Source organism: Coptis chinensis, chromosome 8 (assembly GCF_015680905.1).
Source record: "Coptis chinensis isolate HL-2020 chromosome 8, ASM1568090v1, whole genome shotgun sequence".
NCBI classification, from domain to species: domain Eukaryota; kingdom Viridiplantae; phylum Streptophyta; class Magnoliopsida; order Ranunculales; family Ranunculaceae; genus Coptis; species Coptis chinensis.
The window spans coordinates 19,129,768-19,201,856 of record NC_141463.1 but is presented as its reverse complement, the minus strand read 5'-3'; the positions used below and the strand labels follow the sequence as shown (position 1 = coordinate 19,201,856).

The 72,089-nt window shown below is 37.9% G+C and overlaps 2 long non-coding RNA genes across 2 annotated transcripts; both read right to left on the bottom strand.

The window, feature by feature from the left end:
* Positions 1-29,220: 29,220 nt before the first annotated feature.
* LOC147480363 (uncharacterized) lies at positions 29,221-32,872 on the bottom strand. The gene is made up of 3 exons (XR_015203469.1): positions 32,759-32,872; positions 32,517-32,588; positions 29,221-29,436 (listed from the first exon to the last, which is right to left on the bottom strand). It is a non-coding gene; the product is annotated as an uncharacterized LOC147480363 (long non-coding RNA).
* An 80-nt stretch (positions 32,873-32,952) lies between these two features.
* On the bottom strand, positions 32,953-34,980 carry LOC147480362 (uncharacterized). The gene is made up of 3 exons (XR_015206400.1): positions 34,168-34,980; positions 33,091-33,184; positions 32,953-33,021 (listed from the first exon to the last, which is right to left on the bottom strand). It is a non-coding gene; the product is annotated as an uncharacterized LOC147480362 (long non-coding RNA).
* Positions 34,981-72,089: the final 37,109 nt, after the last annotated feature.

Genomic DNA, 72,089 nt, shown 5'->3' with positions numbered 1-72,089 from the left:
TATATATATATATATATATATATATATATATATATATATATATATATATATATATATATATAAAAAGTAACATTTATTTGGAACACTTTTTTTTTATATATATGATGATTCTTGATAGGTAACCTATACTGTAACCAAGACAATAGTTACAACACCATTTCCACTCTACAATTCTGCATATCCATACAAACTAAAACAAGTGGTATTGAACAAGTTTCATTAGTAGTTTTTCGTTAGTGTTAGACGTAATATTTATCATCCATTATTTTGTAGGGGTGAAGCCTATTCGAGACATTAATGTGTTGATCAAGGGAAAAAGGTAATATGATTGGTTCTGCTTTGCATTGATCACTTAAAGGAGAAGTCTATTGGAAAGAAAGATGAATGGAAGGCCTGAAACATGCATTATTACCTTGACGAATAACATCGCCACTGCTGTCTGGTGGCAGCACCGCACACTCAACTTTTGCTTCCCCTAGACATTATGGACAACACCTTCTGCGGGTTTTCTAAAAACTCCATACATGCTGATCTTTTCAAGGAAGTTAGCTTAATTAATTTGGGATGAAGTCCCGATGTAGCACAGACACTGTGTCAAAACCGTTCAAAGAACACTCATGAATATCCGGGAAAATTCACAGCCTTACGGAGGAATTACTGTGGTTCTAGGTGGAGATTTCAGGCAAACGCTCCAAAAGGCACCAGAGTGCATTTCATCGGAGCATCATTGAGAAGATCCTAACTTTGGAGACATGTACAAGTCTTGCACTTGGTTCATAACAAGAGGTTGGAGATGTCAGAGCCTGATAATGCCAACTTCAGAGATTACTTGATCAAGGTATATATTTTATGAATTAAAAGCATCACTGCTTTGTTTTATTGACAATAGAACCATTAGAAAAATTAACAATTAACTAACTTAAATTTCTCTTAAATTTTTTTAGATTGGAACGAATCCTGAAGATACGCCAGGAGGGATACATAACTGTGCAAACATAGGGGGTCTTATTTCCTCAGTTTGTCCAGATTTGAATGTGAATGGAACGGCAACCGTGAATTACTTAATTGAAAGAAACCCTCAAAACAGTGGATCCAGATACCCTAGTGAGTTTTTAAATTCAAATCCTTAGATCCCTCGAGGTTGCCGCAGTTTAATCTCCAACTGAAAAAAGGGTGCCCTATAATGTTGTTTAGGAATATTGCCTCGAGAGATGGACTTTGCAATGGAACCCGTCTGACTGTATTACATTGCAAAAGTAGAGTACTAGAAGCAATGATCATAATTGGAGCCAAGACTGGAAATACTGTATTTATTCCAAGGATATCCCTAACACCATCAGCAACTGAAATGCCATTTAAAATGTTGACACGCCAATTTCCAGTGAGACTGGCATTTGCAACGACCAACATTGTATACCTAGAAGTGTTGTTGTAGTGTTAAAGGTAAACAAGATGATGTCTATGCCTTTCTGGCATTGCATATTATTAGAGGAACATAACTATACCCTACTCTAGATTGTACTGTATATCTTAGATTTTTAGGCATTATGATGAATTATATTATTAAAAAAATATGGGAATGACTTTTTTGAAACAGATGTTTTTAATGCATGACTGTATTATGGAACAATGATAACTTTATGGATAGGTGAGGCGGATCAACTTTTGAATTTGATCTTTGTGTTATGGGTATTAAGCGGCATGCCTTTATTTTACCTCATGATGTTTGTCTTATTGGTTAAGAACTTGAATTTGGTTGTTAGTTCTATTGGGGAGGAAATGTTACATGACAATAAAATATGGATCAATTGGATAATTGTTTTGTTTTTGTTTTGGGAGAGTGTGAGGACATGATGCTAATAATTTAGCAGACGATGACGACTTCATCATGCTGAATGAATTCTTTAACTTCCACACACACGTCCTATTATTATTATTATTATTTTTTCAGTTGCGCATTTCTTTTTTCATTGCTTTCTAACCAGGATCCAAATTTCTCAAGTGGCAGAAGACAGTGTTGGTAGACTCAAAATAGGTGGTAGCAAAAGCAACCAATGGTACTCCTAGGCTACCATACCAGTTCAAGCAAAGATTGGCTGAATACAACATGCAGGACGAGCAGCTAAACAAGACATTCAATTAGATTACCTCATAATAATGTGATTTACTTTGTAAGGAAGTCTATGTAGTTCGTTGTTTTTCTACTTTTAAGTTCTGCGACTGATTTGTGGTTTAAAAAATACAATTCCATTTATAATATTTTACCCCATTCAAGAAGTAAGTTAATTTGGTCATCAAGTGCATGTCAATACAATTATACTGTTGTGATTTGCCCTACTATAACATAGCAGTTTGGGATCCTATTTCCCCATGCACCAACCGAGTAATGAGATTGATGGGTTGTTGGTGTCAGGAAAAACGATTTGTGAGTAAATTAATTTACTCACGTCTACTAAAATTCATGGATTGTTGGTTGCATTTACTTACATTCGTCACATTGCATGTAAAATCTTTGCCACACTGAATAATCTACACTAAACTTTGTGTCATTGTCAAATATGAAGAAACCCTGTGAGAAAGGGTTACCCAGTGACAACCTCCAGTGAACCAGCTTCAATGTATATTTACATATAATAGGTTAATTCCAATTTGAAATGAGTCCAACTGCATATTACACCCACCAAAAAGAGCATGTATTTATCTCGGTCATATAATAAAAAAATGGAAAAAAATAAACTCACAGAAATATTAGGCTCTGCTTCGTGTACAAATGAGAAACCATTAAGTTCGATGGATTATTAGTTTAAAGTAATCACTACCCTATATCTGTTAAATTGCAGATCGGTCGGGCAAATGAGAAACCCAAGGATTATCTTCACAACTGTTTCAGACAAACGTGGCAGCTTAAGCCTCTTCAGAGCTATTTCAGGCACAAACTACTTTAGAGTTAAATAAGTCATGTAGTATTATAGTTAAGTAAGCCATGTAGTGACGACATATAGCTAAATTGACATCACCAACCATTGTTAATTTTAGTAGTAGGTATCTATTTAATTTAAGTACAATCACTGCCAGCTATTGCTGTGGAGCTCATGGCCTCATTGTAAGTAGTATACTTGAGTATTCATTATTCATTGTGGTTTCCAGTTGCAAGTACATTCTATTTGCATTTTCTTACAATAATGAATTCTTATGCATGTGTGGTGTCTTGGGCAGGTTGCCTATATGCCATAACACATATCTGGAACAATTTCTTGAATCTGCTTTAATAATGTGAAGCAATGGTTATTGAAGTTGATCGCTACGTAGGTCAAAATGTCACCAGGCTTTTAGTTGGAAGTAAGTCTGACTTTACAACAAATAAGGTTTTGCCATATGAGACAGCCAAGGGAATTATAGGATGCTTTATGATTTGTGTCGTTGAAGGCTGAATTTAAATGGGATGCAAACTTTAAGTGTGAAACAAATGAAATATGGGCTTCTTATTGTTTGAAGACTTGGGCCAATCTAAAGGTAACCACTTTGGCTATTCTATTTTGAAAGTTGCTCCATTTGGATTTTAGTCATGTTTTATTTGCTGGATGAGAATATGTTAGGAAACGTATCTTTTCCTTGCAAAAGTTATAAACTTAGAAGTCGGGCATCATTTCTAGAAATATATCCATATCATTGCCAGTAAAATAACTTATCATAAAGATAAATAGCCCAAGCGTACAGAGTATAAAGATGCATGGATTTATCTGATAGTGTAAGTGGACAATCCCATGAGTTGTGAATCCCACACCGTTCCAATATTGATAGTAGTTAGTTGTTTACATTGGACATCAGGACATATCCCTCATAATACCAGTATAACACTTTCAAAATTATTTGTTACATGTTCTTCTTTCTACATGCAAAAAAAAAAAAAAAAAAAAAAAAAAGTTCAAACGTCCTATTGTTTCCTAAAAAACTTTTAAGACCCAACTATCAAAACAATGGGTTTTCCAACGAAAATAGTCTTGACAACTAAAATAATTAAAGACCCAAATTAAAAATAACAACACGTACAATACACTTATAATAGGCTGGAAAATTAATTTCATATAGCAGGCCCGCTATTAATTTTTGATGCTACTGATGCATCAATTATATTTCAGTGGAGGAAGGTCAGTCAATACTCTGCCAATGGTAGGTAATGCAGCTAATTAATGGCAGGTAACGCTAGGTAGTGTTGTAGAAAAGGTAGCGATACTCGCAAGTGTGGGGACGAGCTGATAAACACCAAAAACTGTAATATTAAACCCCGAGAGACATAACATTTTGGTCGATTATGTGTTTAATAATCATGTAATAATTATATTTTCGTACTTTTGCAGGTTTTCGCAGTTAATATGAATATAATGATAAAACATGCATCGAAGTATGGGAATACTGGAATATTTGAAGTTTCCTACTTAACCCCAGTGAAGCCCAACAAAGCCTGACTAGAGCCGAAGTTTCCAAAAGAACAAAACCAGTGCAGAACGGGTCCACATATAAAGAAGCAGCAAACTTCGAAGCTCACATCTGATAAATCTAGATGCCGACGTTGGCTAGTGAACTGGCAGAGCGACCAGGGCGACCAACTCTATGCAAAGACAGAAAGTTGTAAAAATGCCAATATCAGCGCCGCCACTAGACACACTAAGTGGACCCACTCTGCGGGCCCAAAGGCATGACGAGTCAGCATAGACAGGTGGCAAGTGATGGTCACAATTTTGTGCCACCTTGCAGAAGGAAAAGACACGTATCAATTCAATGTTTGAATTGAATTGAGCAAAGGGACAAAAGTAAAACACAAAAGGACAAAATGAAGTTTTGTTTTGTAAACAAAACTTTGGATAAAATGAATTCACTTGGAGAAAGTTTTGAACGTCTCAATTTGAGAAACGGCCAAAACTCAATTAAATCCTTCTCCAGCCTATATATATGAGAGGGGGGTCTTCATATATTCTCCTTCAGCAATTATGCTTTAGCTTATGCATTAGTTAGTTTTCATTCCAGCACTTACATTCCGTCCTTTTTATTCCAGCAACTTAAATACTGTAAGTCATTTTCTTCATAATAAAAGTAATTTCTTTTCAAGTTTAATTTCTGTCCTGCATTTATTTATTTAATGTATACAACAAGTTTAATTATTCCTTCAATGACCATGAGCTAATCCCCCCCCCTTAGGGGGAGGGTTATGCTGCTCATGTGAAAATCCAGATTGACTATTTAATATTCTAGAATCACTACTTAGAAATTAGGTGTAGATTAGACATCCGGTCCCAAAATGACTGAGACTGTACAAATTTAGAGTGCTGATGCTCAAGAACAGTCTCGCGAGAGACCCAAAATGCCTCGTGCGCGCGACTTTCTGGTGTCAGACAGCTCTCTAATTTGTCCAGCTGATGTAGAATCGAACCAGGAGCTTAAATGATATTCCAGAGATGATTAAGATGATTTATGATGGTGTATTTGTCCTCCCTTAATTATAAAATCTCTAGTAATTATTCGTTTCCTTATGAGCCTTGAATTAAAATTTGTATTTGTATGAGACTACGGTCTGGTAAACATAAGGAATTAGAACTTACATATCGTCGTCGGAAATACAATAAACAACTGCTTATGCTATCTCCTAGACATAGTTCCTCTTTCATAAACCAACCTCGTCAAACATCTCCGTTGCCATTATCTCCCTTAATTATGGCCCAGGAAAATCCCACAGTTGAGAAACCCCTTTCGGATTACTATACTGCCTTACAGGAAGGACCTGCTTCCTGCATTAAACTCGATGCGATTGTAGGTGATTTTTGCATTCCACCAAACATTTTCGGTTTGTTACCTGTTTACCATAATTTAGACCATGAAAAACCGTACGATCATCTTCGTCGGATGCAACAAGTAGTCACCACATTCCGCCATCCGACCGTTACCAATGAACAAGTCTTGCTTAGGTTGTTTCCCTTCACCTTAGCTGATAAAGCTTCAGTTTGGCTCGCCGGACAGGTGCCGCAATCCATTGACACATGGGCCAAACTCGTACAAGCATTCATGATAAAATTCTATACTCAGAAGAAAACTACAGAATCTTGAAGATTCAATTTTTTCGCCAACACCCCCAGGAATCCTTTTCGGAAGCATGGAGCAGATTTACTGATCTGCTTCTCGAATGTCCCCATCATCAACTCGACACCGCTGTATTAGTCCGTTCATTCTTTAATGGTATCTCTGACCATCAAAAGGAAACATTAGATATTATGAACGGCGGTTGTTTCATGGACAAAGGCGCTACTGAAGCATACACTTTCCTTGAGAAACAGGCTTCATGAAGCACCCATTGGGGAAACACTGATTCTTCCAGATCTTCTAAAGACACTCCTACCAAAGTTACGTCTATGTTTGAGGTCAAACCCGATCCGGAATTAAAAATCCTGATTGAGTTCCTAAACAAAAAGGTCGATGCTCTTTCGGTTCAAGTAAATGATTAGAAACCCAAACAGGTCATAGCTGCCAATGCTTCCCCATGTCCTCTTTGCTTAAGTCCTGAGCACGCCGATTCTTATTATCCTTTGGTATACGAGTGCCTTCCCCAATCTTCTAAAGAGGCTTGTGCTTTTAACATCCCTAATGCACCTTGGCGACAACATCCGAATTTGGCTTGGGCACCTCCTGCCCAACAACAAGCTCTTCCGGGTGCTAACAACGCTTCTGCACGACCACCCGCGAACTACAATTCCTACCGTCAAGGAAATCCTCCACAATTTCAGCAAGGGCAAAATAATTTTCCCAACAAAAAATATAGGGTACCAAAACAACCACAACCTTGTTCCCGCTAATCAAGGATATGGCTACCAAAATCAACCTGTAAACAATAACCGTGAACTTGTTCCTATTGCTCCACTGGTACAATCCGCTGCCGATAAAATAGCTGAAACTTTTCTGATTTACATGGATCAACAGAATCAAATCTTAGCATCTATCCAAGTCTCTTTTCAGTTGTTAGCACAAGATAAAAGTTAAAAGGGCGTGTTCCCTGGCCAAGCAGTTCCAAACCCTAAGCCTACAAACACTGCCTTTGAACTCAACAATGCACCAAGATCTAGTAATCCAAGGCAGGGTGAGGTAAATTCCATTACCACTCTTCGTTCTGGCCGAACCATCAACAATAACATACGTATGCCAGACGAAGAATCGACGGAAGCCACGACTGACGTCCTTCCAACTCCTACCTCGCAACCTATAACGGACGAAGTTGTTCCTTCCAAATCTACACCCACGTCCCTAGGGAAAGACGCCGTTGATCCTTATGCGCGATTCCGCCCAAAAGCTCCGTTCCCTGCCCGTTTGGCAAAGAACAAATGTGACGAACATTTCGATGAGATCCGTGAAACCTTCAAAAATTTGACCATAAACTTACCTTTTCTAGATGCGCTTAAGTATTTGCCCAAGCATGCCAAGTTTTTGAAGGACATGTGCACCACCAAATGACGTACGAATGTTCCTCAACAAGCGTTCCTTACTGAGTAGTTTCCTTTGATTACTACTACCAATGGTGTGGTTAAATACAAAGACCCAGGTCGACCAACTGTACCATGCACGTTGGGCAACAAGTATACCGCTACCACACTTTTAGACCTAGGCACCAGTGTTAACCTACTTCCCTACTACTTATTTAAGCAGTTAGGTCTTCATGAATTAAAACCTACCAATATGAATATGCAACTCGCGGATTGCTCTATCAAGTACCCAAAAGGCATAGTAGAAAACGTCATAGTCAAGGTCCAAGATTTTTACTATCCTGTTGATTTTGTCATTCTAGATACCGAAGTAGCCTGTGATTCCATTCCTATCATCTTGGGACATCCGTTTCTTGCAACTGCTAACGCTCTCATAAATTGTCGGGACGGTTCAATAACGTTGTCTTTCGGGAACCTTTCTGTCGAACTCAACGTGTTCAAATTAATGAAACAATTTCCCTATCCTATAATGGAGGGCGAGATTAGCTTGGTTGATAGTCTGGCACATGATTATTTCACAAACTCTTTTCCCGAAGACGAGGTACATCAATTTCTTTCTTTTGATAATCTTGAGTTTGACGATGACTCGTACATCAAGGATGTCCATGCATTATTAAAGTCAGTACCACTATTTGATCCTACTACTGCGGTGCCAACTGATTCAGAAGAACCGGACTCGATCTTTTCCATTGAAGAGACGGTCGCTCACGAATCCTTAATCCCCAATCCTCCAACTCCGGATTTAAAACCTCTACCCTATGATTTGAAGTACGTGCATCTCGATCCTGATGGTAGTTACCCTATAATAATTTCTGCTCACTTGACTACTGACAAAGAAGCACATTTGATTCATGTCATTCGTGAACACCGCTCTGCTATCGGTTGGTCCTTAGATGATATCAAGGGAATAGACCCTAGTGTATGCACGCATCGTATACATCTTGATGACGGCTCAAAGACATCGCGAGAACCGCAACGTCGCCTTAACCCCGCCATGAAGGAAGTGGTGAGAGAGGAAATTTTACAATTACTTGATGCGGGTATCATATACCCTATCTCTGATAGTGACTGGGTTAGTCCTGTTCACGTTGTTCCTAAAAAGTCTGGCATTCAAGTTGTACAAAATGAAAATGGTGAATGCATCTCCACTCGCATTCTATTAAAATGGGAAATTTGTATTGACTATCACAAACTTAATGGCAGAACACGTAAAGATCATTTCCTCTCCCATTCATTGACCAGATGCTAGAACGTTTAGTCGGTCATGCTTACTACTGTTTTCTTGATGGCTATTCCGGCTACTTCTAAATTGTCATCGATTCTGCCGATCAAGAAAAGACAACTTTCACATGTCCCTTTGGAACCTTTGCATACAGACAAATGCCTTTTAGTCTTTCCAATGCCCCAGGCACCTTCCAACGCTGCATGCTTCACATTTTCAGTGATATGGTGGAACGTTATATGGAAGTCTTCATGGACGACTTTTCCATTTACGGAAATTCCTTTGACGACTGCCTATCCAACCTTTCTAAAGTGTTAACGCGTTGCGAAAAGAAAAATCTGGTACTTAACTAGGAGAAGTGCCATTTCATGGTTACCAAAGGACTTGTTCTAGGTCATATCGTTTCGAAAGATGGGATAGAGGTTGATAAAGCTAAAATTGTTAAAATTGCTTCGCTATCTTTCCCACGTACAGTTCGTGATATCCGTGCCTTTTTAGGCCACGCTGGGTTTTACAGGCGATTAATTCATTCAGGATTTTTCTAAAGTTGCTCGACCCTTAACCAACCTCCTGCTTAAGGATGCGGTATTCGGCTTTAATTTCAATTGCAAACAAGCTTTTGAAACTCTAAAAACCGCCCTAACTACCGCTCCTATCATTCAACCCCTTGATTGGTCTCAACCATTCGAACTGATGTGTGATGCTAGCGACTTTTCTATTGGTGTCGTACTAGGCCAACGACGTGATGACAAACCCATTGTCATTTACTACGCTAGTAAAACTCTTAATGACGCTCAACGTAATTATACAACAACTGAGAAAGAGTTCCTAGCTATTGTCTATGCTTTGGATAAGTTTCGCCCTTACCTAGTTGGATCATCCACCATCGTATATACTGACCATGCCGCACTTCGGTACTTATTTGCGGAAAAGGACCCAAAACAGCGATTGTTCCGCTGGATCCTTCTCTTGCAAGAATTCACCCTAGAAATCAAAGACAAGAAAGGAACCAAAAATGTCGTGGCCGACCATTTATTAAGGCTGGTTGGTGACATTGATAGTGATTCTGAAACCATCTGTGATTCCTTCCCAGACGAATATTTGTACTATATTTTCTCATTTCCATGGTACTCGGATATCGTTAATTACCTAGTTACTGAGGAAGTTCCTTCCTCTTGGTCACGTCTCGATCGTGAAATGTTCTTATCCATTGTAAAATATTATTTCTGGGATGTTCCCTACTTCTTTAAGTATTGTTCCGACCAGCTCATTCGTCGCTGCATTCCCGACTGGGAGCACACCGACGTATTATCCTTTTGCCATGAACAATCTTGTGGAGGTCATTTCAGTGGAAAGAAAACTATGGCCAAGGTGTTACAATGTGGTTTTTACTGGCCTACCCTTTTTCGCGATGCACACGAACATTGCATAACCCGTGATTCGTTGTCGAAGACCTAGAATCTAATTACAAAACGCAATATGATGCCCCTAAATCCTATCTTGATTGTGGAAATTTTTATGTTTGGGGCATTGATTTTATGGGACCCTTCCGATTTCTCAAAGTTTTTCTACATTCTAGTCATTTTGTAGACTATGTGTCCAAATGGATTGAGGCACTTTCGCGATGTCGCTCAAATGACCATAAGACTGTCATGAAATTTGTAAAAGAAAATATTTTTTTCTCGTTTTGGTGTCCCCAAAGCTATCATCGATGATGGGGTACACATTTTTGTAATAAAATTTTTGGGTTTTTAATGAAGAAATATGGAGTTACTCACAAAGTTACTACTCCATATCACCCACAAACGAGTGGCCAACTGGAAGTCTCCAATAGAGAGATAAATTCTATTTTGGAGAAAACTGTCAATCCATCAAGAAAAGACTGGTCTCTCCGCTTATCGGATGCCTTGTGGGCATACCGAACATCATTTAAGACACCTATTGGGATGTCTCCTTGTCATCTGCCAGTTGAACTTGAGCATCGTGCCCTTTGGGCCATCAAAAGCCTCAATTACAATATCAACGAGGCAGGCGAGAAGCAAAAACTGCAATTAAATGAGCTTGAGGAGATTCAGAGTGATGCTTATGATCTCTCGAAATCCTACAAAGCTAATATGAAAAAAGTGCATGACAAGCACATTTTGTGTAAGGATTTTAAAATTGGCCAAAAGGTTTTACTGTACAACTCCAGATTACACATTTTTCCTGGTAAATTGAAAACACGATGGTCTGGTCCTTTCATTGTGTCAACTGTGACACATTATGGGGCAATCTCTTTGCTTAATCCACAAGATAACAGCAAATTTCAAGTCAATGGACAACGCCTAAAACATTACCATGAATTACACTCCCTAGATGTTGAACAAACTCTTCTTCAGGATCCGGTCTACATAGACTAGATGTTTCGTTTGGTGTACTCAATCTTGTTTCTATAGAGAGTACGCCATTTTGGTAGCTGGGCCATCTTCTATTTTATGATCTCAAAAGTTCTTTGAAGTATGTGGTTGCAAGCGCCGAAACCTTAGTCCACGAAAACTCTATTTCAGAACTGAGTATAAATATCTTCTGCAACATGAACAAACGTGCCTGCCGGTAAATGATGGGTACATAAAATTTCACTTCCTTCCTTCCTTTCCCTTTTCTACTCTCTGCCTCACGAACTTCAGCTAATCATTTGGTGTAAGTCTTACTCATCATGAATAGGGAATGGTCGTAGTACTTTTGCTCATAAACGACGTGCGCGAAGAAATGGGTGGTGTATGCATTGCCAAACACCCTTCTGTCAAGGTCTTGACTTCCTATCTGATACTTGCCAGTTTAAGGTATTCTTTTGTTTGACACCAGCCGCACAGGAGAATCTTCGTCGCTGCGCCGTTCCTTCCACGGGTTGGGAATCGTCTTGAGAATCTGACGTTAAAAGACTTACAAACGTCTTGAGAATCTGACAATAAAAGACTCGATTCGTCTTGAGGATCTGACGTTAAAAGACTCACCTTGTAGATATGTGTATATTATTGCCTTTTATAAACAAATTCCCTGTGCTTTAAGTTGTACCCATAGAGATTTGTGTTCAACCTCGGATGTTGCATACTTTAAGGGAACACAAATGGGCAATGGATTCCACCAGACCAACCCCTAGAATTGGTTACTTTGAGTTCCCTTTGGGGCGATTTGAGGATAGCCTTATGTAATAAGGGCAATATTATTAGACCGTAGCGCGCACGGTCCAGGATGGTACCGTCCTGCCCCTAACCCCATAATACATAAAGGTAAAGCAACAGTCTGGCTGGATTGGGTTCACTCCAGAGCTGACATGACAGTTGCTTATGAATTTAGATGTTAACTCTTCTGGACATCCAGTGTGTTTTACGTAATCTCCCTTGTATATAAATAAAACACCCTCCTTTCTTTTCAAAACTCTTGTGACCTTTGAGAATGAATCATATAATTGGATAGCATTTTTCGTGCCTATCATTTTGATATCTCGTTCATCCAATTCGGAGTCCAAACGAGTCGTGGGTGAGCGTTTAGATTTTTTAGGCTTAAATCGGGCTTTAGGCTTGATTTGGGCTTGGGAAATTTTTTTGGCCCAACCAAATCTCGAAATCTCGGGCCATTTAAACCCGACAAACCCGACCACACGCGTCACCATCACCCACTTCGTCTTCCCAAATTTCCAGATCTTGTCCCCTCTCGATAAGTCTCGCACGAGACAGGCCCACGTTATATCCAGGTCTCGCGCACGACTCCTACAACTCCGATTCCAATTCCCTTCCGTTAGCAAGTCCCATTTCTCCCCCTCATCATAAATCAATAGCCAGCCTCTCCCTAAGAGCAGTAATGGCCGGAAACAGGCGAATTTGTGTGGAGAAATTTTTGGAAATTTATTCAAAAATGGGATGTTTGCTCCATTCTTTGATAATGAAATTCACTCTAGAGGATGGGAGTACTTATTATATGATAATGGCGAGATTTATTCCAAGGATTTGGTGATGAAATTCTACTATAATGGGAGCTTTAATGGCGACCATTTTTGGGTTACCGTCGAGGGTGTGCGCCACGAAGTCACACCTGTTTTGATCTCCGGGATCACAGGCATTCCTCTGGTCAACCACGTGCTGACTCAACAACAGTCCGTGTACCCACGGACTTATGACCTAATGCTCGACACGCTAATCGAAGGAGAGTACAACATATATGGGAAATGCGCGTATCAGCGTTCGGTGTGACGGAACCAACTGGCTATGACTCAATGGCTGGGACTGAACGTCATTGGCACCTCGAAGCCCTCGGACATCAACAAGACCTTCCTCCACCTTCTCTGGATCCTCCAGGAGCGAAAGAGTAACTTCTGCATTGTTACCCTTCTTTTTGATATTATTACGCATGCCACTTTTAGGTCAGCCCCTCTTGCCGTTCTTGTAACGCAAGTTATGATTAATTTGGTTTTTCTGTCCGCCACCCCGCTACTCCCTATTCCACAATATGAGAATATGCTTGTCTTCAAGAAATGCATACTAACCCCTTGGGAACCCACAACACCAATGGCTACTGAGCACGCTAACGTAGGCCCATCTCACCCACCCTATTTTGATGAGACTGCTATGAGTAAGATGAGTCACCCTATGGATGCCTTATGTGCTATAAAAAGTGTCATGAGAGACATGTACACTCGCCAGGTATCGATGAAACATGCCTTGGGTGAGTTAAGGACATATATGACCACTCGCCACAGGGCGTTGACAGACAGCATGGGCGAATTTCAGCAGAAAATGCAAGCTTCCATGAATGCATTTCAGGACCAAATGACTACTCGCCAGAACAAGTTCCAGCGAATGTTCATGGCAAACCAACATTAGTTTCAGGACCAGGTGTTGGATACTCTGGGAGATATCCAGGAGCAGTTAGCCTCCACATGAGCTCGTCCTGCACGACGTCCCAGGACTCATGGTTCTTCTTCTGTAGCCCTTGAGGATTCTCCTGCAGCCCTCGAGGATTCTCAGTAGACAATTTATTTTCACCGTTCTTGTATATTAATTATGTTGGATATTTTATTTACGTGTTTGCATTTTTATTTTCGAACTTAGGATGTCTGTCAATTCCTACATTCTCCAAAATTTCTGCCTTGTTAATATATTAGTTATCTCCAATATTATATTATATAGGTAGAAACATATATAATAATTTTAGTAATAAAAATATATATAGATATATAAAAATATAGTAATAAAAAATATATATAGATATATAAAAATATATACATATATTTTTAACGTCACAATTAACGGCAAAATTTTACCGTAACCCAACGTTTTGCAAAACCGGTCAGAAAACGGCCATGAAATCGCATCTAAAAATGGTCAGAAAACGGCCATGAAATCACATCTAAAAACGGTCAGAAAACGGTCATGAAATCGCATCCTAAAACGGTCATAAAACGGTCATGAAATCGTATCTAAAAACGGTCAGAAAACGTCTCAATTTTCTTCTATAAATAAGTTCAACACATTCTTCACATTTCACTCCTTTCACTTTCTCCCCTCTCCACTTTTTATTCTAAAAATCGTTTTTAGATCACTCAAAGTTTCAAGGTTCATGGATGCACTAGAAAAGTTTGAGCAGCAGCATATTGAATATACTACTCAAGTCTTCATGCTCGGTTGTTTTATTATAGTAATGTTGTTAATGTGGCATATAATTCTATCTAATATTTAGGTTTGTATTTTATTTCAAGTATCATTATGATGTGTAATTCCAACGTTCTTACATCTTATTGTAATAATATATTTACATCTTCCGTTCTTACATCTTATTTTCCAAAATAAAATAAAATATTCTGCCCCATCCATCACTTTGCGCCATATTTTAGAAAATACACGTGGTCTAACTACCCTGTGACACCTCGATCCGTATTTTCTACATCTTCGGATTGGTGCCTATTTATAACAAGGATAGACACCCTAAATACCAACTTCCCTTTTTCCACTAATTTTTTTCTTTACCCCTCCATCTTTAATGGCCGCCACTTTCGAATTTTCGTGCCGAGCAAAATTTTATGGAAAATTTCCAAAACGGTCTTTTTCATCCCTTTTTGACACGAAATTTTACGTCGAGGATGGTACCCTCTTTTACATCATAAGCAGGCATTTTTTTCCAAAGAATTGGTCCTGTTGTTCTATAAACACGGTTATTTCCAAAACGGGCAATTCTTTGTCCGTGCAAACGGATGTGAGCGTGAATTGACTATGAAAATTATCTCCGAGGTACTTCAAATTCCCATTACAAACCAAGGGATACATCTTCAGGATTCACCATTCGACAATATCAGACATCTGATGTTTGCAACTATCCTTCACGGTGAATACAACCGGAAAAACCGTGTTGTTTATCAGCGATCCTTGCAAAAGAACCAATTATCTGTGATGCAATGGCTGTCTCATAATGTGCTCGGCACGTCTAAGACTTCCGAAATAACAAAGCCCCTCCTCCATCTACTATGGGTCTTGTAGACTAACTGCAATGATTTTTGCATTATTAAATTTATCTGGAACGCTATCGCACGTGCCAAGAAAAAGGCAGCTCCTTTGCCTACCATTGTGATACTTATCATGATGTGTTGGGGTTTTTCTAGTACTTCTCCTAATACACCTCTCAGAACAGCTAACATTCTTACCATTCACTCAGTTTGTAGGAACGGTTTCTGGAATCCCGACGTTGCAAAGAACCATGTTAGTACAGAAACCGAAGAAGCTTGTTCCGTTGACAACATCTTCACTGAAAATGCATTAAGCAATGTATTTAATCCTATGGAAGGCCTTCATTTAATTCAACAAGGACTGATGACATTATACAAACGTCAAAACATTAACATCACCAGTCTCCTTGAATTTCACGACCTGCGGACAATACAGGAAGAGGAACAAGCACAATTCTTGCATAGTCACAACCTGCTCTCGACAAATCACACTCTCATAATGGAGAACCACGCCGAGATTTACTAGACACAGAGTGAAATTATGCAACGAGCTATTGCTAGAATTGACGGCATTAAAGATCTTATAAATGGATTCCTTTCACAAAAGGATCCTCGCCGTTACTTGGGCCCATGACACAATTTAAATTTTGCAATTTTATGTTCTTTGTCATTTTCTTTTTAGTTTTTTCAAATATAGTGCAATTTCCCTATGGTAATTTGTTTTTTCTTAATTATTCTCATCATATTCTAATATTTGTTTATCTTTGTCTAACAGGTAGCATCTTTCTTCACACATCTTATACAATGGAAGCTCCAAAGATGATTCCAGAACAATCTTTCCATTCGTTGTTGAATTCTCCTGCATATGGACATCTTTTTAGAGACTACATCACTCGAGTCGGTTAGAACTCTCTTATTCTACACCAAGAGCAGACATACTCCCCAGGTTTGGCAACTTATTTTTACGATCATATGGAAGATCTACCTGCTGTACAGGGTTTCCCTTTGAACGGATTTACAATCCATATTGGTAACACCCGACACTTTTTTTACGAGCTAACAGTTGCTATGGCTCTAGACCTTCCTCCTTTTCAGCCAGACATCCCCATCCAATACATGGTAGAAAACAACTTTAACGACTATTCTTGGGAAATTTTTTCCGCCCGTTATGGCGATGGCCTTGCCCAGGTCAGGGAACGTGCTGTAGCTGGCCGATGGCTAGACTTTACTATTCCACTAGCCAGTATGACCATGAATGTTGGAACTGCCATGTTATTTATTCTTCTAAACATCATGGGGGATTGGCATTTTTCCACTACATCAAAGTCAGCTTGTAAGACGTTCCATGCACTAGCCCAGCAACATACTGCCTTCGACATCACAGACCTAGTAATTGAGAACCTAAAGAAGACTCGGTCTTTTCGGCAGCATTATATCACCTTCCCAGTCACAGCATGCAGGATAGTGAGGACGTACTTCCCATAGTTTGTGGCCACCTTTTAGGACTGGGTAAAGGTTGACTCTATGTGTCCAACCAACAAGATCATTCGTTCCTTGAGATTTCGGACATGGCGACGCCCTGCAAGGTATCTAAAGAAAGTGCGTTCCTTCCCTAATGATGATAAAATGATAGCTTATCTGGACACTGCAAATAAGAGGAAGTGGAGCGAAGTTTGGAAAGCTATGATAGATTGGCGTGATGCAAAGGAATGGCATTTCTACAGGGACAAAGCAAGGATGGACTACCCCCCAGTTCAAGGTTGGGGCAATGTGAGTTGATGCATGTACATATTTGTTTTATGTTTTGATGTGAGATAAATAAATAACCTAACAGTGTGCCAATCTAACAGTGTGCTTTCACTTTTATGATGTATAATATATAGTGTGTTATAATAAATTTCTGTGGAAGATGTCATCTATATTTTTGCTCAAAGCCTCTCAGGTATACTCTTTCTTCCTCTTAACACTTTGAGGACACAGCGTCCGACTGTTTGGGGGTGGTGAGAACCTTTCGCAAAAATTAAGCATGCATAGTTGAACATAGTTTACTTTATGTCTAAATAAACATATTTAGTGACAAATTCTCGTTTCCTTTTCTGTGATGAAAAATATTTAGAAATCTCACCCTAGCATCAGAATTAGGACTTGTTCTTAGAAACTTAATTTACTACGTATGCAATAATTTTTACATCTTTTCATGAGCATTCATGCACTGACTATCATTAAATGTACACAACAGTAAGTTTCTGGGACCCACGGTTAGACAACTTAGTTTCTATATCCTGTAAGAATCTAACTAGAAAGCCTCAAAATGTGTGATATGTGAGTAATGATACAGAGGAGTAGTTTTTCCGAATAGAGAAGTTCGCACGTCTACTTACTTGATCACTACCCAAATCCTAGGTGAGAATTTATGCCTTCTTGGATCGATATAACCAAAAGTTCACACCTGAAAAAAAAAATTACCGCTAGTCGCCCCACTGAACCTTTAATTAACCCTTTCTATTTCACCAAAAATTTATTACCCATCTATTGACCATAAATAAATAAGCCTACCTAGATGATGAGTATGAGAAATAGGATGAAGTGCAGAAAAATAAAGAGAAAACCCTTGTCACAAACTAAAATCAGTTACCTGTTTCAGAAGAAAAGAAAAGAAAAATAGAAATATGTTTCCAAAAATCAAAAGAAATATCAAAGTTAGAATTCCCTCCCCCCCCCCCCCCTGAAAAAGCACGCAACACGTAATTATTTCATTGTCGTTGTTTGTGTTATGTATCTTTTGCAAATCTTACTTAGCCTATTAAATATTGATTAGTATAGTGGCTAGCAAGGTATCAATCCTACTCTAAATAACTAGTTGATAGTAATAGAAATTCCTAATCTAAATTACTATAATGGATTCAAGTAAAAGATGTGGCTAAGTAATAATTAATATATAGTTGATTTGATTTGAGATTTAAGCTATGCATAAAATAAACTAAATTAAATATATAAATATGAATCAAGAGAGAGAATATCTTGGGAGAGATGAATCCACCAAAATCATAGAATTAGTCTAATAGATTTACCTATCATGCTTAATATAAATCACCAATAGAAACTCACCATACCTACAAACCTTATGCTCATAACCATGATGATAATATGTGGCTTTCAACGTGCTTTCTATCTTTCTATCAAATACTTCTTCAATCTCCAATGATATCTTCTATCTAACCAAATTGTGCTTTAAGTGGCATTCAATATACAACTCTAGGTGCCATGGAAAATCCACATGTGGCATTAACCATACAACTAATTGAGGTGCCATAAAGAATCCAATCATCACACTAAAACACTAAAAACTAGAAGAAAAGAATCTAGGGTTTGTGGTATTTGGCTCTACACAATCTTGAATTACCCTAAGACCTCCTAACCTCCACGGGGCGTTAGATCAATAGACTAATAAGAAGAAACTCAATGAGGGATTTAAACTAAAACATGATAGAAGAAGAACTAAACTAAAACATACGAAAAGGCTTCATCTCCCTCCCAAGAGAAGGGAGATTAGCCCCTCATACTATGCTATGAACACAATATGAAAAGGAATAATCTTTATAGCTATTAATGGTGAAAAGGGCTGAACTTTCTTCTCTCTTAATTCTAGATATAAGATGCAAACACTAAATTTCCTAGATGATGTAAACTGAGGTTTTTGTGCCTTATATATTGGCTTACATGCTCGTCTGGATAGAGATCCGAATCCTATGCTTATTTGGTGTCAAACTCTCTATAATCTTTCTAGAAGCAATCCTGAAAAATTTAAATTCGGTTGGACCAAAGTTGGACGTGGTCCACTTTGTCCTGCAGGCTATTTCCCAAGCTGCAGCTTCTGACAGCTTTCAGTTTCCTAATTCTTGTGAAACTCTGACTTCTTTTCCATGTTGATCTCATCTTCCTATGAAGTCGAAATTAAGGCTTTGAGATCAGATTGAAGACTCTTCTAACTCAATTATTATCCTCTTTTAGAGTCCCATTAGGCTTGGCACTTATGGAGACAAATATGACATTTTTGCCCTAGGCCTTTAGCTATAATTCCCAGTGACTCCTTTTTGACTTGTTTGACTTCTTTTCCCCCATATTTCATATTTAGGTTCTTTGACCTACAAAAACTCAAATTGCATCATATTAGAATATTTAAATATAAAATGGATACTAACATACACATAATTGGGGTTATAAATTATTATTTTTGAGCACTTATCACAACCCCCAACTAGCATTTTGCTAGTCTCTTAGCAAATATGTGGTATACTAGAGCAGTGTTCAAAGCTAACAATACTAATTAAATAATAAACTAACTCACTTTCGCAGGCATCGCGGTTGCATTTACCATATGCAACAAGGCCTTAAACCTTTAAGTTACCCTTAAAGAACGAGTTATAGCCTCGTGAGGGTTTTCAGTTGATATACCCACAAAATCAATTTTACATATGAACTATGGTGAAATCTAGAGAAAACAACTTTTTCAGTTAAAATGTCTAAATCAAAAAGTTATTACTTATCATACCCATGATCATAAAACATTAGGCTAAGGTTCTATTCATAAAGATAGAAAAGACTGACTAATCATCATAACTAGAGCTTATTCATTTTTAACCATTTTGATTCCTTTCTCTTTTCCAAGCAACGGAATTTCTACCTCACCTTTGGATTAGTATTTCGACTTCAAATCTCACCATTTCATACACTCACAAGGAAATCTCTCTCAGATAAGTTTTCTATTTCACCTCTATATGTAGGGAAATGAGTAAAAAGTAGAGCATCCCACATATTTACTTAGAAAGACGGAAATTTGCAAATATATAAATAAAGTCTCATGGAAAGAATGTCAACCACATTTAAAGTGTCGGGTCCTTCACTTTAGCATCCTCTCACCTATTCTACACTTCATATCATACTTTAGTGATAAGTCTGGGTATTAAAACAGGGCTTAGGACAGGTTAACAAGAAAAACCTAAAAAGGATTCAAAAATTTCTGAGAATATACTAAAGACTTTGTGCTTTTGACCTTCTTGGAAATTTTCTTCACTTGTACACTGCAACACTTGAACTCTATCACTACTTTTGCTCATTTATATATATATATTATATATATATATTTATTATATATATATATTTTTATTTTTTTTTTTTTTTTCTTTGAGCAAAAGGAATGATTTTCTTCATTTGACTTTGGTAAAATTTCCTTCAAAATCTTCTTCGTTCTAGCTTTCTCTTTTAGTTCTTTAGAAATCCTCAGAAATATGGATAAGGCTAATAATATGGGATATACTCCTTATCTGGAGTTGGGTTTAAGATGATTGGTTTAAGAATAAAAGGTTTAATATATAAGGCTCAAAAGTGGTATGATAATCCTACTAGGTGGGATAAAGGCTGATTGGTTCACTACTTGACTTATCAGTATGATATTCCGCTTTGAATAGACTACAAGACCTAATGGCTATCTCCCCAGTTGATGCCACCTCGTGATTGACCAAATCAAGAATGAATGAGACTACACAACGAATTTAAGCACAGAAAAATGGTTGAGTAAACTTGGACTCAGATTTACATAAAGACTCTCCAAGGAATTAAAATTGAAAGGCTCAAGTCTCACAGGTCAAGTCTCTGTACTAATCCTCTAGTTTGGTAGAAGTTTAAGTTGCTCTTTCATTTGAAATTCCTCTAGTGGTGTATTATATGAACTTACTTTAGACTAAGACTTTTATCAGTGAGATCTATTTCTAGTAATAGAAATTTAGTCTAAAAGTCTTACTAATCCTGACTATGACTTATAATTTCCAGTTTTCATTAGCCAGTTTAAATGATAAAAATATAGTTTTCATCTAGGATCACCATAATTCACATATAAACTTTCCAAATATTGTAATTAAAATATTGCAAAATTTTAATTCTCACCCCCCCTAACTAAATTAGGCATTGTCCTCAATGACTAAATAAAAAAACTGAAAGCTTACCATAATTGAAATAATCAGAGAAAAGGAGGGATATTACCTTAAATACGTGCAAAATTACATCAGCTAAAATATGTAGAATTTATATCCTTAACAAAACAAATAAGAGTGATGATTTATAAGGATCAATAATTACTACAACGACTAAATATTTGTCATGTGCTCAATCCGTAGAGTTATATGTCTCTAAAAAGACAGAGAAAAGGTACTAGAGTGGAATGTAAGAGTCACATGTACAAATGCCACGACTAAAAATAAAAATAAAAATTAAACAATGAATAATAATAATAATAATAATAATAATAATAATAATAATAATAATAATATCAATAGTTTCATTGTTGCACGGAAAACAAGATTTGTCTCTATCTTAAAATAAATAAAGCCATATTAGACAATCAAGTACACGAGTGATCAAAAATATTTATTAAGAAAATGCGGAACTGCGAGAGTCCAAATTTCTCTACCAGAAAATCAGTTAATAAGCTCGGATTGATTATCCTAATACAACTCCATTTTCCCAGGCCACTCGCCTTCTCATAATCGATTCGACAATCATAAAAACATCAAACAATATCTTCGTGACATTTGTCCCCTTAGAATAAAAGAAACAATCCCAACAGCGATTTTCACATTCTTGTTTTTAAAAAAATCCGTTCATGTCATTGTTATCAAACAATTCTCCATAACAGAGTTCTGCCTGAATTTTTCGTTCGGTCGTCATGTTAGAGAGGGTAAGATAACACAACAACACCACAAGACAAATACTGCAAATAGTTGCTCAGTAAAAAAAAAATTGTCCTGTACACAAAAACCTTGTTTCTCCGAAAATTTTCAAGCCTAACTACGACACCATTCCTTCTTCACAGCCAATACCCTTAAATACCTTCACGTTTTTCCCATTCTCCTCATTCAACAGCCAACCAATAAAAGAAAAAAAAAACTGAAAAACGAATTCAAATCCAGAATTTCAACCACCCATAACCGAAGCTTAGCGGTGATAAGTAGGCATCGTGGTTAATATGGAAATCAGGACGTCCAAATTGGTAATTGACCCGGTCGATCTTGCCGGTGAGAAAGTGTTGAACGTCTTGGATAGGGCTGGAAGTGTGCGTCTGCTGATGGGTGGAGTTAAATTGTGATGAGGTGGTTGTTATTTGTGATGGATGCGGCTGGAAGTGTGTGTCTGGAAGAAGAAGAAAGAGTGGTGGGTGCGGTTGGAAGAGGAAGAAAACATATTTATTTTTTTTTTTTTTTAGTTGTTGGGCTTTTTTTTTAGTTTTTAGGCCCAAAATCGATTATAGAGAGTTTGACTAGGATTGGGATTCAAAACAAGGTGGGATTCTAACTTTACGGGTCGAATAGAGAGCTAGTCCTCAGAATGGAGAAGAATTCCACCTTACTAAAGCACAACTTAACATATATATGCATCACAAGATACACTTTTAGCTCATATCAATTTAGTTCTTATTCATAAAAACTAATCACTCACTCCATAAACTATTGATATTTTAAGAAATTAAAAACAACTAATCCTATGACAGTAGAAAATAAAATTAACTTCTACGTAAACTCTTCCATATACTATACCATAACGAGTAAAAATAGATTAATTCTCCGTGCTCTTGATACTTAAAGCTCCTTCCCGAACCTTTTGTGGTGATGGGATAAAGAAAACAGAGATGTAGAAAATGTTGATGTAGTGAACGCAAGAGACGCTACAAAATATGGCTTTATAGGAAAACTTTCAGAAGTACTCCACGTCTCTACTAGTCATAATCGGGAAGCTACAGCTTCCTGACGCTGGGTAGATTTCTATTCCTTTTTGAACTCGAATTCTATAGACTACCTGACTCTCTCTCTTCTTTTTTGTAAAAAATATTTAGTCTTTTGGGTTATGTTGGACTATCCTAAGTCCTCTGATCCTAGTTAAAATGGAATTAGTATAAAACTAATGAGAGCTAAAGTGGAAGTCCATCTTTTTATAGTTGAAGCAATGTGAGTTCAGTGAGGTTTCTGCTGTGAATTTTCAGCACAGGCTCAGGTACGCATCTTTTTTTTTTTTTTTTTTTTTGAAAAGGAATAATTTACTATCTATTTAAACTACTTGGGTTGCCTCCCATAAGCGCTAAGTTTAATGTCGCCAGCCGACATAGAGGGGGGAAACTTAAGTTTACCCCCCTAACTAGCTTAGGTAATTAATTTTTTTAAATTTGTGGGTCTTTTATAGTCAGATTCCCTAGACTTAAAACTTGTTTGTAATCCAATTTTTGCTCTTTTTATCTTTCTTCTTTTCCATGCGTGGCCTATACATTTTAGTAGAGGGTGAGTCATCTTAATTAAATCTTTGATAAATCTACGATTAAAAGTAGCTTGACATAAAGATGCTCGAATGTTTTCTATTTTTGTATGAGGTTGACCAGTGTCTAGTAATGTATTAATATGGTGTATAACACTATCCTTGTTATAATTCATGCCTAATTGTGATACACATGATAAAAATGGATCTTTGTAGTGAGTGTTCCTAAAACTTTTATTAGCTATTGTGTGTACTACACATAGATCATCCATCTTTTCCTCAGATCATCGTCGTGGTTTCTAAATAGTGTAAATATGTTTACATCTACTATCATATTCGAAAAGTGATAGACATGTTCCCATTCCTACAATTAATTAAAGCTTCTGCTGTAGCTAAGAATGGTTTACCCAAGATGATAGGAATTTGGTTTCCATTTGTAGGTAAAGTGTCAAGAACTATAAAATCAATGGGTAATAAAAATCAGAGACCTTGATAATCACATCCTCTATTACTCCTCGTGGAATCTTAATAGATCTATCAGCTAACTGTAGTCTAACATTTGTTGGTTTCAAGTCTTTTAACCCTAGCTGTTTATAAACTGAGTAAGGTAATAAATTCACACTAGCACCTAAATCCAATAATGCTTGATCAGTGTAGTCGTCTCCTATTCTACACGTAACTGTAGGATTACCGGGGTCCTTATGTTTTACTACGGCTTTGTTTTGTAGAAAGGATGAACAACTTTGTGCAATAAAAGCGTCCTTAGGAATATTTGTTTTCTTCTTTACTAGGTCTTTTATAAATTTTGTATATGAAGGTATTTGTTTAATTGCACTTAGAAAAGGAATATTGATATGTAGATTTTAAAAATATTCATGATCTCATTATATTGTGCTTCCTTTTTGTTATCTTTTAACCCTAGAGGGAATGGTGCGGGTGGAATTTTTTCGTTACCGCTCTTTGGTTTTCTCGGTTTCAACCGGCTTTTCCTTATCTTTTGTTATAACAACTTCATCGAATCAGGTATGTCAACTTTGTTATCTACTTTCTTTCCAGACCTAAGGGTAGATATCGAGTTAACTCCCTCTGTGGGTGCAGATGAGGGGTGGTTTCAACTTGATAAACATTTCTACCCTTAGGGTTTTGTTCAGGTTGACTTGGTAGAGTTCCTTGGGTCCATCTCGCTAGACTAGCTAGTATTTGATTGAATTGTTGGCTCATCTGTTGAGTTATTTGTTGAGCCATAATATCAATTTTTTGGTCAATTCTTTTGAATTCATTCTCGGTTTTGGTGGCTAAAGCTTTCATGGTTTCATCTGCGGTGTTGGGTTGGGTTTGGTAATTAGCCATAGGATCTATGGCTAATTCTCTGTTCATGTTTGTTTGTTGTTGTTGTTGTTATTGTGGGTAATACTCCGCACCTCTATTATTCATGTATTGTTGCCTATTGTTCCCTTGATTACCTTGAAAACCATATTGGTTTTGTTGTGGAGACATGTTTTGTCTCCATGAATTGTTTGAGTTATTCCTAAGATCTGGGTTATAGTTATTGTTGTTGTTAAAATTATTTTGATAACCCTGTCTTTTGAATGTATTAAAAGCACAAACATCATCAGTACCTTGAGCAACAAACATAGAGCAAACTGAGGTGTCATGATCTGTAGTAAGGCAATTTTCACAAAATTGATTGACACTCATTGCTTGTTGAGGTTGATTATTCTTTGGAGGGTTTAAAGTGAATGAATCAAATTTCTTGTTTAAGTTTTGATTCCTATGGTTAAACTAACTAGTGTGGCTTTTAATTCTTGATCACTATCGTTTCTAACCTCATACATACCTGGTTTATTAAAACTTATCCCCCCATCTACCCGTGCCATGTCCTCATGGTCACTACTATTGGCCCAATCTTTAGAACGCTCAGAAAAGTTTTGCAAAAAAGTGTAGGCTTCATCAGGAGTAAGACTAGTAAATCTTCCTCCATTCATTGATTCAATTAAACCGACGGTTCATAGGTGAAAGACCTTTTATAAAGTAATGTACTATATTAAGTATGTCAAAACCATGATGTGGGCAAATGCACAAGTAAATCATTAAATCGATCCCATGTTGTATGAAACTCTTCATTAGGTTTTCCTTTGAAGGTTGAAATAGCCAATTGCATGGCCTCGTTTTACGTAAAAGGGTAATATTGTTTCATAAACTTTTGTGATAGTTGCTCCCAAGTAGTTATAGAATTAGAGGGTAGGGATCTATACCAACGAGCGGCATCCTCAAAAGTCAATGGGAACAACCTTAATCTAGTCTCTTCAGGGGAAAGATGAGGTGCTTTAAAAGTACTTAATATGCTCAAGAATTTACTCAGATGATTATATGGTTCTTCATTTGTTTTGCCATAATATTTTGGCAACATATTAAGAATAGTGGGCTTAATCTCATAGTTATTGTTGTTGTCGGGCATCACTATGCAGTTCGGTGGTTGAATCGCGATAGGTTGAAACAAGGTGCTAAGAGTTCTTTGATCAGCCATGGTGTCTAATGGTACTCTCTCTGGTGTATCTTCTAAGTCTACTAGTGGTGTGTGTGTTTCAGAATCAGAATCAGATCCTGATTTTGATGGTGTGGTCTCCTCCAAAATCAGAATTGGAAGATTGTTACAAGAATTAGCTCTTCTGATTAAACGTTTACGAGGTGAATCACGAAACCAAGTTTTCATGCACTAGATAATAAATCTATATAAAATAATCTAATATGAACTTAATTAACTAAATTATATTATCAAACTATATGATGCTAACTATTAATGCTGATTATGAAACCACTAATAGGGGATTCATGGTGGAAGAGAAGCACTTACAGTTACAACAAGCAAAACAAGTCCAAAAATTTTGAAATTTTTATAGCAGCTACCTGATACGTCCAGGAAGTAGCTTGAAAAATTTCAGAGCAATCAGAGCTTACTAAGTTCCTCTTCTGTATTGTTAAATCCTGCAGAGTCCAGTGAAGAAGTTTTCTGCACACACTGTAAACAATCTATTAAATAAATACGAAAAAGACCACTAAAAATCACTAAATTTTTACTGGAGTCTCCTGACGTGTGAGGGATGATCCTGTAAAATGTTTGGATTATTTGGAATTTTACAGATCCTTCTTCTCGACTGTTCTTCCAGAGACCTTGGTCCTGAAAAGCTGCAGAAACACAATGAAAACAAGCAACTAGTTAAGTAGTCAAAACAGGTAAAAATTACTCAAATTTTTACTGAAAGCTCCTGACGAATTGAGGTTCCTCCTGTAAAAAATTTAGAATTTTTGATAATGTGCAAATAACCCTGCTCGACTATTTTTACAGATGCTTGCGTCCTGAAACGATGTTAGTTACCCAGGTAATACAAGTACTAAAAATTCGAAAAAATTTCAATAAATTACCGATACTGTAAAGATCAACTCTGTAAAATTTCAGAATTTTTTGAAATTTATAAATATGTTTTCTATACTGTTCTTTTCTGTTAAACAAACACTAAACTTTATGAAAATACTTTTTACTATGCAAATCTAATTGAATTATGCTAAATTATTCTAATTATGCTAAATATGCAATTTATACTATATGAATTCCTAAATTAAATATTCTATCACCTAATCAATTTAGAGCGGGCAGCGGCGCCATTGAAAAAGCACGCAACACGTAATTATTTCATTGTCGTTGTTTGTGTTACGTATCTTTTGCAAATCTTACTTAGCCTATTAAATATTGATTAGTATAGTGGCTAGCAAGGTATCAATCCTACTCTAAATAACTAGTTGATAGTAATAGAAATTCCTAATCTAAATTACTCTAATGGATGAAGGTAAAAGATGTGGCTAAGTAATAATTAATATATAGTTGATTTGATTTGAGATTTTAAGCTATGCATAAAATAAACTAAATTAAATATATAAATATGAATCAAGAGAGAGAATATCTTGGGAGAGATGAATCCACCAAAATCATAGAATTAGTCTAATAGATCTACCTATCATGCTTAATATAAATCACTAATAGAAACTCACCATACCTACAAACCTTATGCTCATAACCATGATGATAATATGTGGCTTTCAACGTGTTTTCTATCTTTCCATCAAATACTTCTTCAATCTCCAATGATATCTTCTATCTAACCAAATTGTGCTTTAAGTGGCATTCAATATACAACTCTAGGTGCCATGGAAAATCCACATGTGGCATTAACCATACAACTAATTGAGGTGCCATAAAGAATCCAATCATCACACTAGAACACTAAAAACTAGAAGAAAAGAATCTAGGGTTTGTGGTATTTGGCTCTACACAATCTTGAATTACCCCTAAGACCTCCTAACCTCCACAGAGGCGTTAGATCAATGGACTAATAAGAAGAAACTCAATGAGGGATTTAAACTAAAACATGATAGAAGAATAACTAAACTAAAACATATGAAAAAGGCTTCATCTCCCCTCCCAAGAGAAGGGAGATTAGCCCCTCATACTATGCTATGAACACAATATGAAAAGGAATAATCTTTATAGCTATTAATGGTGAAAAGGTCTGAACTTTCTTATCTCTTAATTCTAGATCTAAGATGCAAACACTAAAATTCCTAGATGATGTAAACTGAGGTTTTTGTGCCTTATATATTAGCTTACATGCTCGTCTGGATAGAGATCCGAATCCTATGTTTATTTGGTGTCAAACTCTCTGTAATCTTTCTAGAAGCAATCCTAGAAAAGTTAAATTCAGTTGGACCAAAGTTGGACGTGGCCCACTTTGTCCTGCAGGCTATTTCCCAAGCTGCAGTTTCTGACAGCTTTCAGTTTCCTAATTCTTGTGAAACTCTGACTTCTTTTCCATGTTGATCTCATCTTCCTATGAAGTCGAAATTAAGGCTTTGAGATTAGATTGAAGACTCTTCTAACTCAATTATTATCCTCTTTTAGAGTCCCATTAGGCTTGGCACTTATGGAGACAAATATGACATTTAGCTGTAATTCCCAGTGACTCCTTTTTGACTTGTTTGACTTCTTTTCCCTCCATATTTCATATTTAGGTTCTTTGACCTACAAAAACTCAAATTGAATCATATTAGAATATTTAAATATAAAATGGAGACTAACATACACATAATTGGGGTTATAAATCATTACTTTTGAGCACTTATCACCCCCCCCAAATCAAATCAAAAGGGAATACAAAAACTTGAAAAAGCCAAGTATGGAAACCAATGTTAGAAGCAGGAAAGAAAAAGGATTTCTCTAGCATAAATATCTCGAAGACCTTATTCTCTCATACTTATCAATTTTTTTGAATTTTCTATTCCATTTTCTTCTACACTACCTCCTAAGCCCCATAACAACTAATAAAGACCTCTACACTACAAGAAAAAAATGCTTTATATCACTGTTAAAAACAGTCACAAAAAGTATTTTGTCACAAACCGTAACAAAGAAATAAAAACTGTCACAAAAAATTAACTCTTTTGTGACGTTTTGAAAAAAACAGTGCTGTATTCATCTAATAACCGTCATAAACAAGTCAACTATTCATGACAGTTTTGTTAAAACAGTGATTGTTTTTATCCTTTTTTTAAAAAAAAATAGTGCTAATAAATGAAAACATTCCCCCATAGACCATAGAATTTGACTTGTAATAGACTACACTCCTGAATATAATCAATTAAACTTCAAGTAGCATTCATAAAGTACTAATTCCATTCATTCCCTTGGATAACCAATATATATTTGTATTTAATCATAAAACATAATGAAGTAAATAACGCATTTCCAATCTAATACATATAAATTTAATCAACCTAATCCAAATCCAAATCCAAATAAAAAACCTAATCTCGAATGAAGCGCATTGCATGAATACTCATTGTTTCCTGTCTGGTTGCATAAGGCCCTAAAAAAAATGAAATTGAATTAGGGATTTTATACTCAACTACATACTTCAACATCAAAGACCATACAACCAATTTAAGTGTACACTAATTAGAACATGAAACCATTCGTTAGACTTACTTATTTGCTTTTCGAAGATTATCAAAAGCGGCAATTATATCTTTGCAAGTATGGAGATAAGGATTGAGAAGGTGGAGCTCGCCCTTGGTTCGGAATCAACGGATTGAGGATAGGACTTTTCGTCTTGTCTTGTTGCCTTTCCTTGAGAAGAGGCAGAGAAGGAGCTGCCCTCGTGGGAGCGAAACTCGAGGATGCTCTCATGGAGCGAGATGGCAGCTATAGTTAAGCTATCAGTCAGTCGTCAAGGATAGCGATAGCATCTCTTTAGCCAAGCTCCTATAAGGCTAAAAAAAGCCTGTTTCTCGGGAGTTTTCGGTGTTGGATAGGTGTCTACCCATCTTAGACCCTAAACTAAGTCATTTCATATATAGATCTGTCTTTCAACAGGTCTAGCTCGATATGTCCTCCTTATAATCTCTATCTGTTTAGTTTGGTCTACTCTAAGAACAGCACTCGAATAGCTTCCCAAGAAGTTCTCGGTTAACAACCCAGCTTCTCTCCTCGATTACTCGGTACAAACAAAGTAAGTCTGGTGCATGGAGAAAAGCAGTTCTTTAGGTCAGAGCAGAAAGAACAGCGCGGCACTAGAGCAACATATACAACTTGAATTCTGTTCCTATGCGTAAGATGCTCAAAATGTTAAGAGTGACTCCTCGTATTACTCCTAGTGTGACTACTCGAATTAATCCTAATGTTGGTGGGATCAGCTTGAAGGAAGGAGCTTATAAAGAGAAGTTCTGGATTACGAAGGCCCTCACCCCTTACGAACGACTCAATAACTATCCCTAGTGGAGAAAGGTGCATCAGGATAAGAAAGGAGCCATAATCACCACCTGGAGCTGAACCAAGATAGCAGAGTCAACCCTGCGAATTGCCCGTTATTCGATGGTAACTTTGGTTACCCGCTTCAGAAATTGCAACCTGCCTGTTTTACTTAGCTTACATCCGGGGTTGGAAGACCAACTACCACTTAAGGTACGCATAGCCCGTCCACCCAGTGTCGCTACCCACTTCTACTAAGGCTCGGGTATACAGAAAAAATAGTTCATGCAGCCCGCCCAACTCCAATAAGAAGACAGAGGTAGAGTACTACTGCTGAAAAGAGGATTTATCAGACTTTCATATCTTTAAGCAGCAGACAGCCGAGACCACGAACCGTCGTAAGACTCTTCAACAACCTCATCCGACTCGAAGTCTTCAAGGTACCTTAGCCCCTTAAGAGCAGAGTTCTCAATACCACTCACCGGTATCGAAGTTTTAGTCACATCCCTCAAGCGTCCAAAGAGCCCTTCGAATGAGGGCAGACCTTCCACCGAAGTCAACATAAAAGCGGACCGGTCTTACGTCTATGAGTATGTTCTTTACCAAGTCTTCCTTCCATCCTTTCGTGACCAAGAGCCATCACTGTAAATTTCGAAAGCCATTGGGCTTAATCAGGGCACTCAAATTGTTTCTTGAAGACCGAAACCGCTCAAGAGCTCGTTTTTAGCTCATAAAGTCATAGCTCCATCGGTCAAGCTTCGGGAATGAGGGATTGAGATTCTCTTTTGGCCTAAACGCAATGCACCATCAGAAGAGGGCTACTATTGTCCTTTCTTTGCCTATTGATTGACCATAGCATAGAGAGAGGGCGAAAGTTGGGCTAGGAAAGATATCAAAATAGGAAAGTGCCAAGAAAATGGATAATTCATATTGATTATCAAAGGGTCCACTCTTTGGTTCTAGTTATGATGACGGGTGGGATTGGCACGAAGCTCCCCGAGATTAATGCATTGACTCTTTACCATGAATGAGACATCCTATGCCTAATGGCAACAATAGTACGGGCTTAGCCAATCGAAATGAAAATAAAGATTTGAAGGAAGGGGTATGCCCTGAAGATTGAATCTGTACAACGATACAAATAAGCACCGGCTGCAGCATCTTGGGTTGCCGCGGATAATAGCGCTTTCCTTACTTATGAAGAAGATGACAACTGACACTCAAGAATAAGGGAAGATCTCTTAAGATAATAAAGTGAACTTTTTACTATAGTGAACTCCAGTTCAATTAACAGGGGAGAAAGAAAAGATTTGTATATTAGAATTCCATTTCTGTCGATGCTTCGGTTCTCGGATTGGTTATCGCGAATCAAGGGTGCTACTATGTATGCGATTCAGCATTGAGAGCCTCTACTGCGTGCCCTATCTTTTCTCTTCTATTGATGATCTGAGTCTTTCCTTCTTCTTTCTTTGGTTATTTAATTTCTTTCTTTTTGGTCGTGCCTTGTAAAGGAAAGGTTTCTATCGAACAATCCTTTTTCAGATGAATCAGCTACACGCTCAATATGATGGTGTAGCTTTAAATAGGCCTAACAGAGAACAGTACCTGAATCTTGGCATGTTTGCTAAGAGTGCTCACTGTTGTGCACATATTGAGCTACACATACCAGTTGATTGTTATGTTGACCACTAAAAGCTATAGGGCTAAACGCCTCAGAATATGGCTTCTAGGTACGCGAAGAACACAAATCAAGTGAAAGACACTTTTTCCTTTTTTTATCCATGAAAGTTAATTCATTAGAATAAACAAAAAGGATTACATTAATACTCAAGTAGTTAGCCAGTAGCTAATTAAACAAGACCAAAACCCTTACCTAAACCCCTAATACAGTCATCCCACTAGGGAAGATCACATCACCCCACGCCCATCATAGGTAAGCAAAAAGAACAGTAAATACAATACAATACAAGAAATACAGAGACCCCCAAAGGCCATCCAAGTTAACAACACTAGTACCATATCATACCACCCACCAACAGTTTTATCACCATGCAATCCAAGTCAACAACTGAGTATTATTTTAATACCAAAAATGTAACAGTGATGATTATTACCACTTTGGGTAGTACGGGACTTTTTAGACAGCACTTAGCTAATACAAGTGTATATATGATGAAATAAGTCAAATAATAGTCTAACATTCATCGCTGGGACTTGGAAGTTAACTTCATTAACCTCTCGAGCGATGTTCTCAGTTAAATGGCAGAAACCCTAGAAAATTTTGACTTCCATTAGTAAAACTGCAGATAAAGGATTGTAACTGGATCCATTATGAAAATTCCAGTGTTATTTTTTATATTAATAATTCTAAGTTAATACTTTTACTGAATGCAAAACCACTTAAACTAGATATACTATCTAAGTTTAGAGGAACAACTAACCAAGAAGTCAAGCGGATGATTTGAGTTTCTATAATTTGTGTCAGTCTCCCTGTAGATTGCAATAATTGGGCCAAGAGCAAAAGGTGACCAAGCCTACAAATGAAACATCCCACAACATTGATTCAATGGTCACATGTCAAAGGTGAATACAACATAATGTTGATCATCGCCATACACTCTTACCTCCTCCAAAGACTACAAGTTCTCTACTACCACTCGACTTCGGATGTGTTTGAGTGGGATATGTAAACTCGAGGGAAACGCTGCATTACGTAAAGGAGTATTAAACATCTTCTTGAACATCATGAACTTTAAGACCTCATAATAATTACCTTGTCTAACTCGATAAGAAGCTGGTAGCTCGTTATAGTCAGTTCCAGAGATGTGCTGTCCTTTAAAATATGGAAAATGGCCTCGAACATTTTGCTTCACGATAAAAAAATTTAAATATATCACAAGTCAAGTGCAAAAGGAAAAACAATCCAAATCATATTCAATTCACATCAATTACAACATCAAGAAAAATACAAATAAAAATCAGTTTGACTTAACCAAGGGTAACAAGTAGTGAAAACACACCATAAACACATATTCAGACTCCCTTTGTACAAGCCTCCCTAGAGATTTAAAAAAAAAGTGAAGTACAAGTTGAGGGTTATTTAGCTAACCACAGATGGGGTTGAGAATAACTCAACATTGGAATTTTCTGCTCCAAATAAGTGTAACCCCAACACATTCGAGTATTTTTTTGCCAGCCCCAATATAAGAATCAATTTCTCAGCACCACTCAACCATATTTTTGAACCCTAACCCACTAAAGAAATCAAATTTCTCTAAACCTTAAACACTCAAGAAATCAGGCAACACTTTTGATGAATTAGGGATTAGGGAAACAAAAGCTTCGAAAATAAGTGCAGTTAAACTTGAAAAGTGAAACCCCATTGAACGAAAATTATAAAAAAGATGGAATTTATAGAATTACCTTAAGGAAGAACAAATATCAACGACTTTGAATATCAAACTAATCAAACTACGAATATATTGGAAATTATCGAAAAAAGGGTCTTATTAAGCTACAAGGTAACAAGGTCTTTGAAGCGGGGATGGTCAATTGATATATGTACTAAACTATAAATTTAGAATTATTAACACTGAAGTTGAAGTGAAAAAAGGAGGCTAAAAGCCTTCACAGTTAGTTGGGTGTCAACTAATAAAAAGCTCAAACTGCTTTCAAAACCTCTTGTGTAATATTTTAAGTTGTGTAAAACATATGATGTTTCCTCGACCGATAATTGAAAAGGAACATTTGCAACTTTAGGAAGAACATTGACCCTAAGCTCAAAACCTACTAAAACATATCAAGGCTAAAACCTAGTATAAAGAAGAAAAAAAGAAAATAGTGAGTGCACCTGCTAATAGGACACCTTGTACACTACAATCACTAGGTGTGCAAGAAGGTCACCTTCTCCCTGCATTACCTCCGGTGATAAGAATCATACATTAGGAAAATCGAAATCAAGACCGTGGGCTGGTAATAATATATAACCAACCAAACAAATATATAATTCAATCACACCAAACAAGTTAGTATTTGCCAACAAAGCAAGACCCACTAAGTGTTTACAAACCAACACCAATAAATTTGCTAACAGCCAAGAAAATATTTATCAACAATTCCTTGTCTTATATTGCTTATTCTTCCTTACTTTGACATATATCTAAAGTTCTAACCTTAGTTCACTTCATAAACAACAACCAAATGCATTAGTCGCTTCTGCATTTATATAATTGGCTTGACTAGAGGGGATGAGAAATACTAACGTGTACTTATATCTTTAGTAGCATAAAGAAGTAAAAGTGCTCATACAAATGTGCATAAATGCCAAGTACCAACTTTAATCAAATTCAAGATGAATATCATGTCTCCCAAACGACATTAATCTAATAAGAACAAGACATTAACATATGGGCAATATATATCGCATCCACTGCATTCATATTGAGGAACAAATCTATTGAATTATCAATAACAAACCTAAAGCTCACTTAAACACATAAAGTGATATGTGCTAAAACTTTTCAGTTTCAGAAAAACATACCTCAATATCTTGATATTGAAACCCATCTAATCTTCTCTTATTTACATGAAATTATTTCATAATCAAAGCACAGTAGCACATGAACTGGATGAACATCAATACTTTCTCAACAGAGATGTTCTTACCTCATTTATTTCAGCTTTATTATTTGCCTCCAAAGATTAATCCAAACTGAATATGGGGAAAGTGTGCCCACTTGAAAAAATAGGAAAATCAAAAATTCAAAGACAATCGTTCAGTTTGACTTATTAAGCAAAAATGCATCTTGGTATGTTAGATTTCCGTCCTTACGCTTTTTGGCAACCATATTTGAATGCTTGTCCGCGTGACTTATATCTGGATTATTAGCCTTAATTCTCTGAATTTCCTCTCTCAAGACTCCATATAAATGTGCACAAGTAATAAATTGATTAATTTTAAAGCAACCTCATCATGTTATTAGAAATATTCAAGAAATTTTGTAATGTTTCATTACTTTATAAATTGATTATATGCAGAAGGCACCTTTGGCCTCTTTCCAGGAGCTGCATAGAGACATATAATCATAAGTCAATAATACAACAACACCAACAAAAATTTGTCATTACTTATAACGAACAAATCAGTCACTAATTAAAGTTCAATTTACTGCCATAGGGATCACTAGAATTTTTTCTCACACAAGTAAAGATTTGTTATTAATGATCAGGGGAAAGAACGTTTCAACAAGGGTAGTGACTGTTACAACCAAATAGACCTAAAGCAAATAGATCACTAGAAGTTATTATTAGAATATATGTTAAAAGAATTAATGTAAACGAATGTTGATTAAATCCTACAACAAGAGAACTTACGGCAACTTGTGATCCTAGCTTCCTTGGCAGTAGAAGATGGTTGATCAATCCTATGATCTAGTACAGGAAAGCTTTGTCTCTAAAAAAACAGAATAACAAACCAAATAAGCTTGAAGTTAAGACTTAAGATATAACATTGGTGTTTGTTGTGTTTTTTTTTCGATAAACGTGTGTGTGACTTGAAATGACTTTTAAAGTTATCTTTTACAAACAAAGTAACCAGGTTGACAAATTTGTAAAGACAAGATTTGACAAAATGAAAGAGTGATCATTAAAAAGTATCTTTGAAACAGAATGACAATGTCTAGAAAAAAAAGCATAGATAGGTTTTGGATTATGGTGGCTGATACAAAGTCTTCGCTTAGAACCCAAAAGTAAATAAGTAATCACAAAGAGTTGACTTTAGTTTAATAAAGAATCTAATCCGTCAATTTGAACTCTATATGTCAAGATAAAGGTTGTGTATACTTGAGATTCTCTTATATAGTGATAACACGGAGTTCTTGCCGGAGAAAACAATTTAAAGCGCCGCCATGTTCCTGCACCAAAGGTTAGTGCAATGTCCACACGATGACGGTTATTGTGGTATATAAGCTGCTGCATGGAGCACTCACCTACAAATAACAACAAAAGAACAAGACAATTAAAAATGTCAAGAACTAATTGAAATTCAAGAATACTAAGGAAGATGGCATATATATCAAAATGTCAAGTCAAGATATAGATCAAAATTACAAATGGGAATGATATTCAACTTTGAAATCTCTTCATGAAGTTCTTGCTCTTCCTACTAAGTTCAATACTTCAATAGCATCAAATGCCCCTTTCGTTCTTAGAAACCTTCTTCCGATATATGGATGCAAGTAAACATACTCAAATGTCTAATATGGAAACTGGGAGAGCTTCTTTGTTTTATTTTTCTACATAAATAACAAAAAGCAACAACAACAAAAAATCCATGTTCTATGATAATTTTCACATAGGGTGGAACCTGCTGTATGAAAATTCAAATTGGCAAAAACAAATAAATCTTCTAAAATGTCACTTAAACATGAATGAAAAGGAGAAAAACCATCAAAGAAAATCATCAGTAGTTTGCATCATGATGTGTATAAGCTCCACTTTTTGACCATACCCTATATGCAACCGACTTTTTTTACCATACTGTTTATACAGTTAACTAGAAAAAGAGAGGGGAGGGAGGAAAGCTCGTTGGGTAGACGACTTTTGTTGGTAAGCGATTAAGATGCTGAAACAAGCATTAGTGCACCATATATTATTTACTATTTCAAATTCAGTTAGGCACTCGCAGATTGGATTCAAATACGTTTGTAACTACAGCTGAAAGTATACTTGAACACTTAAAGTAAGTTGCAAAAACAATCCTCGTCCCCCAACACATTCAAGGATTTTTATGCTAGCCCCAATACGAGAATCAATTTCTCAGCACCGCTCAACCATATTTTTGAACCCTAACCCACTAAAGAAATCAAATTTCTCTAAACCTTAAACACTCAAGAAATCAGGCAACACTTTTGATGAATTAGGGATTAGGGAAACCAAAGCTTCAAAAATAAGTGTAGTTAAACTTGAAAAGTGAAACCCCATTGAACGAAAATTATAAAAAAGATGGAATTTATAGAATTACCTTAAGGAAGAACAAATATCAACGACTTTGAATATCAAACTACGAAGAGATGCGTCCACCTTCAAATACCAACGACTTAATTATAATGTACTCTGATTCAGTCACAAAGTTGGGATGGAAGTTCATTTTAATTTGTTGGGTTGAAGAAGAATAGTTACGAGCTAGGGCTTTTCTCAAGTTTTAATTTCTTTTTAGTTTTAAATTATATGTTACGAGGTCAACCTTTGCCTACGGCTCTTTGATAGCACAACAAGATCTAAAGTCGTGGGAGATCGAGCATTTTTTTTGGTAGTGTTTCTGGAGGTGTTGGAAGAATGGGGAAACTGAGCCCTTCATTTCTAACTACTTTTACTTAGTGGGCTCTTGTAGTCGGGGGAGCAAAAAATACCTGGGTCTTTAGGACTGTCAGATAAACTGTTTCTGAATACCAGTCACAAATTATACTCCATAACCTTCAAAAAACCATTTGTTACACTTTTGGATATGACAGTCACAAATAATTCTCCACACATATACACTTTCTTTAGAAAAAAAAAAAAAAAACCATTTGTGACTGTTTCAAAAACGCATGTCACAAAAACTTCTTAAAACAGTCACAAAAATCATTTTCTGCTATTTGTGACCGTTTCGAACAAAACAGTCACAAATAACATTTTAAAATTGTTACAAAAAGCCTTTTTTCTACTAGTGCTAGCTCAATTAGGAGTAGGATAGTGTGATAATAAGTAGTAGTTGTGACTTCTCGACCTCGACTCCTCTGATTGTCATTGAGTATATGAGGAAACGTGTGCCCACTGCACATTGGAAATAACAAAACTTGAGTGAAAAAATAAGAGAGAAATTGTGTTTCGACACATACCTGTGAGAACCTACTTAAGGACTCTATCAAAAGGATCCAGAAACGGCCCTGCTCGTAGATTTCATTATAAGATCACTACATGCATGCTCATACGTAGATGTTTTGATTATTATATGTATATTAACTTAAATTTTGAAAGAATTAAATCCTTGTTTTCCCCGCTTGTGAGATGTCTAGATACCTGAGATTGATTAAAGAAACAGTCCTTTGTTACTTAGTCGTTGTAGTATAAATGAAGTTTGTGAGTATCTTCTCTGGAAAACTCTCATGAGGCTATAACTCGTCCACTAGAGAATTCCTAGTGGTTCAAGGCCTTGTTGCATACGGTCAATGCAACCGCACTCTGCGAAATGAGATTTAGCTTAGGATAACACACTTTTGACCACTTATCATTTTAATGTCTCTTCTTTGCTTGAGGACAAGCAAAGTGCTATTTGGGGGTGGTGTGATAAACACCTAAAACTGTAATATTAAACCCCGAGAGACATAGCATTTTGGTTGATTATGTGTTTAATAATCATGTAATAATTATATTTTTGTACTTTTGCAGGTTTCCGCAGTTAACATAAATATAATGATAAAACATGCATCAAAGTATGGGAATACCGGAATATTTGAAGTTTCCCACTCAACCCCAGTGAAGCCCAACAAAGCCTGACTAGAGCCGAAGTTTCCAAAAGAACAAAACCAGTGCCGAACGGGTCCACATATAAAGAAGCAGCAAACTTCCGAAGCTCACATCTGATAAATCTAGATGCCGACGTTGGCTAGTGAACTGCCAAAGCGACTAGGGCAACCAACTCTATGCAAAGACAGAAAGTTGTAAAAACGCCAATATCAGTGCCGCCACTGGACACACTAAGTGGACCCACTCTGCGGGCCCAAGGATAGTCACAATTTTGTGCCCCCTTGCAGAAGGAAAAGACACGTATCAATTCAATGTTTGAATTGAATTGAGCAAAGGGACAAAAGCAAAACACAAAAGGACAAAACATTAAATGAAGTTTTGTTTCGTAAACAAAACTTTGGATAAAATGAATTAACTTGGAGACAAAACTTTTGAACGTCTCAATTTGAGAAACGGCCAAAACTCAATTAAATCCTTCTCCAGCCATCCAGCCTATATAAATGAGGGGGGTGGTGTCTTCAGATATTCTCCTTCAGCAATTATGCTTTAGCTTATACATTAGTTAGTTTTCATTCCAGCACTTACATTCCGTCCTTTTTATTCTAGCAGCTTAAATACTGTAAGTCATTTTCTTCTTAATAAAAGTCATTTCTTTTCAAGTTTAATTTCTGTCATGCATTTATTTATTTAATGTATACAACAAGTTTAATTATTCCTTCAATAACCATGAGCTAATCTCCCCCCCCCCTCAGGGGGAGGGTTATGCTGCTCGTGTGAAAATCCAGATTGACTCTTTAATATTCTAGAATCACTACTTAGGAATTAGGTGTAGATTAGACATCCAGTCCCAAAATGACTGAGGCTGTACAAATTTGGAGTGCTGATGCTCCAGAACAGTCTCGCGAGAGACCCAAAATGTCTTGCGCATGACTCTCTAGTGTCAGACAGCTCTCCAATTTATCCAGCTAATATAGAATCGAACCCAGAGTTAAAATGATATTCCAGAGATGAAATATTAGTTCAACTTCTTATGCTAGTGCGATGTGGCTCAGAGATGTGGGCATTTTGCTAGGGATCAATACTCGATGTTGTCTCGGATTTGTCTATGAACTCGAGATGAATTAGAGCTATAGTAATGTGGTAATATAAACTGTTAAAAAATGATTCTTGCATGAGCATGATTAACCCTCTTTCTGTTTCTCTATCTTTGTTTAATTACATCGAAATCAACGTTAGTAATTTACATTATTTACATTTCCGTTAAATTAATTAAACCAACTAAAAAACCTAAAATCCTACTCACTAAAAGTTGTAATTCCAGTTGTGAACCTTGTCGAGCCCTAAGGTTTGGACGATCCCTTACTCAACCTATCCTACCAAACCCACGTGAGTAAGATAACTTGACTAAACGAACGACTATACGGACCTTGGACTTTGGACTTTGGTCTTTGGACTTCGGACTTCGGACTGTGGACTTCGGATTTAAGTAACTAAAACCATAAATGTACATTTAACATTTTATCACGAGCCTATTGGCTTTCTATATTGATGTATTTTGTATTTATGTTGAAAAAAAAATAGCAATTGATCATTAACTATAGATGTAGCAAGCCCGACAACTATCAAGTTCAATATTTTTCATGTTTCTTTTTTTTTTCCCCAAATAAGCTAGGGTTAGGCAGACGCCCACCTGTATTAGATCAATTTTTCCTTACATAGATTTTTCCACTTGCATCCTTAATTACAATGTTATGTAAAGCAAAATCTAAAGGATTAACAAAGTGTACAATATTCAGCTCATGATTATGGACTAGTCTAGCAAGGTAATCAGCTACCCTATTCACTTTCCTAAAGACATGTCAAAAGGTTATGTACTCAAAATTAACCTTTTTCCTTTCAATTGCCGCCACCACATCTCTACAATACCAGGGAGGTTTCTCTATCTTGTTGATTGTATTAATAGCTCTCATGGAATCTGATTCCACTTCAACCTCCGTAAAGCCCTCGAGCAAACATCTCTCCAAGCAAGCATCTATCTCCTTTAGTTCTTGGAATATCACTGATCTATGTCCTCCACCCCCCGTAAAAGCTATAACAACTAAACCATCTCTGTCTCTCATCACCCCCCCATGGTTTGGTCCATTTTTGTTCAAGGCCCCATCATCATTCACTTTGATTCTATTGCCCCTAGGAGGGGCCCAAGAGCAATTAGATTCCACTTGCTGCTTAAACTGAGTGGCTATGCTAAGCCTGAGGAAAAGGTTTCTAACCATATCGGTGTCTTTGACATTCGGTCTTAGTACTTGGAGATATTTTTCATGTTTCTTCATTACTTTAATATTCTGAATTTTTCAAAATTAAGAGATTACTGTCTTTTTAAACTACTGATTGAATTCATAGACAAGCAATTGCACATCAGAATCCATTCAACAATTTTTTGTTGCTGTCATTTATTTATTTATTTTTTGCGTATGAGTTAAAGAAATCTGTTCATTGAAGTGGGAGAGAGAGATGAGATCTCGAGAGAGGTCGAGCAGAGCCAAAAAAAAAGGGTAAGTGGAGAGAGAGAGAAGAGGCGCTAAAACCGCAGTTTTGTGAGAAAATTTAGGTATGAGATAATGAGAAAGAGGGGTTGTGCTTTCAGTTTGGGGGAATTATTAGATGAGCGCGACTTTCTTTTCTTTTCCCTCTCTACCCAAATTTCCAATTTTTCAGTGTTTTTAGAATTTGTAACCCTTATCAAACGCTTTGAAACTATCAGTACTTACTCTATTGCATATAGACTACTCCTTACTGAAAGGGAGTTTGTAAACCTACTCTAATGATAGGAATGTGAGCTTTTTATTCGTAATGTTAATCAAACCATTTGCGGGCTTTAGATTGTCATGGATTTTTTACTTGAGTTTCTGTACTTAGTTTCTCGATAATTATTTTGGATTACGTATCATTTTTAGTGTCATTTGGAAATTATTGTTTTGATCTAATAAGATGTACATTTCCAATACAATGAAGTCTATCGGATTATGTAACCAAAAAAATATAGGATTCATCACTATAGGTGAAGGCAGTAATGCAAATTCTTTGGACCAGGGGTATAGTGTAAATTGAATTTAATATTTTTTTTCCGATAATTAGTTGAATATTTGAATTTAATATCATTGCACCTATGACTCTTGAAGTATTCTAATTGGCATACATGGTAGATTTATAGGTTCAGGCTATCTAACATATTTTCCACTTTCGTAATTTCGCAAATATCAACTTATAATCTTTACTTTTGTTGAAATTAGTAAGGAGTTTTGAGTTAGAATACCATACTTGCGTAACACTGATGAAAAATGTCTAATACATAACACAAAAGCCTTATGTGTGTCGACAGCTCAAGTGCTATTAATGCATTGTTTTAGGACTTACAATCTATGTCTAGTTGAGTAACTAATCGATTTAATCTAAATACGCGTTTATATACATGTTTATGAATTATGCATACTTTTTCATTAACTCAACAAATTATATTCTTCTTAAGAATATTAAGGAACACGAAAAAACTTTCATTAAAACAGTCACTGATCTTAAAATATTTTCTCTAAAGTCGCAGCTGACACCATTACCAAGACGACAACCTCCTTCCCCCATTTACTCAATTTAGTTAATGAATGATATGCCTTTTCTTTTCTTTTCTTTATGTTTCTTATGAAGATTCCATCTATGCATTTGAATATATTTCTTTGGTGATTTAGCATGATAATAAATCATAGGAATTAATTAGTCTAAAAAAATTAAAACCAATTGTATAAGTAAGATTACTTTCAAAAGGTAGCAAGAATGAGTTCCTTCTTGCATTGTATTAGAATTTGAAAGTTCTTGTCCATTTGCAACTATTAATATCTTTGCGTATGAACTATAATTCGGTTATTGCTTAAACATATGGTATGTTTTGAGTACGTGTTCTATTCCTTGATTGTTGTGTTATATTTTGATATAGTTTATATAGGTGAGGATGATAATAATTGTTATTTAGGACAATAATAACCCAAAAATAGAAATAAAACCCTTCATCAAATCCCTTAAAAAAATTAAATTAGAAAAACATAAACCCTTCAAACAAAGTATGCAATGAATCATTAGGTATCAATATACATATATTATTTATTCAAGTAGACTTTAGGCTTTTGAGTCATTAGCTATCTGTGTAGCAAGTCCGGCCATAGGCCGGGCCAAATGGCTAGTGGAGTAAAAGAACTAGGTTGGCCACTAGGAGACTTGATTAATGACCAAAAAATGAGAATTTTGCAAGGGAATGAACCCCGGTCATCGACTACCATGGGATGCTTGTCGCCAACCTGAAATTCTTCCTTGTCTGCCCTAGCTTTATAATCAAATCCTCACTGCTGTCGCCTACATGAATTTCTTCATTAGTGGTTAAAGGAAGGAGCACATTAATTGAAATGATAAAAGAGAAAATGATGATCAATAGTTAAAAGCAATTGGGGGCAGCGTAATTTAGTGAACTGCTTATATGCTAATTCTCTAGTCTTGTTTTAATTCATTTTAATTTTTCTAGTTAAACACTACAGAGAGAATAGGAATACATATAGCAAGGGTTGTAAGTTGTAACCATCCTTACTGGCTACATTAATTGAATCTAAAGTAAGTCACTTCAAGAGACTCCCATTCTGTGATTCTTGGAGGTTTGCCTGCAAAGTTTTGTTCACAAGTAATTATGACTAGCACAGTTGATCCAGACTGAAATTTACCTTCTTCCAAGCATTTGACTTGGAAGGAAGTGGGAGAGAGAGCAAGCAAAGGAAAATCTTGGAGAAAGTCCATATTTTCTCATTGGTTTTATTAGGACATACTCTTTTAATTAATTTCTCTTAAAAGGAAAATGAAAATGAAAAAGTTTTGTTAGAACACGTGGAGCATTAGGAGTGTTGGTGGATTTTACTAGCAAATATGCTGGTGAGAAAATAAACACACCATGAGAAAATAAACACTATGTATTGATTTCCACACATATCTTTGTTCTATTCATTAACATGTACTAGCCAAAAGTGGGGGACGTGATTGATTATATGTACTGACGGAACTCAAATTGTCTATAAATTGCTAATTAAACAAGGGTGATCTTGGGCACACCCATAAAAACACTTCCGTACTCCATAACTAACTTAAGTTTTTGTCATACCCCAATAACTGCCTTAATCCAATAATATCTCCCAAATTAATTTGGGGTATTTTCAATAGGGGCAAAAAGATTTAAAATAAATAAATAAATAACACGTCTTTTGGGTACCCGTTCTTTTGGAAGAAGAATCAATACCACTTTTTTCTTTTGAAAGAAGAAGAAGAACACGGTATTTTTCAGTTACAAGTGAAGAACGTAGAATATCTAGAGTTTAGTATGGGGTCCCACGATGGATGTATATTAAATAAATGACTTGTTTTGTCTTGGGTACACCTAATAAAAAAAAGGTAATTTAGGAATCTAAATGTGTCTAAAATAATTTTATTTATATTATTTTAAAATTGGGGCACGGGAGTGTTTTTATGGGTGTTTCCAAGATCACCCTTAAACAAAGGTTTACATAAAGAAATATTCCAATTGCATTTTCAGTTTTGCCTCGTTTTAACATCAGTTTAAAAAGCTTCTACAATGCCTTCGACAGAAAATAATGAACCAAATATAACAATTGCAAAGAAAGAAAATGGCCATGTTACTATCACTTAATGTAAGAAGCCAGCATTACATATAATTTTGTACTAAATTTTTTAACAATCAATTAGAAAAAAATAGGACCAATGCGTTCAAATTTGATACCAATGCTTCGACATCGGATATGATTTCTCTTTCAATCTCATCAATCATCTCTCATCTTATCCACAACCTTCACTATCTCAACTTCAAATTAGCACTAAGCTTTAACACTATCACTATATCCATGTTCAACTTTCAACGACATCAATTTCAACCCTGCCAAAGTGCCAAAAGAAGCAATTCAATGAAGGTCACTAATAAAACATTTTATTGCAAATAATAAATAATGTTAAAAAAATTGAGAAGATAAAAGGTTTAGACATTATACTCATCATAAGTGAACCCCAACAACTATATAACGTTACAGTGCCAAACACCATGTGGAAAACATTATTACAGAAATCTAATGTGTGTTTAAGGCTTTCCATTGCTTTACCATCGACTATGAAGGCTTTCTTTTGATGTTTTTGTGTTTGTAGAGCATGCACGTACTGATGAATTAGAGAGAGAGATTGATTTGAGAGAATATTTACTTGATTAGTTTCTAGGTCTCATACAATAGTTTATATAGAGATTACAAGTTCCTAAGATTGGTGTCAATCCTTACTATACACGTGAACAGGAATATAGAAACAAAAACAAAGATCTATACAACTTTAGAAATAGACGGTGCGAGCTGAGTCTGTGTTATGGAATCGAGGCGCGGGCGCACTCGAGTTATACTATGTCAAAGTGCATGCGCACTCTTACTTCTAGTACTCCCCCTCAAGTTGGAGAGTGAATGACAAGAACTCCCAACTTGCTAATTAATCTCAGAAAGGTGTCCTTGCCGAGAGGTTTAGTGAAGGTGTCAGCCACCTGATTTGAGGATGGAACGAACGTAAGAGATAATAACTTGGCCTATATCTTGTCGGGTAAGAAATGACAGTCCAATTCGATGTGCTTCGTTCGTTCATGAAAAACTGGATTATGAGAAATGTGGAGTGCGGCCTGATTATCGTAGAACATGGTCATCAGAGAGGGGTGAGAGATGCCTAAGTCATGCATAAGATACTTCAACCATTGAAGTTCACATGCAAGGGTAGCCATGGATTGATATTCATCTTCAGCATAAGAACGGGATACAATGCTCTATTTCTTTGTTCTCTAGGAGATAGGACTAGAACCAAGAAAAGTGCAATAACCACTAGTAGAACGACGAGTGACAGGACAACCAACCCAATCAGAGTCACAAAAGCCGGATACGTGTAAAGAACTAGTAGCGGATAAGAGAATCCCTTTGTTGATATAACCTTTAAGGTAGCAGAGTATACGATGAGCAGCATCTAGATGTGAAGTCCGTGGGGACTGCATGAAACGACTGAGATAATGAACAGAATAAGTGATATCTAGACGGGTAACTGTGACATATAGGAGACACCCAATCAAGCGACGATAAACAGTAGGATTTGGAAGTAACGTGCCATCATCGGTATGGAGGTTGATATTTTGTTCCATAGGGAACTCAGAAATAGGACCACCAATGGTACCATAATCAGACATAATGTTCAAAAGACATTGCGCTGTGTAAGAAATAATCCTTCTTTGGAATGAGCCACCTCAATACCCAAGAAATATTTAAGACGTCCCAAGTCCTTGATATAGAACTTTTCTTCTAAAAAATGTTTCAAGTTCTGAATGCGAGATGGATTGTTGCCTGATAAGAGCCCAAAACTGTAGTTTTAACCCCTTAACAATATAGCTGTTAGACCAATTATGTGATTAATAATATAGGTTTATCACTAATTACGTGCTTTTGAGTATTTCATGCTTCGGAGTTGAATAAATATAAATTTGTTACTAATTAGGCGCTAAAAGGAGCTAAAATGATTTCTATGAAAGTTCTATGAAGAAAGCCCAAGTTTCATGGAGAAAAAGCCCTTAAAAAGCCCAAGTCAAGCTGTTAAGTGAAAGTCAAACCAGATTAGAAAGTTGAAGAAAAGTCAACAGAACTTCAAAAGGCCATATCTTTGGGCTCAGACCTCGGATTTAGGCCCATTTTATATCGAAATGACCGGCTCAGAAAGCTCTTTCCAATGGTCTAGACCTTGACTCGATCAAAGTAGTATAAGTTGGTAAAATTGTGGTGGTAGGATAAGAGGACCTTAGAAATCAGCGGACGGCGGCACCCGTGTCCATAAGATACATAGTCGCGGTTCACAGGATCGAGATGGGACATCTGTCGTGGTACGGAAACCCTACACATGGAAAGAAGAAGACCGTGAGATGGATGGACAGGTGGAAGCCTAGGATTGAGAGAGGAAAATATATAAAGGAAAAGATGTGGAGAGAGAGAGGAGGATTCATGGTTCCAAGAGAGGAGGCCTAAGGAAGAGGGAGGCGACCCAAAGAGAGAGAGAGAGGAATAATGTTAGGAGTGTAATAGTGTTTGAGAAATAGTGAACTTTCGTCTTAACTATATTTTGGAGTAAAACATTTGGCGCCGTCTGTGGGGACGAGAGTATAGAAATGGCACCAAAAAAGGCAGCGGATAGACCAAGGAAGGTGAGGGTTCAAGACCAGATGCCGGGGGCAGTGATGGAGGAAGGGGAAGAGCGAGAGGAGGAACGGGCAGTAGAAGAAACACGGCTGATGCGAGAGGAGATTGAGAGGTTGAAGGAGGAGAATGAGGAGTTGAGAAGAGAAAGAGAAAGGGTGGAGAAAGAGATCGAGGAAGAGATAAGCGAGGAGGTGGAGAGCGAGAAAGCGGAGGACGAGGAGGGACCAGGACCAACTCTGGTGGAGAACCCAGTGACCGGATTAACAATGGAGCAAGTCTAGGAAATGATAAACAACGACCAGGAGGCAAATCTTCAACAGACAAAGACTCAAATGGGCGCGGCCAGTCAGGTGGTGGCGGGACTGAATCGCAGACCCGTTGGCGGATGCGATATGGACTTCGGAGGTACCAAAACGTTTTAATCAGCCAAGGTTTGAGAGATATGATGGAACAGGAGACCTAGCATATCACATTCATCACTTCAGGCAGCAGATGCCTCTTTGGCAAGAGGCGAGGTACAATGGGCTGCGGTGTATGATGTTCCCGGCAGCTTGAAGGGGGGAGCTTCAAACTGGTATTATCATTTGCCTTCGAAGAGCATAACTAATTTCCAAGAGTTAGAACAGGCGTTTGTAGATCACTTTATACATCAGAAGAGGTGGGTGGTGGACATCGCAGCCTTGTTCAATGTTAGACAAAGGTTTGCAGAGTCTGTCAAGGAGTATCTGTGCCGATTCAAGGCCGAGACATTAAAGGTGGAGAATTTGGATGAAAGGACGGTAGGGATAGCATTCGAAAGAGGTCTGCGACCCGGGACGGTGGTCCATCAATCAGCAAAGAATGAGATTGCGACCTTGCACGAGTTATATTCGTGGATAGAGAAGTATATTAGATATGAGGACACCATGCAAAAGGATTCTAAGAGGGGAGCCAAGGCAGTGTCATCGGTAGAGAAAGGCGGGGACCACAGAAAGATAAAGGCTGGGGATAAAGGTAGCGAGCGGTACCGCGGACATTCATCACGTCCGGAAAGGAGTAGAGAAGTAGCGCCAAGAGAACAAAGGGAGAGGAAGCCATACCGCGAGTTGGAACACGCACCTTTAAAAAGGTCGTTGAGTGAGATACTGTCGTTGATAAAAAATGTGCTAGGGTACGAGGGTCCGCGAACCGTCCCTGCCGAGATGCCAAATAAGCCGTACTGTGAGTATCACCAGGTACGCAATAATGAAACCAATGATTGTTATGCATTGAAGTGGTTGGTCCAGAGGTTGATAGAGAAGGGAATGATGAGGGAATTTATAGTAGGACCCCCAAATGGGGAGCCGGGGCTAGCTCCAGGGAGAATATTAGGAACCATAAATGTTATTTTCAGTGGAGAAATTCTGAGTCACAATGCCCACAGAGATAAGATAAGGAGAACAGCGAGTATTCAGCAGGTCAATGAGTCGCCCGGAGGACAGCGATACAATGCAGAGTTAATGAGCGGGGAAGACAAGATTACATTTTCTAGGGCAGATCTCCGAGCCGTCGATACCCCACATGAAGATGCGTTGGTCATACAGTGGCGATGGGTAATTACATGGTCAAAAGGGTACTGATTGATTGTGGCAGCGCAGTGGACTTGCTGTTTAGGGGAGCGTAGGAGGAGATGAGGATTGATCCGGGGCAACTAAGGCCACCGCGATCTACCTTGTATGGGTTTAATGGGAGTGTCACGTAGCCCATGGGGGAACTTCTATTACCGTTGACGACAGGGCCCGTGACGGTGTTATCAAGATTTATGGTGGTCGATTCCAACTCCCAATACAACGCAATCCTGGGGAGGAGATGGATACACGAAATGAAGGCGGTGCCTTCGACCTATTATCAAGTTATTCGATTCCCCACCCCAACAGGAATGTACGAGGTCCACAGAGATCAGGTGGCATCGAAGAACAGTTATCAGGACACAGTTAAAAGGATGGTCCGCGGCCCTGGAGGCGAACCAGCTGAACCCTAGGAAAAGGCAAGCATAGCAATTATAGTGCGGGGCAGTGGAAGGGGCGGAGAAAGCCGCGGTGGGCCCAAAGACTTTGGATGAACTGGAAGTAGTAAATTTGGGAGAGGGCGAAGAAGAGAAGTTTACATCGGTTGGGTGTAGTGCATGTCGGAGAATAGAGATGTGTTCGCATGGGGAATAGAGGAGATCACCGGGTTGGACCCTGAGTTCGCATGTCACCGACTACATATGAGGGAGGATGTAAAACCAGTGAGACAGAAGATGAGGGGAGTGAGACCTAAGTATGTGGAAGGGAGCGGGGATCATAAGGGAGGTGGAGTTCACGGACTGGTTATCCAATATAGTCGCGGTCGCAAAAGAAAAACGACAAGGTGCGAATGTGTGTCGACTTCACGGACGTAAACTTGGAGTGTCCTAAGGACAGTTATCCTATGCCGTGAGTAGAGGAGTTGGTGGACAGGACGGGGCGGGGTTCAAAATGTTCTCATTTATGGATGCATCCATGGGATACAACCAGGTTGCGAAGTATGGACCTGATTAGGAAAATACATCCTTCTTAGTGGAAGGGGGTACTTACTGCTATACAAGGATGCCATTCGGGTTAAAGAACGCAGGAGCCACTTTCCAACGGTTGGGGGAGAAAATGTTCGAAAGTAAAATTCGAAAGAGCATTGAGATATACATTGACAATATGGTGGAGAAAAACATGTCAGAGGCAGAGCATCTGGAGGGGTTGAGGGAAACATTCTTGATACTGCGAGCCCATAATTTGAAACTCAACCTAGAGAAGTGCACATTCGGAGTCACCACGGGAAAATTTCTAGGGTATATAGTGACACAGCGGGGAATAGAGGCAAACCCCGAACAGATAAGGTCATTGGTGGAGATGCCGTCGCCGCAGAGAGTGAAAGAGGTGCAGCAGTTGGCTGGAAGAGTCGCGACTCTTAAAAGATTCATTTCAAAATCATCCGACAAATGTAGGCCGCTGTATAGGCTACTGAGGAACACCACAGATTTTGCATGGACAGCGGAATGTGAAGGAGCATTTCAGGAGTTAAAAAGGTATCTGGGGGAAGCACCTCTGTTGTTGCGGCCCGAATTTAGAGATAAGCTATATTTGTATTTGGGGGTCACGGATTATGAAATCAGCTCGGTCCCCGTTCGCATTGTGGATAAAATGGAAAAACCAGTGTATTTCTAAAGTAAGACTTTGTTAGATGCGGAGACTAGATACAGCCGAGTGGAGAAATATGCTCTTGTCTTGATATTCTCAGTCCTAAAGCTGAAGCCGTATTTCGAAGCCCACGCAGTGATCGTGGTGACGAATTTGCCCCTTAAACAAGCTCTGAGGGCAGAGAAGTCAGGAAGAATGCTGAAATGGGCCGTGATGTTGAGTTCATATGAGATCCAATATCAGATTAGAACGGCAGAGAAAGCTCAGGCCGTGGCAGAGTTTCTGGTAGAGTTCCCAGCAGAGGATCCTACATGGGGGGAGGAGATGGTTTTGGAGCCTGAGCGAGAAGAGGAACTGGATTGCCCGAACCCATGTGATGAGAGGAATGGTTAGAGAGTATTCATGGATGGCTTAGCAACGGATGCAGGCAGCGGAATAGGTGTGGTGCTGGTTACGACAGAAAACAATAGACTTGAACAGACAATGAAGTTAGGATTTGCAGCATCAAATAATGAGGCAGAATATGAGGCAGTGATTGTGGGCATGAGGATGGCTGAGAGCTTAGGCGTGAAGGAACTTACCATTTACTCCGACTCAAATTTAGTGGTATGCCAATCAAATGGAGGGTTCATGGCAAGATGCCCCATAATGGCAAAGTATTTGGGAATCTTACGCAGTTGGTGACAAGCTTTTTTTGTGTGTTTATGAGATGAGATATGGATGATATAGATAGATGATGTAGATGGTGTATGGTCATTGAACAAAATAGAATCATATCAAAACCTAATTATCCCTCAATAAGTAAAGGATGAGTAGGGTATCGTTCCACTTTTAAGTATATGTTTATATGAATGATAGGACTGGAAAGGGGTTTGAAGGATTAAAAACTATGATTATAGATATTGTAGATTCTAATGCTAAACTAAACTAAACTAAACTACTGAGAATTTATAAGAGAGGGAATTCAAGATATTAGAATCCACCAATACTTTTGATTCAATGACCTTTTGCTTCATGGTTGTTCTCAAAAGTAGACTACAATTAGGCAATCGAGCGAGTTCCGATGCCCTCTTGGACGAAACATTGTTAACGAATAACTCTACTTAAGGTTGTTCCTATGTTCATGTTACTAGTATCTTCTTTCCTTTTATGTGAGCTTGGGTAGCTATTCAATGAATCACTATCTAAGGCAAACACAAGGAATACTTCCCTTACTCTAAAACACTACACAACTAGAAGAAAAGTAGAGAATAATAGTGTAATATTCAATTACAATAAATAAAACCTTATTCTAGCATTATATTCAATTGTAATAAATAAAAGCATGTCACTAGCAAATATTCAATTGCAATAAATAAAACCCTAAACTAGCATGATATTCGATTGCAATAAATAAAAACCTTAATCTATACTTCCATCCCCTGGTCTGGGCAATGGAACTAATAACTAAAAATATAAAGAACTAACCTGAATGAAGAACACCATGAACCAGAAGAATCATTAAACCTTAAGCACTGGCTTCATCTCCTCTTTTGAAGGAGAAGATTAGCCTTCCATAAAGAAGGAAGAACACGAAGAACGAGAAGAAGAAGAGTCGAAGAACATAAGACTAGAAAGACTAATTTATTAAGACTCAGCTAGTTAAAACCGATCTTTTATTATTAATCTCTCTCTACCTCAAGTTCTGGAGACAAGAATATAAGTGAATTGGCAAATTACATGAGACACTTAGGTCCTCTATTTATAGAGGTTACAATGAGCTCTAGAAGCATTCCAAACCGTCATTTGTTTCCTAATACAAATAGACTTCTTTCAGAGTCCAACTTCGTCTCCAAAACTGAGAAGAAATTAGTTACAGTGTCGATCCATGCATCTGGACGCACTATTCATGCATCTCAGACGCAATCAATGCATCTGGACGCTCGATCCATGCGTCCCAGACGCATAAGCCGATTTTGTCTCTTCTTCTCTATCCTTCTATCCTCTTTTGCGGGCTTTGGTCCAAGCAACGAATCCTTTTGGCCTGGGCTTCTAAATAGGCTTTAAAACAGGTCCAAGTCGCATCTTTAATAGCTCAAATTCCTTGGCCTTCTCCATGATTGTCCACGGGCTTCCCATGTGATCTTTAATGCTTTGAATTGCTCCGTTTTACCCCTTTTTCTCTAATATCTGTTTTATCCCTTCAAGCAGTTCTTATCAGGGTGTGAATTGATGGACCCAAGAGAGAAACGAAGACTGGAACCGGCATCCCAGAGGTACATGCTGATAGGAGGGGAATTGTACAGAAGGAATTTCAACGGACCTTTATTAAAATGTTTGGGACCGAGGCTAGCGCAAGAGGTGCTCGGGGAGCTACACAGGGGAGATTGTGGGAGCCATTCAGCGGGTAGGACAACGGTACACCGGATGTTAATGCAAGGATACTTCTGGCCCCACATGAAAAGAGATGCTGTGGAGTTTGCCAAAAAATGTGAGAAGTGTCAGAGATTTTCTCAACTAATATTTGCCCCAGCAGAGCCGCTGCACAATGTGTCTAGTCCATGGCCGTTCGCGATGTGGGCCCTCGATATAGTGGGACCACTGCCCATGGCCATAGGAAAGAGGAGATTCATGTTGGCCGCAACCAACTACTTTACAAAGTGGATTGAGGCCGTGCCGCTGCAACAGGTGAAGGAGGTACAAGTGGTCAAATTCTTGTGGGAGAACATTATATGTCGGTTTGGGATGCCCTATGCTATTATCGCGGACAATGGAACCCAGTTCACGGGATCGAAAGTGAAGAAGTTTTTGCAAGCCTATCACGTTAAGCAGGGGTTCTCGGCACCATACAACCCCGAGGGCAATGGACAGGCTGAGTCTTCCAACAAAACCATACTTAACAATCTCAAGAGTAAACTGGAAGACAAGAAGGGGTTGTGGGCCGACGAATTAAACCATGTGTTGTGGGCCTATCGGACTACACCGCGGACCACTACCAAGAAGACTCCCTTTTCATTGACATATGGCGTAGAGGCTGTGATACCGCTAGAAATGGTGGCGGCGACCACTCGAACTCGAGCTGTCGAGGATGGATCAAACTGGGGAATCCTGTCCAGGGACATGAATTTGGCTGAAGAGAGAAGAGATACCGCGCACATTAGACTGGAAGAGTATCATCGCTACCTTTAAAGGCAGTACAACAAGAGGGTGAGACTGAGGAGATTCAAGGTGGGAGATCGGGTGCTCCGCCGAGTGACCCCCAACACAAAGAAAATGAGCGAGCGGAAATTAGGTCCAACTTGGGAGGGACCCTACACGGTGGTTGACTTGGGAGGGACAGGCACCTACAGGTTACAAACCTTGGAAGGGAAAATGGTGGAAAGACCGTGGAATGTAAGGTTGTTGAAAAAGTTTCATGAGTGAATGTAATGGGAGAAACTGTCAGCTGCATGAGCTATCTGTATATATATAAAACCATAGCACTTTTGGGATGGATAATGTTACATGAACTTTGCTTGTCCTTCAGAGTGAAGGAAATGGAGGGGAGGAGCCCTTCACGGAACGAGGTCCGAGCTTAATTGGGGCAAAATGAGTTGCCCCATGCTGGGTATGAAGTCCCATACGAGCCGGGGCAAAATGAGTTGCCCCATGGCGGATATGAGGTCATAGGCAAGTGGAGGCGAAGTGGTTACCACCTGCCGCGGACAAGGGGTCCGACCGGAGTAAGGAGAAGGAGTGGTGCCCCGGCATAGGCAGGGGCAACCAAATCACCGAGTCAAGAGAGGGAAGGCAAATCGAGTTGCTCCCAGTAGGAGAGGCAAAAATATAAACATGAGTTTCACTGCTAATTGAGCCTATAAACAAATAAAGCATAGATAACACAACCATCACATTCAGTCCTCCTCAACATCAGGAGGGGAATTAAAAAAAAATGTAGCATAATCAGTGTGGCAAAAATAGCAACAAATGAAACCAAGAAAGGGCATAACAAAACTACTCCCAACACAAGGGGCACTTAAACATTCTCACGAATCACTGCATCAGTGACCTCCTCAATTATTGCATCTGCAGCCGCGTCAATAGCCCCGTCGACCAAGTCAATTACCTCAGCTACCTCGAAAGCGGGTTCCATGGGGGCCACCGCGACCTCAGACACAGGGGCAGCGATAGGTGCTTCAGGAAGGAGGCGATCTTCTTTGATAAGCCTATCATGCTCCTCCTTGACCTTCATGGCCACCCTCTTGTCAGCTTGGGCCCGAAATTGATCCTGGAGCGCGTCCATGTCAGACTCATGTTGTTTAAGGAGGGTCGTTGTATCATCCTGGTGCTTCTGGGAGAGAGATACGATGGCTGCATTGTGCTGCAATAAGAGGGTTTCGCGATGATGACTCAAGCGGTCATTAACCTTATCCATGTAAGAAAGGTGGGAGGCCTCAGCAGTCTTGAGCTTGTCCTGGGCTCTGAGCTTATCTATTTCCGCGGCACTATTCTGTTGTTCAAAACGGGCGACTTCTTTATCCAGCTGGTCAATTCTGGACCTTGCGCCAAAGAGGCCGCGGATCATGTAGGAGATGTCCAAGCTCATCTGAGAGAGAGAACAAGAGTCAGGTTACTTGGAAAAGAAGAGGGGAGGTACATAGTGTGAGGGAAAGGGTACCTTCTCCCAAGCCAGTGTTAGCGAAGTTCGGTGACTATCAAAGGAGCCCCCTTCAGCATTCCATATCTTTGGGGAGGTGGGACCCATATAACAGGGAGGAAGCCATTGTAGGGTTGTCCAAGGCCGAATCATTGATATTGATGCTGCAATTTTGGACCTTGAAAGTGGGTGGGGCGAGGGGGGTGGTCAATGCCCCTTTGCTCGATCGGGGAGCCACCTCCTTCCCGTGCCAATCGCTCCGGGGGTAGGTAGGTAAGGAAGTAGACAGATGGGATGGAGTCTCATCGAACAGATGAATCTTGTTGTCGCTTTAAAGGCCGGGCTAGGAGACGAAGCGGCGACCGTGGAGGGAGCCACTACGGTGACAACATCCTCATCCGAGTCACTGTCAAAGAGCTTGCGCTTGTTAGCACCCATATCGGAGTGGGGGGAAGTTGCAGAGGCAGAATGAGGGGATAGGTATTGATCTTCCCAAGTGGTCAGGGATTGGTAAGCGGGACGGGCTGCAAAATGAGAAGGGGAGTTGTTAGAGGGAGGTGGGGGATGGCGAATAGGTACTGGGCAGTGTCTTTTTCGGGGAGGTAGGGAGTTCCGCGGCTTTCTCTCCTTGGGGGGAGGGGGATGAAAAAAGGGGGAACTATACCGTCCAATAACCTTCAATTGGGGGTCCGACAGTAGTGGAGTGGCTGTGGTAGGATCAATTCCAAGAACCGCAGACTGAGAGGGTCCAAGATCGCTGGAGATTCTGGAAAATTGTGGAGGAGATGTGGTTGTAGGGTCGCGACTTTGAGTCCGGTCACCAACTTGTAGAAAAGAAGTGCAAGATTAGATGAGGAACCAAGGAACATACACATTGAAAGATAAATAAAAGGGGTACTTACCACTAGGAAGGAAAGCCAGATGAGTAAGGTTCAGTTTGGAAGGAAGATCTGCGGATAGGAAGTTTTCGGAGATGTACAGCGGATAGTGGTGCCACACCTTGTCTGATGAGGTGACACAGAGGACAAAATGTTGCTTCCTAGGGCGGGCACAGAGAGAATGGTAGCCCACGCTAACATCCTTTGTGCTCTTTTTGATGTAAAAGTGGGCAATCATGTCTTGAACCGTTATCTTGGGGATTCCATATTTGTTGTAATGGTTTGCGGCATACATAACCGTCCAGAAATTGCCAATGCCTTAGCAAGGGGAATGTTAAAATGGTTACACACCTCGACGTCAAGACGGGTGAGGGGTAAGCGGAGGTCGGCAACAATCTGCCCTACCGTGGCCACGAGACACCCCGGTTTGTAAGGAACTAAGTGAGGAAAGTAAGTTAGGTCAGGCACATGCTCTAAAATGACATCAGTAGGTATACCGTAAGCTGCCTTAACAACTTCTAGGATAGGTCTACGACTGCATGGGGGAGGCGGCAGAAGGGCAAATGGTTGCCTGGAAGTGGATGGAGCCTCGGTCGGATCTAGGGGAGGGGGAGGGGCAACACCGCGGGAAGGGGAGAAGAAAGAGGCGTCAGATCTGGAATCCGACATTGAATAAAGGAGTTAAAGAAGAATACATGCCGTCATGACAGATTGGAGATGGGGAAATCTTTAGTTCAAAGGAGAAATGCACAAAACAGCAAGTAAAGGGAAATAATGGGAGAAGAAAACCAACCTGAGGAAGGGGGAAGAGCAGCTGGTACTAAGAGCTTGGGCAGAAGAAACTCACAAAGCACAACCGCACGCTTGATCGGAGTAGACAAAAGGAGGAGAGGGGTGAGTGGTTGTGAGAATAAATCTAGAGGAGAGTGAGAAACTAAATGAGAAAGAAAGAGAATCGAGTGGGCTTTTATAAGAGGGAAGGGTAGAAGCGTAATATGGGAGGAGCTAAAATCGAGGAGACACCAAAAAGAACCAACCAAGGGATGACACGTGGATACATAATAATCGAAGGGACGCAGGCCACAGGCACGTGGGGGGCGCATGAATCCAGCGGTACAAGGGTGGGGGAAGGCTGCGACTAGATAATGGAACCCGCCGGACTCTAGACCCCCCGATCGTGTAATAATCGTGGACTCGAGAGGGGGCATCTGTGGTGGTAGGATAAGAGGACCTTGGAAATCAGCAGACGGCGGCACCCAGGTCAGCATAAGATACATAGTCGCGGTTCACAGGATCGAGATTGGATATTTGTCGAGGTACAGAAACCTTACATGTGGAAAGAAGAAGACCACGAGATGGATGGACAGGTGGAAGGCTAGGATTGAGAGAGGGAAAGATATAAAGGAAAAGAAGTGGGAGAGAGAGAGAGGAGGATTCATGGTTCCAAGAGAGGAGACCTAAGGAAGAGGGAGGCGACCCAAAGAGAGAGAGAGGAATAGTGTTAGGAGTGTAATAGTGTTTGAGAAATAGTGAACTTTCGTCTTAACTGTATTTTGGGGTGAAACAAAAACCTCGCGCTACAGTAACATGACTAGAATTAGAAGTCTTGGATTCAACAAATTGGGTTTTGGGCTCGATTTTTCAGCCTAAAACATGGCTCCTCAGCCCATGCACAAATTTGGGGATCTAACTCTTCTATATCAAGAGACAAAAGCTTAGCTCTTAAGCTATCTAGATCTAAGCCTAGTTCTAGTTCATAAAATTTAGTTTTTGTAATATAGAATTAGTTTTAATTCATTAAATTAGTTTATATAGATTAATCTAGTTAGTTGTCAATTTTATTAGTTGTTAGAACAAGTTTTGAATCTTAGAATAAAATAGTTAGTTTATATTTCAATCTTTAATTTCAAATTCAATCTTGCATTCATAAATTTAGTTGTTTTAAATTGATAATTAGTATTCATAATCTTAGTTTTAAATTAGTTTAAATTTCAATTGTAATCCATTTTTGAATCTTAGATTATTGTTAATTTAGATTACGAAAGTTTAATTAGTTATTCAATAATGACTTGTTTTTACTGTTCTTGGTTTTGAAATGATAGTCTAATGAATTCAAGCTAAATCTCCATTAGAGGGGTTTGATAAAGCTTGGAGGAAGACTTGATGTATTAGTTAGAATTATTGCATTTAAGAGTTCACTCTAGTAGGTTAGTTGATTAGCCATGAGAATGGGTTGAACTTTCTCACATGCTAATTATTAGTTGGCAGAGATTGCCATGAATAATTAGGGATCACAATTAATCTTAATTGGTTATGATTGCAATAATCTACACTAGCATATTAGGAATTTATTTAAGTGAAATCAAATCCCCCTAATCTCTTCTTCATATTCTTCTCTATATTTTATTCAATTCATATTCAATTGCTTAGTTAAATTAGTATAAGTTAAATTCATATATTTAGTTTCATAGTATAAATTCACTTCTAAAAATATTACTCTCACCATTGTTCCCTTGTGTTGATTAATTGATTTCTTTATGTCTTGGTAGTTTAGGAGTGGAACAATTTCGTACTTTATATTGCATAAATCTATATGTGAGAGTAAGAAATAAATAATTGATACTGTAAGAATAAGGTTAGAGGAATCTAGTCGAGTTTTTACGGGGTATCAAATGGCGCCGCTGCCGGGTTGCTGAAATTTTTGATATCGTAAGAATAAAGTTAGAGTAAATCTAATTGAGTTTTTACGGGGTATCAAATGGTGCCGCTGCCATCTTAAACTCTTTCAAGATAAGAATTCAATTACTTGAATCCAAGGGGCAATCCCCCATTCTCTACCCACCCACCCTTTTAATTTTTCTTTCTTGTTTCTCATATTTTTGTTACTATTCATGCTTGAAATTCACTGTTTTAATCCGCCCACCCTTTTGCCTTGCACAAAGCGCGCTCGCGCTCCCTTAAGATTGCGGAATCACAGTGACGAATATTGCAGTAAAGGTATTTCTACATTTTCGAAAATTCTAAAAATTTTCAGACATAATATCTAAGGTGTTATTGATTTACTGGAATATTTGTCAGAATTTTGCTAATGGTTTTACCTTGTGAACAAATACGATCTTTACATTGCTGCATTTCAGTTTTCAAATCGTAAGTTCTTGAAAAATAGACGAGTAAGGTTACTTAGGTAGTTTCAAAAATTCTAAACTTTTTACAGGAGTATCTATCTTAAGTCAGGAGTTTTCAGTAAAAATTTGACTAGTTTTTGAGTTGTTTTCACCTCCTAACTAGTGGAGTGTTTCCAGTGTGTTTCTGCAGTTTTGCAAACACTTAATTTCTAGAACAACAGCCGATAAGGAGGGTTTGTAGGACTCCAATTTCTCTAAAAGTTTTACAAAAACACGCATGATCTATCAGAAGTCTCCAGTAATATTTTGGCGATTTTTGGCTCTGTTTTAATTGGTTAACCATTCGGTTGTTTGTATTGTGTCCGAAAACTGTTTCACAAACTTTGTAAGGTAGTAGAAGGACTTTCATAGCTCCGATTGTTCTAAAATTTTACAAGCTACTTACTGGACGTCTAAGCAATCTACTGTAAAAATTTCAAATTTTTTGGAGAGCACGACCCGCACCCATACAAGGCAAAGTTTGAGCACGACGTGCTGCGCTCAAAACACTGTAACTCGAGTTCCACCTGAGCGCGACCCGCGCCCTTCACAGGCAAATTCTGAGCGCCCCCACGCTCAACTCACTGAAAATTGCCTCAGGAATGAGCGCGACCTGCGCCTTTCACAGGCAAATTCTGAGCGCACCCCACTCCCTCTTCTGGAGCAACCCGATTTTCACAAGTCAGTCTAAACTTCCATTTCTTCAAGTTATTCGGTGTTTCTAACTTCTTCAATACAGTGAGATTGCGTATACAAGACGCTATTCATACGCGTAGCAAGGAGGCATTCAGGTACTCCTTCTTACACTCCTCGCCTCTTCTGTCAGAGGAGTTTCAATTCTAGTATAATCAGGCTTGTTTATCGTAAATGTCAACGTACATGCCTATCTAGAAATTTATAGTTAGAGTTTTGTTTGCATATTAATTGTCCTATAATATATTTGTAAAACCAATATGACATATCAATTTATAGACCAACAATCATATGATTATTATGCAAACTCTTCACCATGTTCATGTTGTGGTAGTCCTTACCATTAGGCTTCTCAGTGCCCATCATACCAAGGGTTTGGGCCTACTATAGGATATAATAATAATTATGAACCGCAATTTTCAAACATTCATAGTAATCCATACAATCAAGAGTTTTCTAGTCATCCAAACTATACATAGAGTCAACCAGTATCGTCTACTTCTAGTTTCGTGATGAGTGTGTACAATGAACCAAACACTTTTCCGTGCACAATTTGTTCAGATCCAGACCACACCGCCCATTCATGTCCCATATTTATTCAACCTCAACCTATCCCATCACAGTACGAAATCAACCAGAGTTACTCAAATGCCAATAACTATGACTATCAAACACCGTACCAACCAGAACCACACCACCAAGCTTCCCCTCCGCTAACAACATTTGATAAAATAATGGCCCAAAACAAAATAATACTTCAGAACCTAGAATGGACAAGATTGATGCTAACCTTACCTACGCCAGAAATTTCCACCATGCCAGAAATTACCCACCCATCTAGCTCGCCACCCTTCTCAGAACAAATTTCCCAACAATGGAAAAACGTTTAGAGAACAAAATGCAAAAACACAAACTATGCTTCAGAATCTAGCCAAAATGATTTCCATGATCCCCTCACCTAACACAGAACTTTCAACCTTGCCAGAGATCGACACACAAGTAGAACCTATTCCCATAACTAAACAATTCGACCTAGTTAAGACCTGCCATGAATTTCATGAACCATTACCTTCCCATGACCCTCCCATTAACCATTATATTAACTCCACACACAACCTGGATGAGGAAATTCTTGAAGACGACTCTGTAGGACTTGTTTTGGATGACCATGATGCCATTGAGGAAACTTATATTATTTTAGAGGACGAGAGTAAGGAAATAGAAATCAACAATTCTAATCTAAGGCATGAACAAGGTAATGTGCAGGAATTAAAGGAAGTAACATCTTTAGAGCAATGTGAATCTAAATTTAGTTTGGCAGCTGAGGAAATAATAATGGAAAGCATAGATGAAATTCTTACAGATGAAGCCACGAACCACAACTTTATAGATTCAGCTAAGCTAGATGAAGAATTCCATGATTTCTTAAGAGCATGTGAGGATCCACCAACTGATGAACCATCAACTGACCACCATCCACCTGAGTTATCACCTCCTACAATCCAACCATCTAGCACAACTAAGACATCCATTCACCCACCATTTAAGAAGAACCTCAAATTTGCACTTGAGCCTATTACCTCAGAGACCCTCTATAATTTTTCAACTCTCATGGTGAAGAGTGTTTGCCTAGCACACAATTCTATGAGTACACCATTCCTATAATTGAGAGCCAAGCTTTGACCGAGTGTAGTGAGAAACCTAGTTTGTCTTATTTTTTCGCATCTGAGCCTCATGAAAGACATCAGGATCCATACTTCATTCCTTTCTCACCTAAAGTATCGCTGATTCATCTTTTAGGTCATTCTAATGCTTTAACACAGCTACAACATGATGGATGGGTTGTAAAATCTCTTGTGCTAACTGCTGTAAGGAAAGTTGGATGGCTTGTAAAAAAATTTTGTTGAGTTTTGATAAGAGACCAAAACTGTAGTTTAAACCCTTTAATAGTATTTATATTTAGCCAATTATGTTATTAATAATATAGGTTTTTCACTAATTACGTGCTTTTGAGTATTGCAAGCTTCAGAGTTGAATAAATGTAAATTCGTTACTAATTAGGCACTAAAAGGAGCTAAAGTGATTGCTATGAAAGTTCTATGAAGAAAGCCCAAGTTTCATGGAGAAAAAGCCCAAGTCAAAATTTGTTAAGTGAAAGTCAAACCGGATTACAAAGCTGAAGAAAAGTCAACAGAACTTCAAAAGGTCATATCTTTGGGCTTAGACCTTAGATTTGGACCTATTTTATATCAAAACAACCGGCTCAGAAAGCTCTTTCCAATGGTCTAGATCTTGACTCTATCAGAGTAGTATAAGTTGGTGAAAACTCGCGCTACAGTAACACGACCAGAATTGAAAGTTTTGGATTCAACAAATTGGGTTTTGAACTTGATTTATGGGTCCATAACCTAGCCTAAAAGCCCATGCACGAAATTGTAACCTAACTCTCTCCTATATAAAAAGGGTTAAGGCTAAAACAAAGATTGGCTACTCCCTCTTTAGTTTAGAATAAATTAGGGTTCTATCTCTCTCTTTCCTTTTGTAGTTTAGTTTAGGTTAGAATAATTTAGTTTGTAGCCTCCATTAAATCCTTCAATAAAAACCTTTAGTTTAATATTCAATTCTTGTCTCTTTAATTCAATGTCTTTATCTTCTTATTTTGATATTGTTCATCCAATGAAACAAGGCTAAAACCTCCATTAGAGGAGATTAAAGAAGCCATGTGAGGATGATTGCTTGTTAGAATAGTTGTTATTTATAATAGAATTTCAAGTTCATTATTATGAGTGTTTAGAGATAAACCTCATAATGATGAACTAGAGTTTAGAGCAACCATCAAAGAGATTTGTGGTGGAGCTAAACTCTCATGCTAGTGGAACCTTTATTCGAGAGGACTTGGTATTCACTAGGGATCAATATTCGATTCTATGACTAACTAATAGCCAATCAAATTGTATGGTGGAATTTTCCCCCTCTATGTTCTTCCAATTCATTAAATTCACCTTTTTATTGCTTAGTTAAATTAGTTTAATTTATAATTAGTTTTAGTTTAAATAAATCACAACACTACTCTCATTGTTTTCACCATTGTTTCTTTGTGTTTGATTAGTTGAATTTGTTTAAGTCTAGAGAGTTAAGAGTGGAACGATTCCATACTCTATATATTGCATGAATATATATGTGAGAGTAGAAAATAAATAATTGATACCGTAAAAATAAGGTTAGAGTAATCTAGTTGAGTTTTTACGGGTTATCAAGTTTGCATAAAGGCATCAAAACGATCCGATTGTGGAGGAGTGTTTGATATAGGTTGTGTGACAAGAACTATGTTGTGTTGATTATTAATAGGTGGGTTGTGATAGTTATGATTAACCGGAACGATACCTCTATTAGCATTATAATTATTATAATTACCTTGACCTTGTCCTTGTTTCGATGGAGGTTGATTGTAATTGTTTGCTAACCTAATGTTTTGATTATTATATGTTGGAGGTGTATCTTGTTGATTATTTCACCAACTGTAGTTGGGATTTTATCTGCAAGGTGCGTTAGGTTCACTATTAATGGAACAAACATTGTCTTGCTGTGAACTTTGTTGTTCATAGGTGAGACAAGTAAGGTTACTTAGGCAGTTTAAAAAATTCTAAACTTTTTACAGGAGTATCTATCTTAAGTCAGGAGTTTCCAGTAAAAATTTGATGAGTTTTTGATTTGTTTTGACCTCCTAACTAGTGGAGTGCTTCCAGTGTATTTTTGCAGTTTTGCAACACTTAATTTCTGGAACAATAGCCGATAAGGAGATTTGTAGAACTCCAATTTCTCTAAAAATTTTACAGAAACACGCATGATCTGTCAAAAGTCTCCAGTAAATTTTTAGAGATTTTTGGCTCTGTTTTGATTAGTTAACCATTCGGTTGTTTGTATTGGGTTCAAAAACTGTTTTACAAACTTTGCATGGCAGTAGAAGGACTTTTATAGCTCTGATTGTTTTAAAATTTTACAGGCTACTTACTGGTCTTCTTAGCAACCTATTGTAAAATTTCAATTTTTTTTTGGAAGCGACCCACACCCTAATAAGGCAAAGGTTGAGCGACCAGCTTTTAAAACATCAGAAACTTCGAGCTAGGGCCGAGCTGTGACTGAGCCCATACAAGGCAAATTTTGAGCGCCCCCCACTCTCAACTCATTGAAAATTGCCTCAGGAACGAGCGTGACCTGTGCCCTTCATAGGAAAATTCTAAGCGCACCCCACGCCTCTTCTGGAGCAGCCCGATTTTCACAGGTCAGTTCAAACTTCCATTTCTTCAAGTTATTCGGTGTTTCTAACTTCTTCAATACACTGAGATTAGTATACAAGGCTTATTATTCATGCATAGCAAGGAGGCATTCAGGTACTCCTTCTTCCACTCCTCGCCTCTTCTGTCAGAGGAGTTTCAATTCTAGTATAATCAGGCTTGTTTATCGTAAACGTCAACGTACATGTCTATCTAGAAATTTATAGTTAGAGTTTTGGTTGCATATTAATTATCTTATAATATATTCGTAAAATCAATATGGCATATCAATATGTAGACCAACAATCATATGATTATTATGCAAACCCTTCACCATGTTCATGTTGTGGTAGTCCTTACCATTGGGCTTCTTAGTGCCCATTATACCAAGAGTTTGGGCCTATTATAGGATATAATAATAATTATGAACCGTAATTTTCAAACATTCATAGTAATCTATACAATCAAGAGTTTTCTAGTCATCCAAACTATACATGGAGTCAACCAATGTCGCCTACTTCTAGTTCCGTGATGAGTGTGTACAACGAACCAAACACTTTTCCATGCACAATTTGTTCAGATCCAGACCACACCCCATTCATGTCCCACATTTATTAAACCTCAATCTATCCCATCACAATACGAGATCAACCAGAGTCACTCAAACGCCAATAACTATGACTATCAAACACCATACCAACAAGACATTTCCACCATGCCAGAAATCACTCACCCATCTAGTTCGCCACCCTTCCCAGGCCAAATTTCCCAAACTATGCTTAAGAACCTAACTATGTTTCAGAGCATAGCCCAGATGATTTCCATGATCTCCTCGCCTAATAAAGAACTTTCAGCCTTGCCAGAGATCGACACACAACTAGAACAACCTATTCCCATAACCACACCATTAGACCTAGTTAAGACCTACCCTGAATTTTATGAATCATTACCTTCCCATGACCCTCCCATTAACCATTATGTTGACTCCACACCCCACCTGGATGAGGAAATTCTTGAAAATGACTCTTTAGGACATGTTTTAGATGACCACTCAAATTCGATAGATGCTTTCGAGGAACCTCCCACTGATCCATCTGAAGATGAATATAATGATGACACATTAGAAGATATTTATAAAGATGTGACGGAGGAAGAATTTGATAACTATTAACATTCTCTTAATATGGACCCTCCGGTTGAGCATGTTCAGGCCTTTGTGTTTGCTAACCGCTTTTCGGTTGGATGATTCCTTGACACATTGAATGATGTCATTGAGGATACTTATAGTGTTTTAGAGGAAGAGGGTGAGGAAATAGAGATTAACAATTCTAATATAAGGCATGAACAAGGTCATATGCAGGAATTAAAGGAAGTAACTTCTTTATCACAATGTGAATCTCAATTTAGTTTGGCAGCTGAGGAAATAACAATGGAAGAAATAGATGAATTTCTTAAAGATAAAGCCATGAACCACAACTTTATGGATTCAACTAAGCTAGATGAAGACTTCTATGATTTCTTAAGAGCGTGTGAGGATCCACTAACTGATGAACCACCAACAACCCACCATCCACCTGAGTTACCACCTCCTAAAATCCAACCATCTATCACAACTAAACCATCAATTCACCCACCATTTCAGAGGAATCTCGAATTTGCACTTGAGCTATTGCCTCAGAGACCCTCTATAATTTTTTCAACCCCCACAGTAAAGAGTGTTTGCCTAGCACACAATCCCATGAATACAACATTCCTGTACTTGAGAGCCAAGCTTTGACCGAGTGTAGTGAGAAACCTAGTTTGTCTTATTTTTCTGCATCTGAGCCTCATGAACGACATCAGGATCCATACTTCATTCCTTTCTCACCTAAAGTATTGCTAATTCATCTTTTGGGTCAATCAAACTTTTTAACATAGCTACAACATGATGGTTTGCATATGTTTTTTGAGGAATTGCGTAAGTTTTCTTTTATTCTTCTACATGATTACTTCCAATTATACAACTTCATTCTGTTTGAGGGTGCATTTAGTATCATGTTTTTATGGCTAGACCCCAAACTCTTTCGACTACTAGTTTATAGGTTACCCGCATCATCTATTACATTGCCACCCGGTTTCTTGTTGTTTGGGGGTGTGCACCGTCTAGGAATCGGCGTAAAATGACCCCACATTAAGTCTATGGGAATCGACTATAAAAGACCCCGTTTTAAAACAAATTTTCAAAACCTATTTTCAAAAATTTGTTTGGGGATGGGTGTTTGGTTTTCCATTCTTGATCACTCAAATTCCTATTCTTATCCCTTTTAATCTAAGTAGCTAGATTTCTTGTTGGTTGTTGTGTTGATGTCGTTTTTATTGTTTTTATTAGTTCGGATGTTAATTTTGAATTCAGTAGTTAAATTTGTATTCGGTAGTTAATTGTATTTGAATTTCGATTTTAATATAATGTGGTTCTTTTCAAATTATGCGTTGATTCTTGTGTTAATCCCACCTTCCCGAATTGTTTGGGGGTGGTATTATTTCTTTTAGCATGGTTTTTATATGATCTACAATTTATTATGTAATTTTGCGATGATTGTTGGGAATATTGCCGATATTGGCATGGCTATGAGTAGATATTGTGGTAGGATGAAATCTCAATGAGTTAGGCAATTACTATCCTAAATTCAACCTAAAAGATATTAGGTTTATTTTGGAATAAAGAATATGATTATTTCCATTTTCGGTTTTGGAAATATTTTGTTTCCGACAATTGCCTTAAAGCTTTTTGGCAACTTGCCGATTCGTTTTGGAAACTCAAACCCTATATAAACTTCCTTCATTCTCCACACAAAACCCACAAATCTCACTTTCATCTCTCACCTTTCACTCCCAATTTTTCCTTTTTTCTTCTTCAAACTTAAGCCTTAAACGCGCGGACGCATCGCGGTCAAGCGCCACTGCTTGTCCACTGCGACTTGATTTAGTGAGGGCTGACCACCCACTACCCAAACTCTTGTAACCGAAATTCACTGAGCCGAAACCCGACGCCCTACCCGGGCATAGGTTGAGCACACCCAGTATTTCGACATCCGTAGCCATGAAAAATTCAAATTTTTGTCAGGTTTTCCAGGGTAGGTTGCAACAATTCTAGAGTGAATTTATTGAAATGAACTCTCCTACACTTATACCGGAGCAGTCTTTTGAAGACTTATTCCAAAGTGACACCTATGGTGCGTGGTTTTGCGAGGTAATCATACAAGCAGGCTGGGAACCGCTAATGGTAAGACCTGATAAACTTTATTCTCCTACACTTACATTTTATTTTTATGATAATTGTAAGTTCTATGATAGACCGGATGGAGAACAAGTGTTCTCCATCACCATTGAGGATGAAACGATGGAAATTACCAGGTTCTTGTTAGCCTTTGCTCTCAGACTTGCTATGCCCGTTGAAATACAAGACTCATGGGCCTATTTGGTAGGGATTTGCATGAGGATTATGGGGTAGGAATCTTTAGGATAGAGGACCAAGGGGACTATAACGTAGCCCTTGGTAGCCTATCCATGAACGTGGGCACTGTTATGTTTTGGATAATGCTAAACATTAGAGGGGAATGGCGTTATTCTTCTACGAATGACGAAACTTGTGATATTTTCCTTGCGCTAGCTGGGGGACGTATGCTCTATGATATTCCCTAGACCTTAATGTCTAGTTTAGCACGAGCCCAGAGTGCCAGGCATAAGTACCTTCTTATGCCTGTTTTAGTTTGCCATATTATGCTATGTTTCTTCCCTGTTTTTTATGCCCGTTTCACGGATTGGGTTGGGGTCGACGTTGTGAGACCCACCAATTGTATTATTCGATCTTTCCGTGCAATGCCTTGGCAAGGGTGGAGGATACAACCTTATCTGGTTGCACCTTACACCCCATACGACCAAGTGGCGCTTGACAGGTTAGCTATAGTAGATGATAAGTGGCGTGAAGCCTGGCAAATCATCATGGCGTGGCAGGATACGAAGGAACCTCATTTCTTTATAAATGAGGAGGAGGATGACGATTAAGTGGGAGAGGAGGTAAGTTTTTAGTTTCAGTTAGTGTCTGCTTATGTCCCAAACAATTTAATTCTTATTAACCCCATAACGGGTGGAACTCCTATAGAGTTGCGCTAGTTTTTATTTTCTATATTAGTATGTTTTAACTTTGTTTTGCAGATGTTCCAGAATTTCACGTGTATTTCTCTACCCTTTTTATTTAAATACTTTGAAGAAAAAGCATGCTTTTTGTTTGGGGGTGGGGGGCATAGAAACACGTCCAATTAAGGCATCTGTTAGGATATAGATATGTATAATATGCACTTGTTTTCTAGTAAAAATTCAAAAATTTCAAAAATATAAATAAAAAGTTATGCTATACACTTAGGAATATTGGTATTGTTTTCTTTCTCTATACTCTGAATAATCTAGAAGTCTCACGTAGCTTTTGCATTAGAATAATTTTTAGAAAATTAGGTTAATATGTAGGTAATAATCTTTGCATCTATCTATAAATATATTACATGAGTATCTATGATAGTTTGGCAGTAAGTTTATGAAATCTAAGCTAGAGTACTTACTCTACAAATCCTGTGAGAATATAGCCTAAAGCCTTATATGAGTGAAACATTTGAGAAATGATACAAGGGAGAAGTAAAATCTGGATAGAGAAATCACACGTCCACTTGCTTGATCACTATACCATATCCTAAGCGAGAATTTAGGCCTTCTTTGGATCGGTATAGCCAGAAATTCAAACCTTATGAAATTATTTTCCGCTAGTCGCCCCTCTAAGCCTTTCATAAACCACAATTCCTTTAACCTTTTACAAAACAAAATAAAAATAAAAATCAGCCTACCCATTCTTTGAATGAGTCTGAGAATAGAGATGAAAAATAGAAAAGAGAAAAACCTTTGAAATCAAGAATTGTTAGTTGCTTCAAATAAGAAAAGAAAGTTTCCATCCAAATAAAAAAAAAATATATAAATAAACAAATAAAAGAAAATAAAGAGTTAGAACTCCAAAAATAGAATCAAAGGAGTCAAAAGCCAAAGAAAAAAGAAAAAAATATGGCTAATGATGGAAACAAAGTGTAAAAGCAAAAGTAAAGAACAAGGTTTTCTCTAGTTACATAATATGAAGACTCTATTATCTCAGACTTGTATTTTTTGAATATCCATTTCCTTCCTTCTTAAACCCATCTCCTAATCCCCGCAACACCTAATAAAGACCTGTAGCTCAACTAGGAATAGGTTAGTGTGATAGTAAGTGGCAGATGTGTTTGATCGACTCTGGCTTCTTTGTATGTCAATGAGATTGTAAGGTAAAGTGTGCCCATTGCGCACTGGAGTAGCGAAACTTGAGCGGAAAAATTAGAGTATTTTTGTCTTGACATTTATGTGAGGACCTACTTAAGGACAATATTCCGAGTTTTCAGAAATGGACCTGCTAGTACATTTCATAGTATTACTCATTGTATATATGTTTATTCATAGATAATTGATTATTATGCATATATTAGTTTAGGTTTCGACTTGATTATTTTGTATTCATTGCTAGTGAGATATATAAATAATTGAGACATAAATAAGGAAACAATAGTTTTATTTCTTAGTCGTTGTAGTATAGATCAAGTTTGTTAGTACCTGCACTGGGAAACTCTCACGAGGCTATAACTTGTCCACTAGGGAATTCCTAGTGGTTTAAGGCCTTGTTGCGTATGGTCAATGCAATCGCACTCGGCGAAACGAGACTAGTTAGAACTCCATTTTTGGTTACTTATTCTAATTTCTCATATTTGCTTAAGGACAAGCAAAATACTGTTTGGGGGTGGTTTGATAAGAGCCCAAAACTGTAGTTTTAACCCCTTAACAATATAGCTGTTAGACCAATTATGTGATTAATAATATAGGTTTATCAGTAATTACGTGCTTTTGAGTATTTCAGGCTTCGGAGTTGAATAAATCTAAATTTGTTACTAATTGATTAAAGTGAAATTGACTAGCTTACCTACGAAATGAACGATGAAACTCAAAACGTAAGTAAACTAAACTTTCTTATGATGCTATCTTTTATCAAAGATTTCTACTCTCAATCCTATGAGATATAGTGGAGTAGAGTGATTTGTTCCACTCCTAGTCCTTCCGCATGCTGTGTTATCACGTGTAATTACTCTACTTAAGGTCTAATGAGAGATTTACGAAAAGGCAACTAGACTACGATGCAACTACCCACAAGATGCAACTAGTCGGTTATCAAAATAACTAAGGGAATGCTACGTTGATTCGATGATAAGGAGTTAGAGGGGGATTGATTCCACCTTAACTTCGACTTAATCCTATTAACGAATAAATCGTCAATCGAAGATGAAGCGCCCATGAGAACAATTTGGTTCTTCCTAATCCCTAATTACACATGGCATTCCTACCAATTCATAACTAGCATGTGAGCGATTAAACCCATTCTCATGGTGAACTAATCATTTCTAGAGTGGAAAGGAAATTACGGCGATTCTACGATATTCAGAATCAAGCTTTCATCAAGGCTTCTCAACCCCCTCTAATGGAGGTTTAGCCGAGAATCATTACTGTAATCATTTCGATTAAAGTTAAACTAAACATGATATAAAGAATTGAAATTTACTAATCTAAATTAAATAATAATTAAAATCTAATTAATAACTAAGAATTGAAATAACAAGTAGTAAATGAATCGGATCTAACACAAATGTAAATGACAAGAATCGAAATTTAACAACTAGCTATTTTATTAATCAAACTAATTAAGAGTAATGATTCTAATAGTTTAATCTAAAACAAGAATTGGATTTGAAATTAAACTTAATTAAAACAATTAAATCTAGATCTAGAAGCTATTCTAATGGCTACTTTCTATTCTAAGCTCCTTTATTTTCTAACCTAAAATCTACTATTCTCTACTAAAAATCTACCATTAACAAAGAGCTAAGCTTTTGTTTTATACTTTCAGATCCAAAAATCGTGCATGGGCTTGGAGCCATGTTTTGGGCAAGAGAATCAGGCCCAAAACCCAATTCTTTCAGTCCAAAAAGGCCTATTCAGCTGCAGTTGACTTCAACAGACTTTTCGTCCACTTCTGCTCCTCTGATTAGATCACGGCTTAGACTATTGGAAAGCTCTTTCCGATCCGGTCGTTTTGACATAAGGTAAGCCCCATTCCGAGGTCTGAGTCCAAAGAAATGGCCTCCGGAAGTTCTGCTGACTTTGTGTCTTTTTTACGCCGCCCGCGTCGACTTTTCAGCTTTTGGTAGGGCTTTAGAAAGGCTTTGTCTTCTTGAATCTTGGCATTTAATCACGGAACTCCTTAGTAACCGACCTTTGCTCCTTTATCTCGCTAAAGTGGCACATTTCGCACATAATGGACTTTGAAGCTGAAATGCATAAAAACACGTGTCGGTGTTAATTCTTAATTATTACTCACATAATTGGTCTAAAAGTATGTACATTCTGGGGGTTAAAACTACAGTTTTGGGCTCTTATCAAACCACCCCAAACAGTATTTTGCTTGTCCTCAAGCAAAGATGAAAATTAGAATAAGTGACCAAAATGGAGTTCTAACTACTCTCGTTTATTTGAGTCGCGATTGCATTGACCATATGCGACAAGGCCTTAAACCACTAGGAATTCCCTAGTGGGCCGAGTTATAGCCCTTCGTGAGAGTTTTCAAGTGAAGGTACTCACAAACTTCATCTATACTACAACGACTAAGAAATAAAACTATTGTTTCCTTATTCATGCTCTAAATTATCTATACCTCTCATTAGCAATGCATATAGAGTAATCAAGTGAAACCTAAGCTAATATATGCATAATAATCAATCATCTACAATAAACATATATACAATGAGTAATACTATGAAATGCCTAGCGGGTTTGTTTCGAAACTTCGGAATAAGCGTCCTTAAGTAGGTTCTCACAATAATAGTCAAGATACAACACTTTGATTTTTCCACTCAAGTTTAGCTACTCTAGTCTTGTGATGGGCACACTTTACCTTACAATCTCAATGACAACAAAGGAAGCGGTCGATCAAACACATCGCCACTTACTATCACACTAACCTATTCCTAATTGAGCTAGAGGTCTTTATTAGGTGTTTTGGGGATTAGGAGATGGT